Here is a 72,089-nt window from a genome sequence, read left to right as displayed (position 1 = left end):
CATGATCAAAAAAAGAGTCTAGACATCATCTTTCAAGAAATTATTAAGGAAAATCACCCTGATGTTCTAGAACCAAAGGTAAAACAGAAATTGAAAGAATCCACTAATCACCTCCTAAATGAGATCCCCAGAGGAAAACTTCTAGGAATATTATAGCCAAATTCCAGAGTTCCCAGGTCAAGGAGAAAATATTGCATGCAGCCAGAAAGAAACAATTCATGCACTATGGAAACCCAATCAGGATAACACAAGATTTAGCAGCTCCTACATTAATGGATTGGAGGGCTTGGAATATGATATTTTGGAAGCCAAAGGAGCCAGGATTAAAACCAAGAATCACCTACCCAGCAAAACTGAGTATAATCCTTCAGGGGGAAAAATGTAATTCAGTGAAATAGAAGACTTTCAAGCATTCTTGATGAAAAGACCAGAGCTGAATAGAAAATTTGACTTTCATATATAAGACTCAAGAGAAGCATGAAAAGGTAAACAGGAAAGACAAATCATAAGAGACATTAAATTGAACTGTTTACATTCCTACATGGAAAGATGATATTTGTAACTCATGAGACCTTTCTCAGTATTAGGATAGTTGGAGGGAAAAAAATATGTAGATAGATAGATAGACAGACAGACAGACAGAAAGAAAGACAGACAGACAGACAGACAGACAGACAGACAGACAGACAGACAGACAGACAGATAGATAGATAGATAGATAGATAGATAGATAGATAGATAGATAGATAGATGGTACAGGGTGAGTTGAAGATAAAGGAGTGATATCTAAAAAAATAAAATTAAGGGGGGGAGAGGATTACACCAGGATGAGAAAGGGAGGGGTAGAATGAGGTAAATAATCTCACATAAAACAGACAAGAAAAAGCTTTTGCAGTGGAGGGGAAGTAGGGGAAGGTGAGAGGGAATGAGTGAATCTTACTCTCATTGGATCTGGCTTAAGGAAGGAATAATATACACACTCAATTGGGTGTGGAAACTATCTCACCCTACAGGAAAATAGAGGGGAAGGGGATAAGAGAGGTGGGGGATGATAGAAGGGAAGGCAGACTGAGGAGGGGGTAATCAGAAGCAAATACTTTTGAAGAGGAACAGGGTCGAAGGAGAGAATAGAATAAACAGGGAGTGGGATAGGATGAAGGGAAATATAGTTAGTTTTGTACAACATGACTATTATGGAAGTGTTTTACATGACTGCACATGTATAACCTGTATCAAGTTTCTTGCCTTCTCAATGAGAGTGGATGGGGAGGGAGAAAGGGAGAGAATTTGGAACCCAAAGTTTTAAAAGCAAATGTTAAAAATTGTTTTCACATGCAACTGGGAAATAAGATATATAAGCAATGAGGAATAGAAATCTATCCTGTCCTACAGGAAAACAGAAGGAGAAGGGGAAAACAGAAGGGGGGCAGGTGATAGAAGGGACAGCAGATTAGGGGAAAGGGCATTAAGAACGCATGCCATCTTGGGGTGAGGAGAAAATTTGGAACTCAAAATCTTGTAGAAATGAATGTCAAAAACTAAAAATTAATTAATTAATTAATTAGTTTTTTGAAGAAGAATCCAAACCATTTAGCCTGAAAATAATCCAGTTCACAAGAACTGGAAATTAATAAAATGTGATCAAAATGTGATCCAAGTTGTCTATACCATATTTAAATAATAAATTGGGATTTTCCCCATAGAAATTTGGAAAAAAAATGAATCAGACCCTATGAGAAGCTGTATCTGGGGAGATGGGAAAAGGAAGAAGTACATTTGTAGTGTGAAGTAGTAGTGTGGTCAAAATGGTGTCCACGGAGCAAAATGCAGCTTTCAAAAGTGCCGGGACTATTCCAGGGAAATGGTTTGTGTGTAGGCTGCCTCTGTCAGTGAAGGGGAGAGATATCATAACCCATATATTTTGGTTCAGGTAAATGCTATCCAACCTAAATAACTAAGGCAAAAGAAGAGGAAGGACTCTCCCAACTCTGGGTTACTTGCATGATTGCCTCAACTTTCTCCTGTCTCTTTGAAAATTCAACCTGAATACTCTGCGTGATAGGTGAATGTCACCAGGGCAGCCTCTAAGACAGCTGTTTCATGGGATAGTTCAAGCACAGAAATTGCAAAAAAGGACCTATTTCTAACCTAACCATGGAATTAATGATTACCTGTCACACTTCAGCAAAACACCACCTCTTTGTCAAATAGAAAACTATTTTTGAACCATCTGAACTAAGCCTTCCAGGCCAGATATCTGAACACAAAGAATTTTGTGACCATATCAGAATATCCTTCATTTTATTCAAAGTAAAGCACCCATGTAGAGGCATCCTGAAATAGCATAAGGAGCCAGGAATATCTGAGTTTACATCCTGGGTTGCTAGGTGGTACAGTGGATAGAGTGCTGGTCTGGGAGTCAGAGGACCTGAGTTCAAATTGGGCCTCAGACACTGACTAGCTACATTACCTTTTCTGTAAAATGAGCTGGAGGAGGAAATGGCAAATCACTCCAGTATCCAAGAAAACCCCAAATGGAGTCACAAAAAGTCAGACACAACAGCAAAGATTAGCTGATCTCTAAAGGATCTTTCCAAATGGGGTCACAGAGAGTTGGACATGTCTGAAAACAAATTATCAACAACATAACTACTCTTTCGAAAAGCTCATTAAATCTAGCTGATAATCAAGAGGGATCACACTAATAAAGGCTTATGAGTAATGAGTAATGGTGCAACATCTCAGAGTTACTCCCAGAACCCTGAGAGAGATCTAAAGTAATGGCTGTTTTCTGGGGACTCTTCCTTGCTAATGCAAGTGTAAATTGGTGGGGAACAGACCAGAGAAGGTGCTTCATGTAGACACACAAATAAGTAAATAAAAGTTATATAAGAACTAATGCAGATATAACCTATATCAAATTACTTACCATGTTGGGGAACAAGGAGAGGAGAAAGGGAGGGAGAAAATTTGGAACTCAATTTTTTTCCCTCTTTCTTTTTTTTTCCACTTAATAGTATTTTATTTTTTCTAATCACATGTAAAGAGGAACTCAAAAATTTTAAAGGAATGTTAAAAATTGTTTTTACATGTAATTGGGGAAAAATAAAATATTATTTAAAAAAGGAAGTAATTCAGAGTAATTTTAAGAGGGAAACAGAATTTACGATCTTTTTAGCTTTTTTTTGTATCTTCTCTGTCAGGCTGAAATGATGAGAAAGAAGCTGGAAATGGATTCTGGCCAGTGGGGGATGTCTTCTGTTTAAGCATCGGAGTATAGTGGAAAAAAGTGTTTAATGGGGAACCAAGAAGCCAGGGTTCTGGCCTAGGCTCAGCCATTAACTCACTGTGTAACCTTGGGCCAGCCACTTCCCCTCAATAGATCTCACTTTCTTCACCTGAAAATTTAAGGAACTGAATCAGATGAACTCTAAAGTCCATTCCAGCTCCAAGTTTCTATGATTCTCAGGGGGATGGCTTGGTGTCAACACCTTTTTGCACCAGTATTTTCTCGAGTGAAGTAAAGGACTGAAGTGATTATTAGCCATGTTTAACTTGAGGGGGATTAACACAGCAAGTTGAGGCATAGAAGCCTCTGAATAATTGGACTGGCAAATGTGTTAATACTAATGTTAACATGTTTGACAGGTTGCCATGTTGACTGCATTGTCAAATTTGTTCTCAAGTTTGTACTAAAAGAAAACTTTCTTTTAAAAAATATTTAATTTTTATTGATAGCTTTTGTCTTTTGTCTTCATATCATCTTCACTTTCAAATACATTCTTTCCCTGAATAAGCCATACCTTATAACAAAGAATAAAGAGGAAAGAAAAAGTGGGAGAGGTAGCAAAGCAGTTCAGCAAAACCAAATACATCAATTGATTTAGACAGTATACAATATTACATGCCTAGAGTTATGCTCTACAAAGAAAGAAGGGGGATACATTGTCTCATCTCTTTTCCAGGGTCAAGATTGGTCATTACAATCATATTTCATTTGGTTTAAATTTGTGTTCTTTCCACTGACATTGTTGTAATCATTGCATATGTTGTTTTTATGTTCTGCTTAATCACTCTGCATCAATTTATATGTCTTCCCATGCTTCTCTGAATTCTTTAATCATCATTTCTTACAGTACAATATTATATCCCAATGCATTCATATGTCACTGCGTTGAGCCATTTCTCAACTGATGATATCTACTTTATTTCCCATTCCTTGCTATCACAAAAAGCTCTTTTATAAATATTTTGGTGTATGTGGAATCTCTCTGTCTGTCTCTGACCTCCCTGGGGCATGTATCTATTAGTGGGATCTCTGGATCAGAAAGTATGGATGCATGTGATAGGTGCAACATCCAGTAAGACTGGAAAGTCCTTGATAATAGACTAGACTTGTTTTTCCCTAAAAAGGCAATGAAATTGATCCAAGACTCAACTGGTCCTGAGAACTTGAACCCTTACCCTAGCCTCCTGGTCATCTCAGTGCAAAAGCCAAGCAGTTGAGCAGGTGGCTTGAGGCTCCATCATGGCAAATGGAGAGTCCTAAATTCAACTGAAGGAATAGTGCTGAATCCTTGCTAAATATCCTATTGTTAAGTAAATTTCCCTTTTTTAAATGACAGGTGGTCTATGAATGTCTCATTGCATTCCAATTCTAAGCCAGAATCAGAATCCTTTGAACCTGAATCAGACCTGGCCCTGAATGACATTTTAGTTACTTAGTATAGTTCCAAATTACTTTTCAGAGTGTTTGGACCAGTTCCCAGTTCTATCAACAGTGTGCCTACCTTTCCAGAACCTGGAAGAATACTTTCTATGGGAAGTAAGGATCCTGCAAAAGTTTAGATTTTCTTAGCTGTCTATGCCCTTGTTTGAAACTTGTATCTATATTACAAATAGTCAAGTACATGAAAGATAGTTTTTAATCATATCCTTCTCATAAATGACTTAGTCTCCTTTATATAATTCTGATGAGTTTTTGGTATAAGCATCCCAAAGAGCAGAAGGAAATGTTAATTGGCAGAAGAAAGACCAACATATACATGTTTTGTTTTGTTTTTTAAGTTTTCACTTGGCTAGAGGAGGTAACACAGGTGGCTTTAGAAGCTCATTAGACTTTTTCACTCTCCTGTGCTTCCTCAAAGGTCATTAAGATATTTCAGGCCCTGCATTTTCTTCTGCAACATGGCTAATATGAAAATGTTTTGCACGACTATACATGTATAATCTATGTAAAACTGCTTGCCTTCTCAAAGAGAGGGCAGGAAAAGAGGGAAAGAATATGGAACTAAAAAAAATTAAAGAATGTTAAAATTTTTATTTGTGTGTAGTTGAGAAAAAAATAAAATAAAAATTAAATGCAAAAAAAAACCTACTTTGGGCCTTTCTTTCAGCTGCCAGGTAGGAATTGGAGCACAACTGCTCCATTGCTCAAGTGCTGCTCTATTTTTCTCATTGAAACAAAAACCCACATGGGGGAGCTGCCTGTCCCATATGTGAAAAACACACCACAGGTATTATTCAGTACTTGCCTGTTCTCTGCAGCAAGTCTCTTGGATGTGATACAGAAATGAAAAAAGGTAAGTGCAGGAGGCATGAGACATCTCCTTAATGAGTTATCTGATTGCTCACTGCAAATGTCTCTTGCTGTTAATTGACTAATTGTATGTGTATGATTGGGTTGATGAAAAAACAAGAGAGAAGCATAAATAACTATAATAACTAGGACACTTTTCCCCCCTCTCAAAGTAAACACAAAGCCAGGATACTGGCCCATTTTTTTGACTCAAGCATTTGCAGATGTTTTTAGTGCCTTTTTTTCCCCAAGGGAAGAAAAATATACCAGCTATGATGATAATCAAAATGTATTTTGCTTATGCTAAGAACTGTCATGGGAAAATAAAAAAATTACACTGTATGCAATTCAGTGTATGACAAATTGTCAAGTGTTGGCTAGACCATATATTTCTTCTTAAACAAGTGGGAAGGACATGAGAAGACAAAGTACTAGGAATTAGGCCAAGTGTTCTAGGTATTAATTTGGAATTATGCAAGAAAAGTCTCTGAAGCAGTGATACTACCTCTAGTCATATAACCCAATGAAGTCCAACACGGAAACTAAGGCCCAATAGATACCAAAGTATTCACTGCAGTACAAGTTGTGGGAACAAAGAACAGGAAACAATGTAGGTGTCCATTGACTAGTAAATGGCTCAAAAAATTAAGATACATAAATGTAATGGAATATAATTGCACAATAACAAATGAATAATTCAGAGAAATATGAGAAGAACAGCTACAGATGCAAAGAAGAAGAACCAAAAGAACAATGGTTTATTGACTACCATGTAAATGGAAAGGCCACAAAAAAGCCAAACTCTGAGTAACTAAAAAGCCAATGAAGACCCCAGGTAGCACATAATGAAACATAGCACCCTCAGCATGGCAGAGAGGTAGGGGACAACTAGGAAAGGATATTACAGACATTATTACACAGAGGCACTGTATCTGAAACATTGCTTAGCTATTCTTTTTCACGAAGGAGAGTCTAATTTACACAAAGTAGATTTGCTTCCATACACACATGCAGAAATTATTATGCTATTAAGTCAAAAGGCATCATAGGATCATAGACTTAAATACAGAAAGGACCATATATATCATTTAGTCCATCCCCCTCATTTTACATGTGAGGAAACTGAGGTTCAGAAATTCTTCCAAGGGTACACAGGTAGTAAGTTGCAGAGCTGGGATGAGTTTTCAGGCTCTAAGTTCAGGGTTTTTTCTACTTATACCACATTGCCAGCAGCATCAATAAGACATTTTTTAAAAAAATTATTATGGGGGCAAGAAAATGGGGGAATCAAGGGAGGTAAACATTACATTATACTTTGGTAGGGAAATACATAGCCCAAAAAAGAGACAGGCCAATCACATGGCAAGAATGAAAGAAAATGTATAGACAGCCTGAGTACTCTGTTGGTATCTTAACTATTAAGAAAACAAGAGGAAAGTCTTCCTGTTTGTTAGGTGAAATTCCAGTAGTGGATACATAGGAGGGCATAGAAAAGAGTTGCAAAGGATAAGCATATTCTATGTCTTTGCCTTTCTCCATTTAGAGGTCTTGACAGAGCCTCCAAGTCAATGATCAGTACAACATAAAGGAGTAAGAGGTGAGGGTAAATGGAAGAAGAGGGCTGTTTCTTGAAAATCAGCTTTTTCCAAATAATGAATTTTTCTGAGAACTCCACAACTAGAGTATAAAGTCTCCACGTTTACTTTGAAGCCACCTGAGTTGACTGCAGAAATACCCCAAGTATGGAGATTTTTCCTTCTCCCTTCTCTTTAGACCTTTAGGCATACTTCTGGATTTTGAACAACTATGCAATCAATTCGTCAACAAGCATTTATTAAGCACCTACTATGTACAAAAGCACTGTGCTAGACACTGGAGTACAAAGACCAAAAAGAAAAGAAATAATCCTTAGTCTCAAGAATCTTATATTCTATCAGAAAAAAGTACACACACACACACATACACACACACACACACACACACACACACACACACACACATGCTTGAAAGGCCTCTAATACATTGAATATCCATTTTTCCCCTGAAGGATTACACTCAGTTTTGCTGGGTAGGTGATTCTTGGTTTTAATCCTGGCTCCTTTGACTTCCAAAATATCATATTCCAAGCCCTCCAATCCCTTAATGTAGAAGCTGCTAAATCTTGTGTTGTCCTGATTGTGTTTCCACAATACTTACATTGTTTCTTTCCGGCTGCATGTAATATTTTCTCCTTGATCTGGGAACTCTGGAATTTGGCTATAATATTCCTAGTTTTCCTTTGGGGATCTCATTTAAGAGGTGATTAGTGGATTCTTTCAATTTCTATTTTACCTTTGGTTCTAGAATATCAGGGTGGTTTTCCTTGATAATTTCTTGAAATATGGTGTCTAGGCTTTTTTTTTTTATCATGGCTTTCAGGTAGTCCAATAATTTTAAAATTATCTCTCCTAGATCTATTTTCCAGATCAGTTGTTTTTCCAATGAGATATTTCACATTGTCTTCTATTTTTTTTTGTTTTATTTTATAATGTCTTATACAGTCATTAGTTTCCATTTGCTCCATTCTAATTTTTAAGGAAGTATTTTCTTCAGTGAGCTTTTGGACCTCCTTTGACATCTTGCCAATTCTGCTTTTTAAAGCATTCTTTTCCTCATTGGCTTTTTGGACCTCTTTTGCCATTTGGGTTAGTCTATTTTTTAAGGTGTTATCTTCTTCAGTATTTTTCTGGGTCTCCTTTAGCAAGCTGTTGATTTATTTTTTGTTATTTTCTTGCATCACTCATTTCTCTTCCTAATTTTTCATCAACTTCTTTTACTTGCTTTTCAAAATCCTTTTTGAGCTCTTCCATGGCCTGAGACCAATTCATATTTTTCTTGGAGCCTTTGGATGGAGGAGGTTTGACTTTGTTGTCTTCTTCTAGTTGCATGCTTTGATCTTCTTTGTCACAAAAGTAAGATTCTATAGTCTGAGTTTTTTTTTTCTGCTGTTCACTCATATTCCCAGCCACTTGCTTGAGTTATAAACTCTTTGTTAAGGTAAGGGTGTGCTTCCAGTGTGGAGAATGTACTGTCCCGAACTTCAGGGGTTTTGTGCAGCTGTTTTCAGAAATACTTCTAGGGAACTGTAAATATTCAGTTCTTCCAAGGTTGTATGCTCAAAGGCAAGGTGTTTACTCCTTTCCTGGCCTGTGCTCTGGTCTATGAGTGACCACAAGCACTCTTTTCTGCCTGGGAACTGTGAGGAGGATTCTCTTTTCACCACTGCCACAAGCTCTACCATGCCAATGCTCTTCCTCACCACAGGACCACCACCCATAACCATGACCCAGATCCAAGCATGGACAAAGCAAGAGAATCTTGTCTCAGAGATGCCTGCAACACCCCTCTGATCAGCTGTTTGATTACCCCACTGCCTGTGGGCTGACAGCTCCAGAAACCACCATTGCTGCCTGCACTAGGGCTAGGGACAGACCATGCTCCTCTCTCACCCAGGTCTGACTGATGTTTCTTACTGACCTTCTAAGTTGTCTTTGGTGTTTGTGGGGGTGAGAAGTCTAGAAACTGCCACAGCAGCCAGTGATTCAGTCCCCTGAGGCCTGCTCTAGGTTTGCTGGGGCTCCATTTTTGCCAGCACAGCCCGTGCTGAACTGTACTCCTCTCCCATCCTAGCAACAGACCTTTCCCAAGGTTGTCTTGGGCTGGAAATGTGTTTCACTCTGTCTTTTTTGGGGTTCTGCTGCTCTAGAATTTGTTTACAATCATTTTTTATAGGTTTTTGGAGGGGTTTAGGGGAGAGCTCAAGCAAGTCCCTGCTTTTACTCTGCCATCTTAGCTCCCTGTATATTTTTTTAAATGAGATAAAAATGTATATTTATTCACTTTACAAGGAGGGTTGTGTTTGGTAGCCATAAACAGCTCCATAAATAGACCATATATACAATACGCCCATGGCCAGCTCAAACCTGCTCCTCCCAAGGTGTTAATGTGTCTCCAAGCAAAAGAAGATTCTTTTTTGGCTATTGAGATTAAGAAGTCCCTACCAAATATAGTTCTTTTACATATTCAAAGGAAAAAAAAAATCTAACCCAGCCCTTCCTTGTTTGAAACCATGTTTCAATATCTCCCTATTTAGCCCAAAACTGGCTCCAAATTTTTTCTTTCCAAATAAAATCATTGATAATTCTAAAAGGTCCTTTTCTGTATACAAAACTAAAAATACTGGTTTATACATACATAAAAAAAGCTTAAATCCAATTTTTTCTTTAAAAAAAGGCATCTAAACTTTGCTAAGCTCAGTTAATGGAAAGAGAAGAAAATATCTAAGTCATAAAAATATTTTCCTTGGATAAAAAACAAAAACCTGTTACTAGGATGGCCACTGCTATCATTACTAATTGAAGCCAAAAGGAAGAAAAAATGGTTTCTGACCTAAAAATTTGATTGACAGTGGAAAGCTGAAATGAATTTTATGTCTTCAGCAGTGACTGAAGGTAAATAACAAAGGACAGTTGGCTTACCCACACTTTTGAGACCATGCGATGTATCAAAGTGTCTCGATAGCTCCAGCATCCAACATGGTGACCTTTCACATAGTGGACAGTTAAGAAATATTTGTTGAAATGTGACTGCTACACTATACTTTGTTTCTTTAAATAAAGTGGGGGGGACCCCGAAGGGCTTAATAAGACAAGCTAGGTTCATACCTTTATCAGTTAAGAACATGTCTGCTGAATACATCAACCAAAGGCTGTAAGTCAACTTATGCTCTGTCATGTCCTATGGGTTTTCCATAAAATGGTGAGCTAGTTCAGAGCCCAAGATCATTTCATTCCAGTATCTGATGCGCACAGAGGATGAAGAGTTCAACCCAACCCATGAAAGAGAATCCCTTGGGGGGCCAGGGGAGAAGAGGCTCTGTTTTCTCCCCTTCTCCCATGACCAGAAGAAGACTTTGTGAATTTCAAAAGGAAAAGCCTGGACTTCTCATTGAATTTCTAGCAGTTTCCCTGGAACAGTAATGACTGGCAGGAGTGTTTGCATTGGGAGACAAGGACAAACTAGATGTGTCAAGGAAATACAACTTTAGGATTCTACAAGGAGGCCAGCTCCAAGATTCCTATGGGAAGTTTCAAGACGGCCCAACGAAGGGACAATAAGGTGTTCAAGCGAAAGACTTCCAGGAGTTGTGAGTTATCCCAATCCTTTGCCACAATTTCTCTCCAAGCTTGAGTTCCCTTTCCCCTGGATTTCATATGTACTTGTGGGAGCTTTTTCCCCAGACTTTTGTGGGGAATGTTTTATACTAAATGTTCTTACTCTACCACTTTAGCAAATATCCCTAACTAAAAGGTAATTAAATCTAGCTAGCTGATTAACCAATATTAACTTATAGTCACTGAAAGAAGCACACCAGTAAGGGCATGTGAGCTATAGTAGTAAATAACCATTCCCCATCCCATCTGGGTCCCTTAGAACCTTTTGGGGAGAAGTAGAAGCTTACCCTCTGGGGACTCGATTCACCATGATGAGTGTGTGCTGGGATAAGGGCCCCATAGCATGTTTTACAAAAAGGAGTGGGAGTATATCTTATAAGTACAAACCGAATAATATCAGGCAAATCTTGTCTTTATATTCATGACATATAAAAATGAATGGATCTGAGTAGGTATGGCAAATAGACATCTAAATTTGCTATTTTCAAATCATTTAGATTCTTGGGGTCTCATCTGTCATGGGCTAGATATGGACTATATAAACTTTCTTTTCTTTGTCATGAACACATTTGGCAATCCAGTGAAGACTAAGGATCCCTTCTCAGAAACAAAAGTTTTTTAAATAATTGAAGGAAATAAATGTTACATTTCAGTTAGAGGTTAGTAAAAATAAAGATGAATTTTTTTTCCCATATAAGTTAACAGATTTCCCCTGAAATCTAACCACAGCCCCTACCTATGAACCTCAGGTTAAGAACCCCTGGACTAGATGATTTCCTAAGATTTCCAAGCCGGACAATTTCCTCCGAGTTTATCCAGTTTCTTTACTTGCCATCACATATCCTAATGCATACTAAAGCCAATAGGGAATCTAGTGCAATTTTGGCCAAAGGAATTACTCAATTTTATAAAGCCAAGATATTGCTAACCAAGATTCCCTTAAAAAAAATAATAAAGATGACTCTAGAGTGTGCTTGTAAAGTTAGTTAAGGACTTTTTAATTGGCATCTTTTCTTGCATACTTCTTTGCATCCCATCCATTTGCCTGATAAAAAGGTTTTTGTTATTTACCCATATCCATCAGCTGCCCTGCTCGAAGCCTGTACTTGAAACAAGACAAAAGCCCAGCAGGGTTAAAGTTATAAGAAGCTTTGTTTAAAAGATCTGCTAAGTGCTTTGTCTTTTTACTTAAATAAAGACACTGAAACCCAAAGGGATAATCACAATGCTGGGAAAGCTTCAGGGCAATTAGAGTTGGTTGGCAAGTTTTGTAAATTCCTCACTAGGAACTTGCAAAGAACCTGGATTCAGCTCTGGGGAGTCCCTTGCATAACTAACATAGGCCCAGTATCTGGTAACAGATATTTTGGGACATCTGCTAACTCGAGTTAGCATTTTGGCTCTCTGAGCTGAGGCTGGTTGGTGGGTTTCTTCACAAAGTGGTTTTCATTCCACTAAGGATCACCTGGAGGTAAATCTCTTCACTTTTTCATGAGCCATTTGTCAATGAATGGATTAAGCTCACCACAAAGGGAGCAGAGAGCATTTGTGGGCAATAATTTATGCTTGAAGGGAATGATTAACTGATAGGTGCTATTTAACGTCCAAGTCTGCAAGGTCATTATTATTCTTAAATGGATGCAGCCCAGCACCTCAGTTATAAAATAAACATTTTATAAATCTCAGCCAGGGAGGCTGAGAACTGCTCTAAAGGAGGTGAGCTAGGAAGCTCTGGGTCACAAAACAAACTGACGATGAAAATGACAGAAAGTCAGTTTTCTGATTTATAAAATGAAAATCCTGGGGATAACCTATTTTATAAGACTATTACAGAGGCTTATTAGAAATAATTGAAAGATGTTTAATTAAATGTCTGATCCTTCCTCCTGGGACTAGATTGGGGTTTATGTGGGGTGAAGAGTGCTATAATAGTTCTTAGGATTTAAGATAGAAAGGAAATTTGGAGATTATCTAAACCGAGGCCCGAGAAATAAAGAGACTTGTCCAACGCCACACAGGTAGCGAGTCAGAGACAAGATTTGAGTCCAGGCTTAACATCCAGTGATTTTATTACTACACCACAGCTGCCACCCACCAAGCATCAGCCAGGTAAGGCTGGCTAGTACAGTGGTCAGGGAGAGCCCCACTTCCAGGGATTCCCAGAATTCTACTCTCCTGCATAGTATTTGCCTTTATTGTCCCTTCATCTTGGCAGTCTAAAAGCTAGCCTACAGTTCAGATACTTTTCTGCATAATCAAATGTCCTTAGGGCCCACTAGAGCATCTGACAAACGAGGAAATCTATTATTGTCTTTTAAAATAAATCAGGATAATGGAGTTATTTTTAACTTACATTGTTAAGTCAGTTTCATTAGCATATTCTATTGCTTTTGACTTTACTTCTTATTAGCTTAATTAAAATATTTATCTTCTGAATATAAATCCTATGTGCAAGAGGACCCTTAAAAAATGAAGTGCTGAAAATCCAGCCCAATCCATTTGTTCAGAGCAATTGAGCTAAGTTTTAGATATTCACTCTTTTTTTCTCTTTAAGTAGAACTCTTCTTGAATTAAGTTCAATTAAATGTATATTTTCCCCTTTTGCTACATATTTGTCTTTTTACTTAACTATACATTTGCCCATGGGACGAAAAAATTTTAATTAACTCTCTTTTCTTCTCTCTCCCTCCCCCCATCCCTAGGACTATGTGGCATAAATTTTGTGATTATGCAAAAGTAAAGGAAAATGCTAACCCAGAAATTCTAGTAGATTTTTTAGACATTGAGGTAACCTCTTTAAGAGAAGTGAAAAGAATTTTATAGCAGAAAAGTCATATGGTTTCACTAATACATTGTTGATAAGTTTGGTTACAGTTCTGCTTTCTACATGGAAGTTATTTTAATTAAAAATAACTAAGTCAAATTAACATTTTGTCCCTAGCCAAAAGGAAGCTAAATAGCCAAGAGATAATGAGTTTTATTAACTCCCATAATGTCTGCAAAGTAGCACTGAATCAAAGTATTGGATCCTTTATTTAGTCACTCCCCAAAGACCCACTTACAGGAGCAAGCAGGTCAATGCCTAATTGATCAGCAAGATGCCATCTGTTTCCAGTCACTGGCTAAGTCTTGCCATATTGCATATACAAGGATCATACAGGGGTCACAGATTTGGAAAAGACCTCAGAGACCATCTCGTCCAAACTTCTCATTTTATAGATGAAAAAAATAGGGTGCAGGTAGGTTAAGACTTGCCCAAGGTCACAATGACAAAGCCAGGATTCAAGCCCTACTCCTCAAACTCCACATCCAGCAATCTTTCCATAGTATCACATTACGTCTTTAAGCTGCATATGTTCTACCAGAAGTATCAGCTGTTGGCTACAGGTATGTTCTGGGTTCCAAAAGTTCCTCTGAACAAATGGGCCTGAAGAAGGCCCATTTGAACCTCAAGTTCATTTTGCCCTATAAATAATATTACAGATGATTATTGATATCTGCTCTTTGCCTCAGTTTCTTCATCTGTAAAATGAGAATAACAGCATAGAGCTCTCAGTGTTGTGAGGATTAAATGAGATAACATAGGTAATTATTGACCAGAGGAGTGATATGGCCAAAAGTTAATTTTGTATCTAAGGCTCAATCAGAGGAGGAGGAGTTCAATTCAACTAATTTTAATAAAGCCACACTAAAATACTGTGAGGAGAAGACTATAATAGAAACTTGGGAGACTCTGGGGGTACCATTAAGCACATTCATTCAAGGTTGGTGGCCAACGTTCTTTTTTTATATTTAGAGGTTTGGTGAGGGTTTTCCTCCCAATTTAACAGGTATCTATTTTCTCTCTCTTCCACCCCACACAATAATTTAACGATATTCCATCTCACTTCAAAACTTGCCACATTCCTTCTCCTTGATAAAACTGTACCAGAAGCATGCACCGGTCTTGATAGTTTATTCATGACTGGCAAATCGCTCAAAGTCTGCATCTGGCCTTCAGGTCCTTCATTTGTAAAATGAATTGACTGGATTCTTGCTTCAATTATTCAAAGTGTTTTATAATTGTCTTCAGCTATTTGAAGGGCTATTATAATGGAAAAGGGATCCCACTTTTAGGCCTGCCCCCAAAAGGCAAAACTAGTAGTGGTGGGTGATCCTGCTAAGATGTAGATTAGGTTTGAAGTAATTTTAGAAAAAATTCCTAATTATAGTGAGGAAAGCTAGACAAAGTGGAATACACTGTCTAGGAAAACAGTGGGTCAATCACACCACCACCACCAATACACACACACACACACACACACACACAATTTCTCAAGTAAAGGCTAGATGACCACTTCTTGAAGATGTGATAGAAGGGAATTCTTTCTCAGATATGAATTAGACTAGATGACTACTGAAGTCCCTTACAATCCTGAAATTCTGTGAAATGGGGATTTTAAACACAGAGAAAAGAAGATATAATATAGACATGATAATGGTCTTATGGTAGGTGAAGGTCTGTAACATAATAAAGAGGCTAGATGTACTCTGCTTGGCCTCAAAGAGCAAAACTATTAGCAATGGGTTGGGGTTAAGGGGAGGCAGATTTTGGCTCAATATGAGAAGAAACTTTCTGACAATTACCACTATTCAAGAGTATGTTCCTCTTCATGTTTCATATTCTATATACTTCTAATATGTGTTAGACTAGAGGCTCTCTTCTAACTCAGTGATTCTGGGATTGTCTAATTCTGTGGTTAACATTTATCATTGGCCCACAAATGGAAGGCAAAAAGGGGGTAAGGGTGAGAGAGGATTTTGTTGTGGTCACCCCCCCATCACCCCCCCCCCGTCCCCCTCCCCCCGTAGCTAGACTTTCCTTAGAATTTGAGGGAGGGGTTAAAAGGATATATATGTACATGTGAAAAAGAGCTTGCCTGAGGTAGAATTAACTGAATTCTGAGTAGCATAAGGAAGTGGGGATGAAGTAGAGGGGAGTGTAGTACTTACTACCTATAGGGTTTAGTAGAGTACAAGTTCAATATAATTTAAACAACCCTAACCTGATCACAGGCTGCCTTAAGAGTAAATTTATTGAGCATTTACTAAATACAGAGTTCTACGAGATAGAAGGTCTAGATATTTCAATGAATGAATCCATAAGCATTGTGGCTGGAGTTGTAACTCTATGCCAGACACTGTGCTAAGCACTGGTGATACAAAGAAAGGCAAATATAAAAGCTTGCCCTGACCCTCAAGGAGCTGAAACACTAATGGGGGAGCAAATACATAAATAAATAGATACATAAGAGGCACAAAGCATGGTGCTAAGTATAGACAAAAATAGGACGTCTATGCCACCAAAGAGGTTTTATTTTACTGAGACTCATACTACATTTATACAGAGAAGTAATACAACATAATTTGAGGAGGAAGAGAGAGACAGCATTAACATTTGGCAGGGTTAGGAGAGGCTTCATATAGGAGGTGGCACCTCAGCTGAGCCTGGAACAAAGCTAATGATTCTAAATGACAGATGAACACAGGCCAAGCCTGAGAGACAGACTATGACAATACACCCAGTCTACGGATGGAATTCCAAGTTCAGGGAGTAATGAATGGGCCAATTTGACTGGAGCAAAAAATGCACAAAAGGGAGAGATGTGTAGGAAGGTTGGAAAGGTAGATGGAAGCCATAATGGAAATGGAATTTAATGGTAAATTGAAATTTTTAATTTTATCTTAGAGGGAATAAGGAGCCATTAAAACCATTTGAGCAGAGGCCTGTGGCATAGGAGTATTAAGTTGGCAGTTGTACATAGCATAGACACAAATTAGGAGGCTATTACATTAGTCTGGCAAGAAGCAGCAAGAGCCCTGAATTAGGGTGATGGCTATGTGAATGGCAAGAAGATGTGAGAGATGTTGTAGATCTATGATCTACAAGACTTTGGCAACTGATTAAATATGGTAGGTCAAAGAACAAAAAGTCATTGAAGGATGAGTTCAAGGTTATGAATCTGGATAATTAGAAGGCTGATGACACATTCAGTAGAAATAAGAAATCATTTCTGTTTTTGGCATGGTAAGTCTGGGTTAAAAATAGGATATTCTAGTGAAAATCAATGTTTAGTAGTCAACTGACAAAGGTATACTAGAGTTCAAAAGAAAGTTGAAGATATAATACATAGATATGAGAATCAATTGATCAAAGAAGATAATTGAATCTATGGAAGCAGATTAGATACCTGAGAAAAGGTATAGAGAGAGGAGTGCCCAGAACAAGGCCTTGGTCCACACCAAGAATCACAGGGAGGAAATGGATGCTGACTCAGCAAAGGTGAGACGGGGAGGAGAAGAATTAGGATAACAGTTCCAAAGAAGTCAAGGGAGGAGGGAGTACTCACCCACCCTCAAGAGAAGGTGAACAACAGTGTTACAAGCCATATTAAGGGCAAGCAGGATGAGAATTGAGGAAAGTGCATTGGATTTAACAGGTCAAAGAACTGTGGTAACCTTGGCGAAAGCAGGTTCAAGAAAGTAGTAGAGTCAAAAATCAGATTGCAAGGGTCTGCGAAGTGAGTGAGAGGTGAGAAGTGGAGGCAATATGAAAAAGGAAAAAGAGCTATAGGATGATGGCTTAAAGAGCGTAAGGATCAAATCAAGGATTCATAAGGACTGGAAGAGACTTAGGCATGTTTGTAGGCATTAGAAATAGAACAAGTAGATAAAAAGAGATTGATGAGAAGGACAGGGAAAATGCAGAGGGGAGAAAAAAACACATGGAGAAATTAAATGGAAAGGGATGAGATCAAAGGCACAGGGAAAAAAGATCAACTCAGAAGAAGAAGAACTATCTCCTCCTTGGAAATGATGGCAAATAAGCAAAGAATAGATATGATACGCAAAGGTTGAGAAATGTGGCCTCATAGCTGATGGCTATCTTTTCTTAGTAAGGTAAGCCTTTGAGGTGGAAAAGATACTCCTTTCTCTCACCTCTGCCTTTGGAATTTGGGCATGGTTGGTCAGGTTCTGCCACCTTTTCTCCAGCATCCTTGATTCTATCCCTGCAGAGAGTTTTCTCTTTTAATGCATAGAAAGAGGGTGTAAGGAATGAATGAGGCCACTTATCCTAATAGACTAGGCTTATCCCACATAGCAAAATTGTGCTCTGACTTATTTTTAGCCTAGGGCAAAGGAAGAAAAATCCCAATTCTGGTTGGTTCTACTGTCTGAGAAACTCATCCCAAAAATCACTAATAGGTCAAAATCATAGCATCTTTTCTCTCAATTTGCCTCACCACCCCCCCCAACTGGAAGAAAGCCTGGCATGTTCAGATGAGGGCTCAGAACCTGGTCCCTTCTGGATCTCTATATACTAATAATCACACATTGTTCCTCCCTGCTTCAGTTCCCATTCACAAATAAGGCAATTTGTAGATCCACAGCAATTAGGTTGAAGGAATTAACTGTTTCAAACAAATTCAAACAGAAATTAGATAAGTAGCTTTACAGAACTGAATAAGTTTTGGAATCAGCTTCTGCCCTATACAAGCAAAAAGGAGGGAAAAGGAAGAGGAGACTGTACTACAGAGTCTAGTATGTTTTCTACCAAATGGTCCCATACTAATGGCTGAAAGCAAGGACAGGTGCCAGTCCTAGGCCTGATTGTAATCCAATAGGCTACTATGGCCTCAGTATTCCATTCTTCATTCCCTAGTCCCCTGCTCTATCTGCCATTCTATCTGCCTGCTTATGCCACTCTTATTGCTGCTACAACCACTAGCAATCTCTCCTTCTAATGCTGCTTTGGGCAATTGCTCCTCAGGCTCAGGAGCCAATGAGGGAATCTCTTCATTATTTCGAAGGACATGCCCACATCCTTCAGCATTGAGCTGTCATGTGGCTGGAAGTGAAGAGGTCTAGGACTTTGGGGGATACTACTGGGAACCCCCAAGATTGCGATGCCGGGCCCTGTCTGAATGAATTCAACTCAAATCTTCCCCCAGCCAGAGGAAAAGTTTATTGCTATGCTTTTCAGCAGGCAAGGATTCTTAAGGATCCTGCAATTTTAAAGGGGTACAGTTAAAGTTTATATAGGATAAAATACAATAAAACATGTGCCAAAAATGCTAACTAGGTGATTCAGGGTGGGATTAGGGGTTAAGGAGTGGTCAATTCTTAAAAGAACATGCACTTCTTGTACCTACTGTGCAGGAGTTTTACCCAGAGTTCACTAGGAAAAGCCCACAAGGAGGCCACATGGAGGTATGGTTTTAGGCCTGCTATGTCACTAAGTTAACTAGAGCTCAAGGGTAACTGAGAGTTGTCCAGTTTGCCACCAATCAATATCTTGTTTGACAAGATAGAGGTAGGGAGTACACATATGTCTTAAGTCTAGAATACAAATAATGAGGAGTCCAGGATGTAGATAATGAGGTAGGGCAGTAGTATAGATAGTCCAGTGGGTAAGAAGGTCTTTATGACCCAGTGCAAAGCCAGTTCAAACTAATAATTCCTTCAGGTGCTATTTGTAACTGCACCAGAGAGCGAGATAAGGGTCTTGCTGGGGCCCACTCATGAGTAATTGCTAGGCACAGTGTCCTTGGGCTGGGGAGAAATTGTCAGAGACAGTGTTTCTGAGGCTAGGAGGAAATTGGGGTCCCAGTACAAGCACCCAAACGTAAGCACCCAAGCTCCCCATCAGAAGTAGCCAAAGTATGCACACTTCTCCCTATCTGCAGGGATTCATCTCAAAACCAGTTATATTAGTAAAGTAGGAAGTGAGATCTGAGAGGAAGAAGGCACAGGTGGTATAGGGATACTTAGGAAAAAAGAGGAGGGCTGATTGTAACAGCAGCTGTAGAAAGTGTGATAGAGAATCAATCAGGGAAGAATAAAAAGATTACAATATAGTAGTGAGGACCCAGTGGAAAGTCAATAACAAATCTGAAGTGGACCTATTTAAGACACCTGTGTGACTTTCTTCAGCAGCATTTAGCAGTGCATGAATAAGAGGAGACGAAGTGGATGGTGAGAGTAATGTAGGGTTCGGGTTTGGCAAGGCATGAATACCAGTAGACTAAGGAGGCAAAGGAGTCATGGATAATGTAATATTCAACTGGTCAACTAGAGGGTGAAGATTGTGGAGGAGGGAAAGTGAAGCCAGGGCAGGAGTGATAGATTGGGAGAACAGGGAGAGACAGAGAAGCTGAAGGTCACAGTGAGAACAAAGAATAGATTTAGAAGGAGTGTAGCAGAAGGAGAGATAGAAGGCTAAGAGGTTCTGATCTGAGAGAAATTTTAGCATTTAAGATTATAGAGAGCATAGTTGTGGGAGATGGTGAAATCTAAGCTATGGAAGATTGAGAGAGTCAAGTCAACAAACATTTATTAAACACCTACTAAGTGCCCACTGAGTTAAAGTGAGGTTCTGAATCACTAGAATTGAAAGGGACAGTGACAGAGAGGCCAGGCTGGAAGAGGAGACATTATTAACATGCATACTTAAGTTCTTGTGTGAAAGGGCAAAGTCTGAGACTGAGAGCAAGACTGAGTCAGATAGTAAACTCTTGAAATTGGATGAAGAATGGCAGAGGCAGGTGGTTAAGGACAACAAGGATCTGGACTAAGTAGTAAGATAACCCAGTAAATCTATAGTTTTACTTCCATTATGCTGATAGCTGCAGCTATTTCATTTAAGCTACAAGTCGGCAGGGGCCTTTTTTTTTTAACTTTACTATGGAAAGTGGCACCATTAACTAGGGACTTTCTGGCAAATAAGCAAGACAGTCAACCTCATGCAGGAATGATTATAGGGAACTAGTATAGTACCATATCCCTAAAACACCAACTAGACTCATTAAAACTTCATCTCTCTGGCTTGAGGGTATGCTTTCTGTCAAAATGCAAAAAACAGATTTTCATTTGCCCTGTGAATTCTGCTCCTGGCTCCAGTACAAGTCAAGACATCCCCGTTAAAGAGATAGAGCCTAGGGCCTATAGCCTTCTGGAAGGTTGCCTGTTCTTTAGGCTGGCTTGAAAAAGCCCTTAGGGCTGTCTTGTTTGGTTAAAATAGATAGAGAACCAGGTTAGAGGGCATGAAGATAAATAATAAATGAGTGGTAGTCCAAGACCACAATTAGGCCAAGGTTAATAAGCATCAATCCCAGTAGGTAAAGGATATCTCGTTAGAAATAACCACTAGATAAACCATTCTTCCTAATATATATACATGCTGGCAGGACAGTCATTTTTTTTTAAATGTGACCTTACAGGGAAACAAAATTAAAAATGAAAAGTAATCTTGTTTTAATGTTATTAGCTGCTTACTTAGTATCAATTTAGAGGAAAGAAGGAAAGAAAGAAAAAGAAAATTCCAAATTAGAATATGGATCCTTAGGGCTTTGACAAATCAGTCATCTTCTCTGAAGATCAGTTTTCTCATCTGTAAAATGCGGGGAGTTAGGTTATACTTTCTACCACATAAGTTTTTCATAAGGAAAGCATTTGGTAAGTCTTAAGAGTATCATATAAATATGAGCAATTGCAGTATTTTGGTTTTGATCCTTGCCATTATAAAGTATTAGGGTCATACTTAACAGCTGCTTGTTTTAGACAAACTTAGCATGTTTCAAGTTAGATATGATGGGTCAAACATTCCTTATCAATTTATTTTTGTCAACCAATCTTGGGCAAAGTGTTTCTCCTAAGTGAGCATATAAGGCCCCATAACTGAAACCTAATTTTAAAAAGAATATTTAAAAGCAAATGCTTCAACAGAGAGGGGGCAAAGCAGGCAGCAGATGTGTTTAATTCATAGTATCTTTTCCAATGGAGAGTCCAGTACGATACTAGCTATTCTTATCATGCCTTTCATTTTTTTTCTCTAATACACCTAATAACAAATATAGCCATAAATGTGTGTGGTTGCCAACTCAAAAGTAAAAACCAGGTTACTAATAAAATCATGAGTCCTGAAAGTTAAACATGTGAATGCTAAGGATCAACTATACTATTATTATTTAGCATACCTGGGATTTTGTTCTTCACTGGTTTCATTCACCTACCCTTGTAAAGAGCTTTCATCAGTGTATTCTTGCATATTTTCATTGTCTACCTTTAAAATTCAAATTTTGCATTGCAATTATGCCCCCAAAACATAGTGCAAGTCTTTTGGGTTTTCATACTATTCTCTAGGAATGTTACCCCATACAAACAGATCGAAATTTCTATTCCTAAATTCCCCTCCTCTCACATTCCTTCCATTTTCTGGTGATCATAGAAACCTAGTGTGACCCAAGGCCTAGGGGACTCCTCCCCCAAGAAGCTCTGCTAAAAGTCCAAATGACAGAAGACTCTGAACATGTCCCCAAAGAAGCCAGAGTTGCTTCACCTCAACTCCTCCTGTAACCCACAGAGCAAGCAGCCCTTCCTGAATCAATCACTAATAATCTTCAACACAACCCCGCAGTTACAAGCACCAATAAGGAGCTGCTGCATTGCATATTCTTTAGCAAGGGGCCAAGGTACGTGTACTACACAAGGGGAACAGATTATATGCCCACATCGTGAGCTCCTCCCAATCATCCCCACAACACAAGCTTTCTCCTAAAGATACTCCATCTCTCGGCACCCTCTCCAAATCTCTTTCTTTTATCCCTGACATATAGGGCCAGGAGAAGATGCTAGTTATGCTCTTTGGTCCCTTCTGCTATTTTCAGGTAGTCACTCAGTAGCCTTTAATATTCATTCCATCCTCATCCAGATGTTTGTTACTTTCATCCATAGCTCCCCTGGTCCAGTTCTTTCTCTCCATAAGTTCAATATTTGGTTCACAGTCTTCTTACCTACCCCAATCCCTTCCCCCTTTTTAGGCACCCTAACCTCCCAGTTCCTTAGTCTCCTCAATTCATATTTCCCCTGTTTCCAGTTTACCTACATCACATATACAACTTAGAATGCTCTGACCCTAGCTGGCCAAATTCCTAGTTATAGAACTGTTCCCACTAGGCAATGGTAAACATCTCTATTCCATCTGGTCATAAAGAATAAAGTTAATGTACAAAAAGGATGAAGAAAAATGTTTTACTGTTGGAAAAAACTAACAGGAAAGAATTCAGGGAAATAACTCTCTCAGTATAGAAGCAGCTTTTTGTTAAATTATTATATTAAAAGCCTATAGCAAGAATTCCAGTAAAGGAAATTAGCACTTAGCTCTGTAAATACATAGTTGCCCTAACTGTCTGAATAATAATAATAATATATTTATATGGTACTTTAAGTTTTGCAAAGCACTTTACATATATTATCATTTTTGATCCTCACAACATCCCTGTGAGCTAAATCCAATTTAAATCTCTATTTTACAGATGAGGAAACCTAGCAGGGTTAAGTGACTTTCCCAAGGTCACACACCTAATAAGTAACTGAGGCAGGCTTTGAACTCAGGTCTTCCTTACTCCACATACAGTACTCTATTGCATTTCCTAGCTGCCATAAAAGATGCAGTAGGGAATTGAAGGCTTCAGAATAAAACTTTTAAAAAACTATTGAAAGGAAATTCTAAAATAAAAATGCAGAAGGAATAATAACATCTTCTGAGGAAAAAGAAACTCAACAACATTTTTCCCCTATCTCAACAAAATGTTGAACAGCCTAGACATATGTTGTTGTTGTTGTTTTCGGTTTGTTTAATAAAGAGAAGTAGCATCTTGAGGAAACCATGTGTCGTACCACACCCCCGATTCACAGTGTTAATTACCTGACTGAGGGTCACTTGGGCAAAAATCAACCTTCATTAGGCCAATTTTTTTGGATACCAGATTACTAAATGAGGTAGTTGTCTTACTAATAAGCCACCTGGGGTATTACCTGTGTGTATGTCCGGCTCAGATCACTGGTTTGGAAAAAATGGGCATGGGTCAGCTGATGCTAGTGACACTGTCAGAGAGCTGCTCTAACGCAGCACTGAATGATACAACTCAAGTGTCATTTTCACGAATAACAGGGTCAATGAATCTTCTTAACAAGGCCCTGAACTGCACATTCATGTTTCTCTGGAAACCCCGAATTTTGTAATCTTTGAAGACTCAAAATTTTATTTTCACAAAGTAGGGATTATATTTTTTATGCTGCAATTTTAAAGTCCAGACTAGAACCTATCTTCCACTAAGATCTACCTTGGCTTCATAGGGTGAGATGGGAAAAAAATGCCATGAAATGTTTTTCAGATCTAAATACTCAACTCTTAGCCATTATTTCAAATCAATTTAACAAACATCTTTTAAGTGCTTACCCTCTGCTTGGTGCCCAGGTCATAACTAAGGTGAGATGAATGAAGCTTTGACCCAAAGTAGAGATTTGCATGAGGGTAGGAAATGTAGGTAGGATATATAAGGGATCCCTGATAGTGCTTATATTCCTCAAAGAAAGGAGACAGAGCAGACGTATAGCTGGACAGGGATGATGACAAGGAGGTGAGGGCTTCTTATAACTGAGTGTCCTATGCTAGATTCTAGGAAAATCAGAGCCAGGGACCTCTTCTTCACTTGGCAGACTTAGCAACAACATGCTGGGTGCCTCTCATTAAGTCAAGATCTTAGATGGGGTCATAAGGATGGGAATAGAAACAGTGGGTGGCAACCAATCTTTAAATCTTACTGCGGCTAAGAAGGGGACCTAGGCTTTGTACTGGGTACAAGAGAGAAAAAAAGGAGAAAAGGATAGGACTAAAGTGCCTCTCAATGCACAGCAACATGGGCTCTAGTGGAGACTTGACTTTCTATCAGCTTGTTCTACAGACACTAGGCATTTACATGAACGTTGTTATTCTATATTATGTCACCTTGCTGCTAAAACCCCTTCCATAGTCCTCTAGGGCTTCCTTACCTCTGCCTCTAGAGATTCCTAGTTCCCTTTAAAGCTCAGCTAAAGTGGCTACAAGATTTTTCCTGACACCTCCATGTGACTCCCTACCACCAAAAATCTTTACATTCACTTAATCTTGTGTTTACTAATATCTGTATATGTTTCTCCCAATAAAACTCTTTGAGGATAGACTTTTTCATCTTATTTTTGTATTCCCAGGCCCTAGCACTATCAGATGTTTAATAAATAATTATAAATGATCATTGGATTGAATTGGAAATTATCAGATGACTTAAAATAGCAAGATCTTCCTTTCCCCTTCCCTCATCCCTGCCCCCACCATCACTGACCCTCACACTATTTTCCAAGAATGTCTAGCGTGGGGTAGTCTCCCCCAATTAAAGCTATGTTTACTAACTTTCATAACAAACGTAAAAATTCCTTGTGTTTCCTAATGCTGAGGGAGATTCAAAGTTTAGATAAGACATAGTCCCTACCCTCATGTAGCCTACAATTCATAATGAATATGATGCTCTGTGTTAAAATAGCTGTGAAGACACTTATAAATGTGATCCTGACCATAATTACTCTGTCAAGTTAAAAAATTATTCCTTTTCTATGGTATGATTGAGATTATTGAAAACTAGTATTCAGGTCTAGTGCTACTGAATGTGGCAACATATCCAGTCAAAAGGGTTTCATTCACAAGAAGAGTAGGGGAATAAAATTAGTGAGTGACTGAATGTCATAATGGCAGCCATGGAAGAAAGTAGAGGAAAACCTGGGAAGTTACTGGCTTAAATAAGAAATACTGTACAAGGTTGTGTTTGCCCAAGAAACAATCAAAACTAGAGAAGTGATGGACTAGAGGTGCTTAATGAGACATGCATTCTTGGACAGGGACAATGTTTGATTTGTTTCACTTGACTATACATATTTTTTTATAAGAGAGGCCTAATTAGAGGGCTGGAGTGGTAGATTAGTGAGTAGTGATAGATATGCAAAAAAAAGCATCATTAAAACATTTCTTAAAAATGCATAGAAGAAAAAAAATTACATCAGGGAATAAACAGCAATTTTGTTACTAACTTGTTAAATTAAATATATACATACAAGGTGTTGCAAAAATTATAGAATAGTTTTAAGCAATTAAAGCTTATACAAGCACACACACACATACACACTTCTCCTCCTCCTCCTCCTCCTCCTCCTCATCTTCTTACCAAAAATCTTAGTGCAGTTTAGGATCTCTCTCTCTCTGTATGTATGTATGTATGTATGTATGCTTTAAAAAAAATGAAAACAAGAAAATTGTAACATTTCAGTTTCTCATACTATCTTTTTCTTCTATATATTGAATTATTTTAACTACTGTTAAATTGCCAATAAAAAAGGAATTTTTTTAAAATGTCAGACTTTACTAAATACTAATGGGGAAACTGATCTTTCTTAAATGATATTTTAAATATTATTCTCTTCCTTTATTTTTTTTCAAACTCATTGATCTTTTGCTACATTTATTACCCTTTTCTCTTACAATTCAGATGGCTAAATTTTATGAGCTGTAGTTGAATAAATCAAAACAAAAATAAAAATTAATACACAATTGCTTTTGTAAATATATGTATGCATATATACATACATATAAACACATATACAATTATATATAAATATATCTATACATATATATAATATGTGTGTATGACAGAGAGAAAGAGAGAGAGAGACAGAAAACACCCACACAGACAGCAGAGTGTAGATGGCACTCTAAAATTCACCCCTGCTATCATAGACAGTGAGCCAGTATCAGTTACAAGAGTGAGATTTCTTATCATTCACTTCAATAAACATTTAGTAAGGGCCTACTATGTGCCAGGCACTGTGCTTGTGAGACACTTCCAAGGAACACCATCCAAACTAAGACTGAAGCTGCAGACGTTTGTTGATCCACATCCTTTGGGGCGAGGACTAATCACCTTCAGTTTGAGTCTCGGCTTTGGCTTACTACTTCAGAAGACTGGGGGAGAGATCAATGAAGGCTGGGCTCCAGTACTCAGGGAAAGCATCATAAAGGACATAGGACACGAAGACAGATTTACTCAAAATGTATCATCGAGGACTTAAGATACCATTTGTTAAGCACAGGATCATAGAGCGCTACAACTGAAAGAGACCTCAAAGGCCACCTAGCCCAATCCCCTTATTTTACAGAGGAAGAAACTGAGGCCCAATGATTTAAGTGATTTCTCTCAGGTCACATAAGTAGTTAGTAACAGAAATGGGTTTTGAACCCAGGTCACTTGATTTCAGAGCCAATGCTCTTTTCTTTGGCACACTTCCACAGTGCAAACAACCCCTTCACTTAAGGTTTTTTTCCTGACTGCTTCTCTAGGAAGGTTCTCTGAATCCCTTGGATTCAAGACTGAATTTTGGACAACTCACAGAAATGGTTGTCATGTTCTTTCTGAAGCCCAGAAACTTCCCCACCTAGCTACTACTCAATATATCAAGTATTCTCTTTCCTTAGGCACCTATTCTCACTTTGCTCTATTCTAGCTCTGATTAGCATTACTAGTAGAAAGAGAACTAATGTAGAAATCAGAATACCTGAGTTCTAATTCTTTGTTATTATTGTTATTGTTCAGTCACATCCGACTCTTTGTGATCTCATGGACCGTATCATGCCAATAATGTCCATGGGGTTTTCTTGCCAAAGATACTGGAGTGGTTTGCCATTTCCTTCTCCAGTGGTTAAGATCGAGGTTAAATGACTTGCCCAGGGTCACACAGCTAGTAAGTGTCTGAAGCCAGATTTGAACTCAGGTCTTTCTGACTCCAGGCCCAGCATTCTATCCACTGGGCCACCTAGCTGCCTCCAGTTTAAGTTCTGCCATTAATTAACTGTGTAACTTTGGGTGGGTCATAAAACTTGAATTTCCTCATCTATAAAATAAGGAGGGTCAGATTAGATAATCTCCCAGGTTCTTTATTAAATTCCATGATGAACTCAAAATCTTGTTTCTTGCTTCTCAATCATTAGCTCTTTAAGAAACCTTTCCAGATTATATCAGCACGTCTCACATCCTTGTTTTGTTTTTTCTCAGTCTATTTCTGATACATCACAAGCTGACATTTACAAGTGTTTGCACAGACCATGCGTGGAATGTACTCTTCTCATCTCAAAAATCTTACCTTCTTTGTAGATTTAACTTAGAAATCAATAGAGGTCTTCTACCCAAGATGTCTGCCCAGCTCTCTCATACCTACTCCATCAAAATCCTAAAATTCATACAAGAGCAAATAGTGAGGAAGAAATCCAATTAAAAACTATAATAAATGATAATGTCCACCCCAAGACATCATAAAAAGCCAGCCAGCAGCCCACAGGCAATAGGAAAGGGGCCTATCAGGAAACCATATCAGAATGAGCAAATAGGCCTTTGCCTCTCATCATGACCAGAAAAAGGCCAAAGAGGTGTTGCTTGCAAGGCTCCCTGTCCACAAGCATCAAGAACAGAGGGATCCCCATAAGAAAGGTCCAGAGGGATTGTAAACTCACAGCAGGGCTATTGGAAGCCCTGGCAACCAGCAACCAGTAACCAGCATGAGTATGTCAGTTTTCAATATAACAAAAAACCAAAAGTGAGTCTAGATGGCAGAGTGAAAGGTCATACCTGTCAAATTTCCCCTAAAACTTCTCCTACAAAATGACCAGAGAAAATGCAAATTGAGCAAAAAAATCAACAAAAAGTCAGAGTGAGTCATTATTTCAGCTCAGGGGAGCTTAGACAAAGAGAGAGATCCGTGGACATTGAGGTGGGAAGTGGCCCGGAACACAGCTCACAGTAGGAGCAGCAATGGCCACAGGCCTTGGAGGTAGCAGCTGCATTATCAGCATTGAGAGCACTAGACACACCCAACATGCAGGGATGGATAAGGCAACTGAATACCTGGTCAAAAAGAGATTCCAAGGGACTCCTCTGCTAGGCCTGGGTATAGAACCAGGTGCTATTTGACAGCTCTTTCACCCAGAAAACTGGTCATAGTCACAAGGGATCAGAGGCCCTACATGGTTAAGGACCAGAGAGCAAAACAGGAGAGCAGTTACCAGAATTCTCCCCAGATCATACCACTTAGAAAATGCTAAAAACCTATTGGTCCCTATATCAACCTACAGAAGCTCAGCTTAGACACGTCTTCCAGAACTGAGCAGAACCCAATTCAAACATAAAATCCAAAATCAAGTAGCAGGCTGGGAAAATGAGCAAACCACACAGACAGAACCTGACCATAAAAACCTCAAGACACAAATTAAGAAGAAGACAGCAACTTGAAAATATCTACAAGGAAAGCCTCAAAGAAAAATTCAAGTTGGACACAAGCCCAAAAAGAATTCCAAGAAGAACTAAAGAAAGAGATATTTTAAAAACCAAATAAGAGCAATAGAGGAAAAATTGGGGGGGGGGAAATGAGAGCAATAGAAAAAAATTACAAAAAAGAGAATTAAGAGGTTTATAAGAGGTATAAAACCTCACTAAAGAAAATAACTTCTTAAAAATTAGAACTGATCAAGTGGAAGTTAATGACTCCATAAGACATCAAGAAACAATAAAAAAACAAAGTCAAAACACTGAAAAAAAAATAGAAGAAAATGTGAACTATTTCACCAGGAAAAAAATACCTAGAAAATAGATCAGAGAGACATAATTTAAGAATTATTGGACTACCTAAAAGCCATGATAAAAAAAAAATCCTAGATCTCATATTTCAAGAATTATAAAGGAAAACTGCCCAGACATCATAGAACCAGAGGGCAAAGTAAAAATCAAAATAATCCACTGATCATCTCCTGAAAGAGATTCTCAAATGAAAACTCCCAGGAATATTATAGCCAAATTCCTAGAGCTCCCAGGTGCAGGAGAAAATACTTCAAGCAGCCAGAAAGAAATAATTCAAATATCATAGAACCACAGTCAAAATCACACAAAATTTAGCAGCTTCCACCATAAAGGAGCAGAGGACTAGGAAGATGATATTCCAGAAGACAAAGGAGCTAGAAGTACAATCAGGATTACAATCCAGCAAAACTGAATATGATCCTCAAAGCCAGTGGGGGTAGGCTGGGGGCAGGGGTGGACATTCTGTGAAATAGAGGACTTTCAAATATTCCTGATGAAAACAACACAGCTGAATAGAAAATTTGGTATTCAAAAGCAAGATATAAGAAAAACATAAAAAAGTAAATATGGATGAGAAATCATAAGGGAGTTAATAAGGTTAACTGTTTACATTCCTATATGGGAAGATGATACATCTAACTCCTAAGAACTTTATCCTTATTAGGGCAGTTAGAAGGAGTCTACTGAGACAAGAAATGTGGGTGTAAGTCTATTATGTTGGGGAGATCTCAAAAAAAGAATGGAAGGGTGAGGAAGAGAGAAAAGGAGAAGGCAGGAAAAGGAGGGGGAATGGAAAAAGTTATCTCATATATATGAGGCACATAAGGAAGAGTTTTCACATTGGAGGGAAAAATGAGGGAGAATGGGAAATGCTTGAACCTCATTCTCATCTGAACTATTTCAAATTGGGAAGAATATATATATACATATTCATATATGTATATATATGTATACACACACACATATATACACATTATATATGTATATTTTTGTGTATATATATATATATATATAATATATATATATATATATATATATATATATATATATATATATATAGAGAGAGAGAGAGAGAGAGAGAGAGAGAGAGAAGGAGAGAAAGAAAGAGAGACAGAGACTTGGGTATAGAAATTTATATTCTCCAACCAGCAAGTAGTAGAAGAAAGGACAGAGAGAAGGAGGGGTGGAGGGTGGAGAAGTAGTGGTAGGGAATGACTACAAGTGAGAGTAGTTTAAGGGAGATGATGACCAAAAGCTAAATAAATCTTTGAGGAGGGGACAGGGTAAAAAAAGAGAAGGATAAATAGAAGGGAATAGGATGTAAGGAAATAGACATTTAGTGGTCATGAATGTAAATGGGATGAATTCACCCATAAAACAGAAACAATTAACAGAATGGATTAGAAACTAGAATCCATCAATATACTGTTTACAAGAAACACATTTGAAATAGAAAGACACTGCAGAAAGTTAAAATAAGGGGCTACAGCAGAATCTATTATGCTTCAGCTGAAGTAAAAAAGGCAGAGGTAGCAATCATGATTTCAGACAAAGCAAAAGCAAAATTAGACTTAATTCAAAGAGATAATCAGGTAAACTACATTTTGCTAAAATATATAATATGCTGCATTATAATTATTATGATTATAATATTATTGTATTATATTAAATAATATATAATAATATAACAAAATAATAACATGCATGCATATAAACATGCATGTAACAAATGACATAATATCCACATTCTTAAAGGAAAAGTTAAATGAATTACAAGAGGAAATAGGCAATAAAATTATACTGATAGAGGACCTCAATTTAGCCCTCTTAGATCTAGACAAACCTAACATAAAATAAGAGGGAAAGATTTTAAGGAGATGAATAGAATTCTAGAAAAGTTAGATATGATAGACCTCTGGAAAACATTGAATGGGAAGAGAAAGGACTATGCCTTTTTCTCAGCTGTATATGGCACTTTTATCAAAATTGACTATGTAGTAGGGCATAAAAACCTCACAAACAAATGGAGAAAAATAGAAATATTAAATGCACCTTTTTTTCAGACCATAAGGCAATAAAAATCACATTCAATAAAGAGCTTTGAGCATAGACTAAAATTAACTGGAAACTAAATAATCTAATCCTAACGAACAAGTATGTCAAAGAACAATTTATAGAAACAATCAATAATTTCATTAAAAAGAATGACAACATGAGACAACATACCAAAATTTGTGAGATGCAGACAAAACAGTACTTAGGATGAAATTATATCTCTAAATGCTTACATCAAGAAAAGAGAGAAAGAGCAGATCAATGAATTGGGCATGCAAATTTAAAAAAAAAACTAGAACAAGAACATATTAAAAATTCCCAATTAAGCAGCAAAATAGAAAGCCTTAAAATCTAGAGAGATTAATAAAATTGAAAATTTTTTTTTAAAATAGACCAATAATAAAACTAGGAATTAGTTTTCTGGTGTGGGGGGGAAGGGAAACAAACAATAAATAGATAAACCATTGGCTAATTTATTAAAAAAGAAAAAAAAAGAAAAAACCAAATTATCATTCACAAAAATGAAAAGGGTGAATGTAAAACCAATGAAGATGAAATTAAAGCTCTTATTGGGAGATATTTTGTCCAATTACATGTCAATAAAACTGACAATATAAATGAAATGGATATATTTACAAAAATATTAGTTACCCACATTAACAGAAGAGGAAATCAAATGCTTAAATAACCTTATCATACAAAAATACTGAACAAGCCATAAATGAGCTCCCTAAGAAAAATTCCCCAGGACCAGATGGATTTACAAGTAAATTCTATAAAACATTTAAAGAACAATTAATTCCAATACTATGTAAAATGTTTTTTTTTAAATAGGTAAAGGAATCTTATCAAAATCTTCTATGGCAGAAATAGGGTTTGGATACCTAAATCAGGGAGTGTAAAAACAGAAAAAGGAAACTATAGACTATTCATCCTAATGAATATTGATGCAAAAATGTTTAAAATACTAGCAAGGTGATTATAGCAATATATCACAAAGATTATGCATTATAATCAAGTGGAATTTACACCAGGAATGCAAATATGGTTCAATATTAGGAAAACTATAAGCATTATTCACTACATCAATAATAAAAACAAAAATATACAAATATAGGAAAAGATGTAGAAAAAGGTTTTGAGAAAATACTACACCCATTCCTCTTTTAAAAAAACACACTAGAAAGCACAAGAATAAATGGACTTTTTCTTAAAATGATGAGTGCTATCTATCTAAAACCAAGAGCAAGACTTATCTGTAATGAGAATAAACTAGAAGTCTTTCCAATTAGCTCAGAGGTGAAGCAAGACCATCCATTATCACCATTATTATTCAATATCATACGAGATGTACTACCTATACCTACAGCAATAAAACAAGAAAAGGATCTTGGCACAAAAAAAGTTAAGAACCTCCTACAAGAGAGAGAAAGAAACAAATGTCCCTTCAGAAATTTAGTGTTTTCCAAAGGTACTGACACAAAGACCAGCTCAGACCAGCTCACTCATAATGAGTCAAACATGGTACCCACCTCCAGACAGAGAGGTGATAGACTCAGTACAGATTAAGGCTCCCTTTTTTAAGACATGGTCAATGTGGGAATTTGTTTTGCTTGCTTACTTGTATTTGTAAAGGATTTTTTTTTTTTGCTTTCTCAGTAAGAAGGGTCAGGAGGAGAAGGTAAAAGAGAAAGAATGCAAACCTGAAAATAAAATGACTTTAAAAAAAAATAAAACAAGTGTAAAAGAGAATTAAAGGAGTTAAATAAGAAAAATGGAGGATCTAGGGATGGATTGGCCCTGTTCTGAGGGTCTGAAGAGGGAAAAGGGAAGAAAGGAGAAAAGGCAGAATTTACTAATATAGGGAAAAAGTTGCTGTTTCTCATAATTGGATCATATGGACAAGAGTATAAAAACATGAAGAAAAAGTTGAGACAAACAGCCATCAGACAAACTTCACTCTTAGTTGAAATGGATTAAGTAGGGTGGAAAACATACATACATACACACACACACACACACACACGTTTGGTGTAGAAATACATCAAAATCAACAGGAAAACAAGTGGGGAAGGGAAGAAGGAATGGGGAGGATATTTCTGGGGAAGGAATAGGGACAGGCAGAGCAAAATTTCTGATCTTAAAGGGGGAAATTAAAAGAGAAAAAAAGAAACAAATGTAAACAACTAGAATGAACTTGGATAAAAGTACTAACTAACCATGTCTCTTGGGGACCTGGTTCTGCTCATTTCATTCTTCATGAATTTAGAAAAGTCCTCAAAATTGTGACTTTTTATAATATTGATGTTATTGTAACTTATTCTTCTGGTTCTGCATACCTCACTCTGCATCAGTTCCATAAGTCTTTGTGTGTATCTTTGAGATTATCTTTGTATTATAACTCAATAGCTCTCCATCACATTCACAAACTACATAAGCTAATATATGCCATAGGTACCATTTAAACCCAGAGCTTCTTGATTCCAGGGCTAGCCCTCTATCCACTATACCATATAATGTAGTTCAGTCTTGTTATATCTTTCAATAAATGAGTTTTGAGACTCAAAGGAGAGTCATCACTTTATATATCAGACATCTAAATAACAGTTAATGAAATGATATATCCATCAATGTTGAGATTATATGCTTTTAATACATAGGGAACAAACATTTTTAATCTGTCTTATATAAATGAAATTGAATACTTAAATATTAAGAGCTCACATCCATATTGTGCTTTTAGGTTTACAAAGTGCTTTCTTTACAACATCCCTGAGACATAGACAGTATTAAGTATTATTCCCATTCTACAGATGAAGGAACTAAGAGTCAGAGAGTTTAGCTGACTTGCCTACTAGCAACCATCAGAGAAAGGTATTCAACACAAGTCTATTCTTTTTTTTTTTGCAAGGTGGTTGGGGTTAAGTGACTTGCCCAGAGTCACATAGCTAGTAAGTGTTATGTGTCTGAGGCTGGATTTGAACTCAGGTCCTCCTAATTGCAGGACCGGTGCTCTATCCACTGCGCCACCTAGCTGCCCCAACCAAGTCTATTTCTGCTTCCATGTTCGGTATTCTTTCAATTACATCACAGAGTCTCTCATCTTCTTTTGTTATTGTATCTAATTTTTTTTAAACTTTCAATATCTTTTCATAAATGTGACACATACAAAGGCAAGGACTCTGATAAATTCGTCATTGATGAACAGAGGTGCCACTTCTCTTTCAGACTTCATTCATCTTCCTCAGGAAGGACATTGTAAACTCCAAACAGTTATGATTGGATTCTAAATTTATAGGTTCTTCCTGAGAGTCTCTTTGGTTAATCCATAAGTCCTAATCACTATTGCTTGCTTTTATTATTAGATTTTCCCAGCACCACTGCACTGCTGACAAACGAGAATGCTAAAGAAAGACCACTAACCCAGAGGATATATAGTCACTGTTAATTCTGTATAACGAATGCTTTCCAAATTTGGAAGGCACAGTCTTGTGATTTATCAACTCTGAATATTTGTAGTGAGAACACAGACTTACAGATACTATTCAACACTGCTACTCAGAAGTAATCTTTGGTGTAAAACCCTAATTAGAATATATAATACCTTTCCATGGAAAATTAGGAAAATGTACATCGGTAGAAATAGAAGTTTTTCACTTTTAAAGTTCAAGTTTGAATGCTAACTGACCAAAGATGATAACTAGTAAATACTAAATAGCCTGGAATTACAGAAGTATATGTATGATCCAATTCATACCACTTGGAGACTTTGGAAAAGATCTCAGAAACTGATCATCTATTCTAACCCCTTCACTTTGCAGAGGAAACTGGAGCTCCACAGAGTTTAAGTGATTTGTCTAAAAGTCACAATGTTTTACTTGCCTTCTAGATGAGACCCCTAATTATTAAGAGAATTTGACCTAGCTATACACACAGGAAAAACAAAATGGATGAAGAGTATTTCTTGTCCATCTGTGATATGTAGTTGGCTTAACAATTGATAGGAATGGTCTACCCATATAGTCATCCTAGACAGATGGTAAGTGAACAAGAAACTACCATGGAATTAAATAGGAGGAAAAGAGATTAAATTGAATTTCCTTTGGGAAATTGCATCAAGCTTTTAATGACTTCAAGCTTTCCCCTGAAACAAGGGCCCAACTTGTTGATGCTATGTGGCCCCAAATCATGGAATACCACAGTTTACAAAAGTTTAAAGTTGCAAGTCACTCAAGGTCAATGGAGAGGTACATGGTGGGTATTGGTTGGTTCAATATATTAGCAATGAAGAATTATGCAGAAGTGATGTGAAATATGTTATCAGAGACATGTCTCACTGGAAAAGGAGGCATAACGTAAGAGTAAGTAAGACTAAGGGATGGCTAATGAACAGTTCACATGCTCCCTCGGCATCCATGGATGCCCTCCCTAGACCTACAGGAGGCCACAGACAAGGGGCACATGTGAAGAGAAAGTGTAGATGGGCCTATGATCTGCAGGGAGCACCCACCTTGAGATCACAGAGCCATGAAAATATCTAAATAGGATACATCATCCAGGAGTCCATTCAAATAATTATTCAGAAAGTAAATGTTCTAGGCAAGTTTCCTCCTAGTGTGTGTGTTGCCGGGGGGGGGGGGGGGGGGGATTGCTGGCATGTGCTAAATTGCTGTTGTCACTGTTTTTAAAATCAGGCCAATGCTACCTGAATCAATTTAAAGTCGCAGGAGAAATCATGTACAAAGTACATTGTGTTCACATTTTCTCCTTGTCTTTGATCAGCCTTAGAAATTTTTAAAGAGGCCACTAATTCATAATTCAATTTAACAAACAGTGGTTGAGAATGCTGCTATAGTGGAATTACAAAGTTTAAATAGGAGAAAGCCCCTGCCTTCAAGGTAAGTTCCATCATACACACTCAGAGTACAATGTGAGGTTCACATGTGGAAAAGGTACCACTCAACCGAATGGTCAGAGAAAGCTTTCTGGAGAAGGTGGCATTTGAGTTGGACTCCAAAGGCTCTTTCTCTACCTAAAAGATGGATAGGTATTCAACAGACAAAGAAGGGAAGGCAAAGTATGGAGAGCGGTGTGAACAAAGGAGAGGGCAGAGCACAAAGGGCAAAATTTAAGCTTCATATAAGGAAAAACTTTCTAATAATTAACACCTATTCAGAAATGGAGGTGGTGGACAGTTCTTTCTCACTTGAATTCATAGGATCATAGCTTTAGAGATGGAAGGGACTCTAGAAGACAATGAATCTATCCCCTCATTTTCTTCAAACAAAGGCTGTATGATGACTCAATAAGTTTGGAATGAACCAGAGTGGAACCTCAATAAGAGGAACCTCCAGAGCCTGCAAGTGGGAGCAATACATGTCCATGGAGGACCTTTGCTATGCTTTCTCTCTGCTCCTTTTCCTCAGGGAAAAAACAATCCTGGTTCCTTTAATGCACAGATTTTTTCCCCCTCTGTTTTGTATTTCCCTGGATGTTACCCCATGGTCAGCTTTCCAGCTAACGGCACAGAATCTCTTCTGGTCTCCTGTACTACTCTGACGGTCTGGGATTCTGAACCTGCAGAATATTTGAAAGAGTCAGAAAGTCACTCAGGAGTGATGGTTGGAGGATAGAGAGCATGTTGGGGAAAAGGTAGTCTAGGAAAAAGGAAGTTTGGAAAGGGAGAGTGGTGCCAGATGGTGGACCTTCCTCCATGATTTCCAACCTCAAAGGACACCATCAATCTCCTTTCAATCAAATGACTAGCAGTTTTAGTGTTTTCCAGTTCTGTTCTCCATTGTGTGGGGATTTTTTAAAGCTCAACCTGGTGCTTTTAAAAATTCTTCTCTACAGAAATACAACTAGGGTAAAAACCCAAGGATCCATTATGTGCAAATGGGATATGGATTAGAATGTCATAAATATTGCAGAAACCTCATGGCTCCCTAGGAAACAGAATTTTTTTTTCCTGGCTTCTGCTATTTGAGGTAAATGTTTTGTCAGGAGGTAGGTGTCCATTCAACAGTGTTTGTAGGTCTGCACTCCTTATAGGAAATATTGTCCTATTATTCATTTCATGTTCTCCATCGACAGGTTGCTGTAGAAAATATTCAGATGTCAGTTATTTTCAAATATGGCATTAAAAGATTAACATTAAGAATCAACACCATCAACAAAACTTGTTTAGTAACAATTTACAATTAAATGAACTATTTTCAATGCAGTAAGTACATAGAGTCAGTGTACATGGTAGCTAGAGGGCTGTCCTTGGAGTTAAGAACACCCGCATTCAAGTTTGCCTCTGACATATCCTGGCTATGTGTACCTGGGCAAATCATTCAACTTCTCAGTATCTAGGAAGCCTCCTGAGGTGTAGGACAGATATCAAATTGCACTAGGAGAGAGAATTACTCACCCAGAGATCCCTACACCAGTAAAAAACCACATTTGCTTTCTTTAAAAAATCTTAATAATTTCAGTCACTCATCATTTAGTCCTCATCATCAGGATATTTTGCTTATTCAATCCCTTTAATTTTTCTTCTTTTATAGTCAAAATTAGTATATACTCCAGTCTTCCAGTTCTACTTTTTTTTCAATTTATGGAACATAATCTGGGGTTAAAAATTTAGACCCTATTTAAGGACCACAGCTCTATGGCTAAGATCAACCCTACCCATAAGGCAGAAAAGTAGAGAACAAAAGATTATAGATTTAGAGGTCAAGGGGACCTTAGGTCATCTAGTCCAATCTCCTTACTTTACAGATGAAGAAAGTGAGGCACAGTGATTTGCCCAAGGTCACAAAGATAAAAAGTGGCAGAGCTGGGATTTAAATCTATACCCTGCTGGATTCCAAGTATAATACTCTTTACACTGTAACACACTGATTTTCCTAAGGGATAGAAGCAGATGAGATATAACACTCATTGACTGGAAACTTGAACCAAAGGTGAAATACGTTAAAGTGAAACATCAATCTTTTCTCCTTGCTAAGGTCCACCTTTGAGTCTATTCCTGCTACTCCATGAATAGGTAGCCAGAGAGACATTCAGTTGGAGGTCCATGTCAACAAATGGACACCGTATAGAAAAGCAATAGCATTCATAGTTTCTGTCTACACTGGGTCCCAAGTCAATAATCTTATGCCAGACCAAGTCACCAGGTCCCAAATCCAGAGTTCCTGAATCCCTGCCCTACTGACTATGCCTATAGATCTCTGTTGTATTTCCTACAATCCTTTGCCTGCTGACAAGAGGAGTGGCCATGATGGAGAAAAACAACTGAACCATATCCTTCCTGCTACTCCTATATATGAAGTCTTCTCATCAGCGGTGTGCTAATAAGTGTTAACAACCAACTCTCAAAGCTTTGGAGTTTAGTCTGCATTCTTTCCGTTTTCTCTATCACTTTCTTAATTCAAGACAATCAACAAAATAGTAAATCAAGTGATGATTTGCAGTGATTGGGATTTCTGAGGAGTAAATGCTCCCACTGAAAATTAATAGTTGGTCCTTGCAAGATGATATGAGCTGGCTCTAGTACACCTAATTCTCAAACACCACATAGCAATGGCCTGGACCTAGGAGAGGCTACAGGAATACAGGCATGCAATGGATGTTTTATTATCTGTTGTTTATTCTTTTGAATGATTCTATGCACAACTGTGGAGTAGCTAAGTGGTAAAGTGAATAGAGTGCCAGGTCTGGAATCAGAAAGATTCATTGGCCTGAGTTCAAATATGGCCTCAAACACTTACTGGCTATGTGACCCTGTTTGTCTCAGTTTCCCCATCTGTAAAATGAGCTGGAAAAGAAAATGACAAACCACAAATGCCAAGAAAACCCCAAATGGGGTCATGAAGAATAAGACATGACTAAAAAAGCCCAACAACAACAATGCAAAAGAGTAAAATAGCGTATTAATATCTAAGCCTGTCTGTTTTCATGGGAAGTCAACAACATTCCAAAGTCATACAAGCAGGATTCATTGAAAATAAAGCAGATTAATAAAATATGTGGAGCTTTGAGTAAGTAGGAATTCAGAATTGTTCTGATTAGGTAAATCCACATTAAAGGGGAGTGGGAAGAGGGAAGAGAAGGGAAATAAGCATTTATTGAGGTCTACTATGTGCCAGGCACTATGCTGAGCATTTTACACATATTTTCTCATTGGATCTTTATAACAAATCTGGTAAGTAGATGCTATTATTATCCTTATTTTACAGTTCAGGAAACTGAGGCAGATGGAGGTTAAGTGACTTGCTCAGGGTCACACATCCAGGATGTGTCTGAGGCCGGTTTTGAATTCAGGTCTTTTTGACAACAGGCCCAGAGCTTTATCCACCAGCTGCCTCTAACCACTAATGAGATAATCCTAGCCTTTTCAACCTCTCCAGTCATCTTACATCTTACTCTCTTCCTTGAATGGTAGGATCTAGCCACACTGGGCTATTAGTCATCCCATGTACACAGATATTCCATCTCTCATCTCCAGTCCTTTATGCACCTAGTAACACCCTTGAACTCCTTACCTCTATCTCTTGGAAATCATGGTTTCTTACAAGATTCAGTCAGAGCATCACCTTCTACCTGAAGTTTTTCTTGAGCCCAATGGCTACTTGTGTGTTCCCTCCCAAAACTACTTTGTCTTCTTTTTATATGTGAACTACAGGAATAAGGCTATTTTCCCCAATAAAAGAAAAAGGGAAACAGGAGGCATAACAAAGACATCCCACGTATACATAGGAATGATTCACCCACTCACAAGCATTGGTAGTACCTCTGGTTAAGGCTTTCTGATTATACCGTGCTTTTTTACAACATAGACCCAAGGAGGGTTTGGAAGACCAAAGTATTAATAAGCCTCAAAGATTCTTGTAAACCTAGAATGAATGCCTTTCTTATATGCCCTAATATTCCTCCAAGACCTTTCAAAGGCATTAAACCTTTTTTTCTGTTGTGGATCAGTAAAGCCAATGGGATGCTTTCTCAGAATGCTTGTAAGTGCATAAAATAAAGTGTATAGGATTACAAAGGAAATTAATCATGTTGAAATATTGTTACCAAAAAAATTTTCTTTTAAGTTCATGGTCCCCAAGTTAAGAACCCCTGCTATAGGTATATGAATCATGTAGCTTCATAAATTCATTGTGTGAAACCATCTAATCCAATTACTACATTTAGATTAGAATTATTGATTAGATTCACATCAAGTACAAAGGGTTTTGATTGGGGAGGACAGAAATTTGGTGAGGACCAAACTACATGGGGTAGGGAGCCTTGAACAGCTTTGGGGAATTAGGCTTATGTCATCTTTCGGAGTTCAGATTTGGCCTCAGATGCTTACTAGCTGTAACCCTGGGCAAGTCATGTAGCCCTGTTTGCCTCAGTTTCCTCATCTGTAAAATTGGCTAGAGAAGGAAATGATAAACCACCCCAACAACTTTGCCAAGAAAAGCCCAAATGGGGTCACAAAGACTGAAACGACAATAAACAAAATAAACAGCAACAGGTTTCTACGGGTTTCACAGCCAAAGGAGTTCTCACCTACTGGCTAATCTACTTGTGGCAAGCCTCTCTGTACTTTCCTAGGCCAGTCGTGAGACAGAACAAATAGGCTGTCACTGAGACTGAGATCAAATCCTTGATATAACTTGCTAGAGTCAATGTGTCCCAGCATAACTTTAAAAAACCTACAGTTGAAAAAAATTTTACAGCAAGTTTCTCTGATAAAGTGCTCATTTCTCAAATATATAGAGAATTGAGTCATATTTATAAGAATACAAATCATTCCCCAATTGATAAATGGTCAAAGGATATGAACAGGCAGTTCTTAGACAAAGAAATCAAAGCTATCTATAGTCATATGAAAAAAATGCTCCAAATCACTATTGATTGGAGAAATGCAAATTAAAACTCTGAAATATCACATCACACCTATCAGATTGGCTAATATGATAACAAAGGAAAATGATACCCGTTGGAGGGGATGTGGGGGAAATTGGGACACTAATACACTAAGAGCTGTGAACTGATCCAAACATTCTGGAGAACAATTTGGAACTATGCCCAAAGGGCTATAAACTGTGTATACCCTTTGACCCAGGAATATCACTACTAGGTTTGTACCCCAAAGAACTCAAAGCAAAAGGAAAAGTTCTTATATGAACAAAAATATTTATACCAGCTCTTTTTATGATAGCAAAGAATTGGAAGTTGAGGGGATGCCCATCAATTGCGAAATGGCTGAACAAGTTGTAGAATATGATTGTGATAGAATTCTGTTGTGCTAGAGACAAAGTGAGTGAGTGGAACTAGGAGAACATTGTACATAGTAACAGCAATATTGTACAACAATCAACTGTGAATGACTTAGCTATTCTCAGCAATACAATGATCCAAGACAATTCCAAAGGACCTATGATGAAAAATATTATTCCCCTTGAGAAAAAAGAACTCATGACATCTGAATGTAGATTGAAACATACTTTTTTTTTAAACTTTATTATTCTTGGGTCTTTTGGTATAAGTTTTCTTTTGCAACATGGCTAATATGGAATGTTTTGCACAACTACACGTGTATAACCTATGTCAAATTGCTTGCCTCCTCAAAGAGGAGGGAGAGGAGGAAGAGAATTTACAACTCAACATAAAGAATATTAAAATTTTGGGGTTTACACATAACTGAGAAAAAATAAATAAAAATTAAATGTCAAAAAGATGAAATAAATTAAAATAAAACCCACAGTTACACCAAGCCACAATGGAACAAATGTCTATAAATCCCATTTCCCCATGGGTCAGACCCAACTGCACAGCAGTCCAGCCTCTTCAGGGAACCTAATTGTTTTCCTATTCAGTTACTGCCTCTCCCCAACAGAGTGGAGAAAACAGAGGAAAAAGATGAAGAGATTAGACAAATAGGCATGCACGTCTTTCTATTTTTGTTGTTGTTCAGTAATTTTCAGTTGTACCCGACTCTTCATGACCCCATTTGGGGTTTTCTTGGCAAAGATGCTGGAGTAGTTTGCCATTTCCTTCTCCAGATCATTTTACAGATAAGGAAATTGATGCAAACAGGGTTAAATGTCTTGTCATACAGCTAATAAGTGTCTGAGGCCAGATTTGAACTTGAGAAGATTGACTCTAGGCCTAGTACTCTATACACTGAGCCACCTAGCTGTGCCCTCCCCCCTCCCCTTCCTTTTCCTTTTATTGGTATTATCATAATATCAGCAGGGAGACATTTTAGAACAATTAGCCCCCAAGAAAGCAGATGTTTGGCTGTCCACCAGACACCAGTTATTCATTACCTTAAGGAATAACTTTTCGGCATTTTATAAGATGAAGCAGGCCCACTGCATAGCCTCAAACATCTTACACTGAGAAGGACCTCAAAAGGTAACCATCAATTGATTATAAAAATGTTTGTTGAGTATAAATCAAAACTTCTGAAACAATCGGGGGACTACTATTGTTCATGTTAAAGGACCCAGTCCTCCAAAAGCCATGGGAAGAATAAATCTAATTATAAATAAGCACAGGTTCATCAATGAAGAGTCTGGGCCAAGCAAATTACCCAGGGCTGTGATTTATAAATTCATTCAGCTTAATTCTCCAATAGGAAACCAAACACTGTACTTTGGTCATTTTGGTCTGATTTATATCAGAAAAGTGTACAAAAGAAAATGGAGGTTCTCTATCTTTTTCTTGTCCTCTCCTAGACTCCTGTTACTATATAACAGGCATCCTTTTCCTATAATTATCTTCTTCATGGCTTGAGAGTTTGATGACTTGATTGAGCCTTGCAGGGCAGTTCCAGTCCCTACCCATCTGATTAATTAGCCCAAACCTTATTAACTTCCTAATTCTGATCGATAAGGCATTGCTGCTGAACACTACAAGGGCAAACTAAGGATAGCAATTTTATTTCAAGCCGGAGAGGCCCGGATATTGCTTTTCTTCTTTTCCTCCCTTTCAAGAACATCAAAGTTGAAATCATCAAATAAGTTAACCACTAGGATCAGACAAATCCACCACGTGCTCCACTTCCTGCACCTTATAATGCTTGCAAAATAACCAAAGTATTTCTCATTTATTTATTTTCATCTTAAGGAAAACTTCTCTGATAGGTACAACAATCATACATCCTAGATTTTCCTGAAATACTACATTTTATTTTCCTCATGAAGAAAATGTCCCCAAAATATCCACTGACAGATCATGTGTCTGGATTTTTAACTTAGGAAAGAAAGCATTTTACACAGGGGCCAGGACTTCCATTTTCAATGCATTAGATAAACAGTGTTTGTAGCCAGAAAGCTAAGGACATTAAAGAAAAAAAGTAATGAATCCTCCTACTTCCTCACTTGTCAGGCATAAAGCTAAGAACAGGTACAAGTCCATAAATGAGTGCTCAAAACCCATAGGAACTTTAAATGTATGGCTAATACCTATCTCCTCCCGGAATCTAAAAACTGAAGGATAATCCTAGTTTCTTTTTCATATGGGACTAAGGTTGCAGGGGCCTATAGCAATATCTCCTCCCCCTGCATGAGCCCAAGCAAATCATTTAATCCCCATGGGCCTCAGTTTCCCCTTCTGTGCAAAGAAATGGTATCTAAGATTTTTTTGATTGCACAATCCTTTCAACAAAATGCTTTTTAGTAGCATATACCCCCAATATATGTATATCTATGTATAGAAATATACATATATACACATATATATACATGCATGTATCTATATCTATATGTGCTACTGTGTAACTCATACTGTCCAACCCAAGAATGAGAGGGAGGGAGAGGAAATGCTCTTTACTCATCAGTCATTGCCAAAGCACAAAGACTGTTCTGCCACAAAATGATCTTGGGAATAGTGGGGCAGGTATGTTAAAAATGGGGGGGGGGAATTTTCCCAATGATACGTACTACGAATACCTATGCATTTTAGTTTTTAAAGACTCCAAGGATCTAGAACAGGGGAGGAGACTGGGAGCATCAATAAGAGACAGCCAGAGTAGAAGACTGTTGAAGGATAATGGGTGAACAGATAGGTGAATTAGCTATTGCAGAAAATATATTCAAATTCATCTTCCCACCTTCCAATTGCTGTATCACACACCACTTGGAATTGTACTAGGCCTTTTGGAGTAGTTCCATAACCTCTCAGGGGGCCATGGCATCCACTTTGGAAACTACTAGATGGGATGACCTCTGGCTTTCAGCTCTAAAGCTATGATCTTATGTACACAAATGTACAGGATGATGCCTAAAACTTTTCCATTCTTACTTTTCAAAACACAGACAAGTTAGAAGTCCTAAACTTCACAATTAATAAAGGGGACAAGGCTTCCAGGACTCCAGGCTTCCTGGAGGTTCAAAATCATTTGTCATTTGGTACATATTACCTTGCATTAGGGAGCAGCTAGTTAGATGGCACAGCGGATAGAGTGCTGGGCTTGGAGTCAGGAAAACCTAAGTTCAAATCTGGCCTCGGACATTTCCTAGCTATGTGACCCTGGGCAAGCCACTTAATCTGTTTGCCTCAGTTTCCTCATCTGTAAAATAAGCTGGAGAAGGAGATGTCAAACCACTCTAGCATCTTTGCCAAGAAAACCTGGGGTGGTCATGAAGAGTGGGGCACAATTGAAATGACTGAACAAGCACTACCTTGTATTCAGACCACAGATTTGGAGCTGGAAAGGACTCTAAAAGTCATTTAGTCCAACCCCTTCATTTTACAGGTAACAGAGGCCCAGAGAGATAAAAGACTTGTCCAAGGTTGCACAGGTAAGCAAGTAACAGAGGCAAGACTGGAACCCACATCTTCTGCCTCTGAACTCACTGTTCTTGGCACTACGTCATGTCATTTATAATGCTACATCCACTCTACCCAACTAGATTGCACTATTTTTGTCATGTTTCTCAAAGAGATTTATGTTTCCTATTCTGTTTTAAAAGCCAATAGACTGAACATGGCTCTTTTAAAAGTAATATACAATGAATAGGAAGAATTCAGAGAGGCATAAGAAGACTTATGGGAAATGGTGCAAAGTGAAGTAAGCAGAACTAGGACCATACCATATAAAATGACTACAATGTTGTAAATAGGAAAAAAAAAAAGATGAAATCAAGGGCTATAATGACTAAGCTTGCCCCACAGAAGAAATGAGAAAATGTACCTTCCTCCCTTCACTGCATAAATAGAGGACTTCATGCAGACTATTACATATGTGATGTAAAGGTTAGTTGCATTGAATTGCTTTTTTTCTCACTTTTTAAAAAAATCTTTGTTATGGTAGATAGCTTTCTTGGTAGGGGGCACAGAAGTGGAATATATTTAAATGTAAATGTGATTTCAAAACAAGACATTTAAAATAAGATTTTTTTAAAATATCCAAATTTATTTTTTTTTGTTTCTGAAAACCCATTATACTTATTTTTTTTTGCATTTAACAGTATTTTTTCCAATTACATGTAAAGAGAGGCAGCTAGGTGGCACAGTGGATAGAGCACTGGCCCTGCATTCAGGAGGACCTAAGTATCAAATCCAGCCTCAGACACATTAACACTAGCTGTGTGACCCTGGGCAAGTCACTTAACCCCCATTGTCCAACTGAAAAAACAAAAGACAAAACCAAAAAAAAAACCCAATTACATGTAAAGATAGTTCTCAACATTCATTTTTGTAAGATTTTGAGTTCCAAATTTTTCTCCCTCCCTGCCTTCCCGCCCTCCTCCCCAGACAGCAAGCAATGTGATAAAGGCAATACATGTACAATCATGTTAAACAAGTTGATTTTTGCTTGCAGACAACTCATGATTAATTCTGTTCTGTGTTTCAGTGACTCTGATAGAAAAAAAAGGTTGTCTTTCCAGAACTAAAGATGATTATAATGAACCATATTTTCTAGGTTCTATCCTCTCTTTAACTGCTCCTTTTGCCACCTCTCCCTTTTGCCCACTCTCCCTTTTCTTTTATTTTTAATTCTTACTCTTATTGAGCTCCATCATTCCTACATTTTCAATTATTTTCTTTAAGTCTTACACTTGAGTTCAAATTATCAGTTTCACAGTATAGGATGGAGGAAGCATCTATCTGTTAATTACTTCCTATATATATATAGCTTGTTCTATATATATGTATAAAACATGTACATATACACACACATATATATATATATTTGTGTGCATGTGTTCTCCCCCATTAGATTGTAAGCTCTATGAGGGCAGGACTGTCTTTTGCCTCTGTTTGTATCCCTAACACTTAGCATAGTGCATGGCACATAGTGGGTGCTTAATAAATAATGACTGATTGACTAAGATAGCTGGTCATCTAAAAGGATCTTGGGATTTAGCGGACTAAAAGCTCAATGGGAGTCAAACAGTGTGACATGGCAGTCAAAAAAAGAAAAGGCTAACATGACCTTGATCTGGATTACAAAAGAAATAGTATCCTGGAACAAAGAGATGATAGTTCTGCTGTACTTTGCCCTGCTCAGACCCCATCTGGACTGCACACTATTCAGACTAGAAAGGTGACAGCCCAACCGTGTGCTGCCTCACAGAGACCACATACTTTCCAGTACTAGAGAGGTGATTGTCCCGCTGCTTTCTGCCCTGCTCAGAACACATCTGGAGCATGGGGTTCAACAGTGGATGTTACATTTCAGGAAAGACAATAATGAGCTAGAGAGAGTCCAAAGGAGGATGTTCAAAATAATGAAGGTCCTTAAGTCCATATCATGTGAAGGTTGACTGATAGAACTAGAGGTGTTCAATCTGGAGAAGACTCAAGGAAGTCCATGATCTCTATCTTCAAGTACTTAAAGTACTGTTATATGGAAGAGATTATTAGACATGCTCTGAATGGGCCCAGAAGTCATAACTAAGAGCAATGGGTGGAAGGTGAAAAGAGGAAAATTTAGGTTTGATAGGAGGAAAAACTCCCAAAAATGAAATTGGCTACCTCAAGAAGTGGTAGGATTTCCTTCATTAGTGGCCATTGAGCAGAAACTAGATTGACTATTTTGTCCATCCTTTTTGGGGCAGCTAGGTGGCACAGTAGATAAAGCTCTAGCCTTGGAGTTAGGAGGACCTGAGTTCAAATCTAGCCTCAGATATTTGACATTTACTAGCTGTGTGACCCTGGGCAAGTCACTTAACCCTGATTGCCTCACCAAAAAAAAAATCTTTTTTGAGTTCTTCCAGGAGTTTGGTTTGGCTTTGGGTTTTTTGTTTTTGTTTTTGGGGGGTTTTTTTTGGCCTGAGATCAATTCACAGGTTTTTTTTTTAGGCTTTAGATATAGTAGTTTTGACTTTGTTGTCTTCTGAGTTTCTGTTTTGATCTTCCCTGTCACCATTGTAACTCTCCAAAGCCAGGTTCTTTTTGTTGTTTGTTCATTTTTCCAGTCTCTTTCTTGACTTTTACTTGATGTTAAAGTTAGGCTCTGGTCCTGGGGTGGAAGGGGCACTGTCCCAAGCTTTAGATTTTTTGTGCACTGTTTTCAGAGCTAGTTCTGGGGGTCTGTGAGTTTTTAGTTCTTCCTAGATAGTATAGTCTAAGGAGAGGTGTATTTACTATTCTCCTGACCTGTGCTCTGTTCTGTGAGCAACCATGCATACTCTTTTCCACCTTGGAACCGTGACCAGGGTCTCTGCTCCCTTGTAGCCATAAGCTCTGGTATGCTGGTGCTCTTCCTCGCCCTGGGACTATGACCCAGGACAGTGAACGAGATCACATACTGGTAATGCAACAAAGTCCTACACTCACTGCTATCAAAGGGATATCAAAGGCAGAAAAAGCTATTATCTCCTTGGCTTGGAATTGCTTTAAAGAATTTCCCATCTCTTGGACATGAGACTCCACTTTTGGCCTAAACCAACTACAGCACTGAGACTTTTAGAAAAAACTCCTGAAGGGTTAGGCCTCAAGGTACCAACAGCATGGGATATCCCAAGCTTCTTAGCATGGTCTTGCTGCAGATCTTGTAGAGCTGTTCCTGGGACGGAAGGCAGGAGTTTGGACTAGAACTGTGCCTGGAAGCTGTTACAGCATAGAGTGCCATCTAGTGACTTCATAGCAACAAAAAGACACTATTTGACATAGTCAGATCCTGTGTCTAATGTTGCTTTAAAATGAATTTTCTGTCGGGCTTTGGATGAGCCCCTGACTATGCTCTGGTCACCTACGGGACCAGTTGTCCAACCTCCTTACCATCTGTGGGCTGAGAGCTCCAGAAGCCACTGCTGCTGATTGAGTTGTCCCCAGTGTCTGCTACTGGCTTGCTAGGGCATCACCTGCACTGGACTTCGCTCCACTCTCACCCCTTACAACAGACCTTTCCTGTTGACCATCTAAGTTGTCTTGGGCTAGAAAATTGTTTCACCTCATCCTTTTGTGGATTCTGCGGCTTCAGAATTCATTTTGGGACATTATTGTTTGGAGGGGAATTTGGGCAGAGCTCAAGGGAATCCCTGCGTCTTCTCTGACTCTTCCCTGTATTGACTGTAAAAGAGCTTGCAAGTGAGGATTCTTTTTTAGTTACAGATTAAATTACACAGTCTCTAAGGTCTGTTCCAACTCAGATATTGTAAACCATCCTATCCTCATTTCTAGGGTATTCACCTACACTTTAGATGACATTCTTAGCTAAAGTTATCAGAAAAGATAAACTACACTTGAACCATCATCATCTTGTAATACAACCCAAGGAAGAGGTACATCTTCTATATTTGAAAGAGAAGTTAATTTATTGGAGCCTCCTTCACCTAACTAGGGACTAATGAGCCTGTGATAAGTTTTTTTTTGTTTGTTTTTGTTTTTTGGTTAGACAATGGGGTTAAGTGACTTGCCCAAGGTCACATAGCTAGTAAGTGTTAAGTGTCTGAGGCCAGATTTGAATTCAAGTCCTCCTGACTCCAAGGCTGGTTCTCTATCCACTGAGCCACCTAGCTGCCCCTCCTGTGATAAGTTTTTAAGAAAAAGAAGGTAAATCTTTTTTAACCTGATTCACTATGAAGAAATAACTGCTGTTTAAAAGATTGCTGGCAATCAGCTTTCCTTCAAACCTGCTTTCAAGTCAAGAAAACTTATTAAGCACATCCCACGCACAAAGCCCAGACCTAAGAACAAAGTGAATTGAATCTAACCTTGTCCCTAAACTAACCCAGAAATAAAAGGACACGGGAATACTGCCTGCTGATACCTAATCCCTTTACCCCAGACCTGTACAACTTGGCAGTGGGTAGGGGCCACAATTAAAATAGGCTAAACTTCTTCCGGCCACAGACAGGTCAGACTAGAGACAGACTGATGATGGTTGATTGCTGCAGGTCGTATGACAAACAGGGGAGTGCGTCATTTTTCAAGGGACACAAAGAAATCCTTTGGCGGGCCACAAAGGGCCTTACAGACTATATGTTGTGCAGGACTGCTTTGCCCAGAAAAAGAAATATAATAGTCAACATAAACTAGGTAACCAAAACTGTAGCACTTGGGGGCAGCTAGGTGGATAGCAGTGGATAGAGCACCAGGCCTGGGGTCGGGAGGACCTGAGTTCAAATCCAGCCTCAGACACATAACACTTACTAGCTGTGTGATGCTGGGCAAGTCACTTAACCCCATTGCCTAGCCAAAAAACAAACAAATAAAAACAAAAACAAAAACAAAAACAAAACAGAAGTCAGGAGATGGAATTCCATGTGCCAGAAGCATGAAGGGTCACTGAATCTTACAGCATATGGGAAGGGGAAAAGAGTAGTAAGATTGTAGAGGTAAGAATAGGCTAGGTTGTGAAGGGAGAGGTTTGTGTGCTGGCATTACTGAGCAAACTCCCACCAAATGCAAAAACTGAGTTCAGATCCAGCCTGAGACATTTACCCCAGACCTTTATGACCCTGGCCAAGTCACTTAACCTCCATGTTTGTCGGTTTCTTCAACTTAAAATGATGATGCTAATAATAACAGCACCTACCTCCCAAGTATATTGAGGGGATCAAATGATATGTTTGTAAAGCGCTTAGCACAGTGCCTGGCACATTTTTTGTTCCATCATTTTTTTCAATTGTGTCTGACTCTTCACAATCCCATTTGAGGTTTTCTTGGCAAAGATACTGGTAATGGTTTGCCATTTCCTTCTTCAGTCCACTTTACAGATGATGAAACTGAGGCAGAGTTAAGTGACTTGCCCAGGGCCATACAACTAGTAAGTGTCTAAGGCCAGATCTGAACTCAGGAAGATGAGTCTCCCTGACTTCAGGCCAGAAAAAAAACTATTTAGCTTAAAAAAAAAAACTTCTTCTCATGCACAGATCAAGCTTCTGATTTGCAAGAAATATAAAAAATTATAGGGCTAATTTCCATACTCAGGGAAGGTGTCCCTTACCCTAACTCTAGTTTTTCTGGTTTAACTATTTCCCCACTGATATTTGTTATTTTCAGACAAAAAACAAGGAATAGTTCATTCTGTGTGTTTTATACCTCCAACACCTTGCCAAGTGCCTAGGTGTTTAATAAATACCTGTTCATTGATGTAAAGTCAGCTACAACAGAACAGTTCCCATTGTCTCAGTTCTGGCATTCAGATATAAAATAAAGTGAGTTTTGAGCAGCTAGGTGACAGAGTGGATAGAGTTCTGAGCCTGAAGGCCGGAAGAATCATCGTTCTGAGTTCCAGTGCAACCTCAGACACTTACAATCTGTGTAAGCCTAGACAAGTCACTAAATCTTGTTTGCCTCAGTTTGCTCAACAGTAAAATAAATATATTAATTAATTCATTTACTGTAAAATAAATTGATTTATTTGACTCTGAGATCCCTTCCAGCTTGAAATCAGTGATTTTATGATTCTTTGAACCCATGGGAGTTAAGGAGGTTACCAAATAAGAGAGTATAGAAAGAAAAAAGGAGGCTCAGGAGAAAACTCTTGGAGTATACCCAGTTAGTTAAGCTGGAGAAGGAAATGGCAAATCCCTCCAGTATCTTTGCCAGGAAAACGCCAGATAGCATCACAAAGAGTTGAACACCTGAACACCAGACTGAAACAATTGAAACATCAACAAAAGAAAAAGTTAACTGTGGATCATTATAATAGTCTAGGCCTCTAGGAGCAAATGATTAATAAAGTACTCTGAATAAGAATGAGTAACTCAAAGTACCTTTTGTGTAATTAAATAGTACCAGTAAACACTTTGGGCAGATTAGAATTCACTACTCCACCAAAGGAAATGAATGAGTACTACTAAGGAGATTAAAGACTTCAGAATGAGACAATACAGCCTGTAATTAAATATTATCTACAAACCCTTAGATATGCATTATTACACTACTAGCTTCTTCCTTTACAACACAGGCCCTAGAATTTTTAGTAGTTGAGAGAGCCCAGGGGCTAAGGGTGGGTACCTAGGAGGTCTAAAGTGGTCTGGAAGGTATGTGGAAAAAGCTCAGAATCAGTCAGACTCAAATCTTACTTCAGGTCCTTATTACATCATTGACATTAGCCAAGTCACTTAACCTCCCACTCCACCCCACCACAGCTCAGTGGAGAACATCTCCACGGTACTTTACTATAAGGGGAAAAAAGCCATTTGTCCAAAGCTCTCTTTTCTCATATCATATCTCCCAATGTTCTCCATTAATCTAGTCTCTGATGAAAAGGTGGCCGTTTTCCTGACAAGGCTAATTACTCTACATGTACCTTTGATCCTATCCTATCATCATCTTCTTCCTTTCTCTCTTCCTCTCTCTCTGTCTCTCTCTTCTTTTTTTCTCTCTTTTTCTCCCTCTTCCGTACTCTCGCTGTCTCTCCCCTTCCCTCCTCTCTCTCTATTAGTTCCTTCTCTACTACCTACAAGAACACCCAAGTCTTTCTCACCTTTAAAAAACCCTCTAAGGGGCAGCTAGGTGACGCAGGGGATAGAGCTCAGGTCTTGGAGTTGGGAGGACCTGAGTTCAAATTTGATCTCAGACACATGACACTTACTTGCTGTGTGACCCTGGGCAAGTCACTTAACCCCAACTGCCTCACCAAAAAAAAAAACCCTCTATATTATTCTATTATACCCTCTAGCTATCTTTCTATCACTTTCTTCTGCTTCTTAGCTAAACCTCTAGAAAAAAAGTCATTCTACCCCTCATGCCTTTTATTCTATTCTTCTCTTCAAAATCATCACCAGTTAGCTTCTAACCTCATCCTTCAACTAAAATTGCCCTTTCCAAAGTTACCTTTGTTCTCTTAATTGCCAGATCTAATGGCCTTTTCTCAGTCCTCAACTTTTTGACCTTTACCTATAGCTTTTTTTTTTTTACCAGCTGGCAATGTTGAACACCCTCTCCTCCTCCTGGGTGATATCTCTGCCCTGTATGTTCCTGATCCTCTTTGCTCTTGGTTCTTCCATATGTACAACCAGGCCTCCTCAGTGTCCTTTGCTGGCTCTTTCACTAACTGAGTGTACCCTAAGAGTTTTCTCCTGAGCCTCCTTTTTTCTCTCTATACTCTCTTATTTGGTAACCTCATTGGCTCCCATAGGTTCAGAGAATCATAAAAATCATAGATTTCAAGCTGGAGGGGATCTCAGAGGTCAAAAAAATCAATTTATTTTACAGTAAATGAATAAATTAATTAGTTTATTTTACTGATGAGGAAACTGAAGCTCCAAGAAGTTGAGCAGCTTGCCTGGAATCATACAAATAGTATTCGTCTGAGGCTCAGTGGGAACGTGTATCTTCCCGACTCGAAGTCCAGTGCTCTCTACCCATGACACCACACTGCCTCTAACTCAACTATTATCTCTATGCAAATGATTCCCACATCTAGATATTCAGCCCTGGTCTCTCCCCTGAGAGACAAAGTCACAAATCTAGATGGTCCTCTATATTTCAAACTCAACATGTTCCAAATAGAACTCATTTATTACGTTCCCTCCAAAACCCATCCCTCTTCTGACTTTCCCTATTATTGGGAGTGGGGAGGAGCATGAGCTCAACGTGGCACCATTCTGCCAGTCACCCAGGTTCAAAACATTGGGGTCATTCTTGATGCCTCCCTCTCACCCCATGTATCTAAGCAGTTGCCAAATCTTTTTATATTTGTGTCTGTCTTTGAATCCCTGCCACCAAGCATAATTCCTCACATAATGTATCAATTGATACATCATGGGAATTCAATATGTAGCAATAATTACTATTACACTCATTATAATATAATAATTATGGGGCTTAAATTACGGCAATAATAATAGCTGACAATAATATAGCAGTTTCAAGGTTTGAAAAGCATTTTACATATATTATCTCATTTGGTACTCAGAGCAACCTAGTTTTATTATCCCCAAGTTATAGAAGAAATCAAGGCTCAGAGGATAAATAATATGACTATGGTCACCTATGATCAGCAAGTTAATAAGTATCAGATGTGGGATTTGAACCCACAGTTGTACTCTAATTCCACATTCGTCATTATTTCCTCCATACCAGGCAATAATAAACAGTCAACAAGCATTTATTAAGTGGTTACCATGTACCAGACACTCAGCTAGGGGTACTAGGGGTACAAAGAAAGGCAAAAACCCTGCTTTCAAGGAGCTTACGTCCTAATGAAAGAGAGCATCAACACACACAGAACTGCACACACGAAATACACACAGTTTAATGAAAGGTGATCTCAGGAGGGAGAAACTAGCAGTGAGGGACCTCTGAAAAGTTCCTTAGAGACTGGGATATTTGAACTGACTTTTGTGAGGAGGGAGAGCATTCCAGGCTTGGCGACAGTTGGTGAGTTATCAGGAAAAGGGATTCCATTCTGAGAGGATCCCTGAATCTTAGAGTACATGGCATGGCGGGTAGGTAGGAAAAAGTGATGAAGTGGTGAAGGTATGAAGAGCCTACGGTGAAGTAACAAGGTTGTATACCCATAATCACTGAATGCAGAGCATTATCTAAATCCTCAAGGAGATTATAATCTAAATAGCAGGTAATCTTCTAAATAACATTGGAAGATTTAAACCCCAGTTCAATTAAATACATACAAGCAATTAAACTTCCTAAGTACAAATTCTCCACCGTCAGGCAATCCCATGGAGCAGAAGTAGCAAGGCATCCTTGGGGAGAACTGAAGGTGTCAGGTCAAGGTAGCAAGTCAAAGCACCCCCCCCACCTTGACCACCACTCCCCTCAGTACTCCTAAGGAGACAGCTCAGGACCCTGAACTCTAGAGTCTTGAGGATAGCAGTTCTGGCCCCCCCCACCCTCAGACCAGCCCTGTCTCCTGCTTGAGCCCTATAGACATCACTGAGGGAAGCAATCACTGCTGACAAACTGCCCTGAGAATATCATCCCCCTCCCTCCTCTACCCCCAGAGCAACCCTCCTGCTCCCAGTTTAACCCTTTCATTCATCATCCAAGGAAGTAACTTCCATGGACATGTGAGCTGGCAATTACTTCTCTTGGTTCTAGATCCTTGGTTGCTGAAGACCCAGAAAAGAGAGTTGTAACCACAAAAATCTTTGGACCTGTCAAATCAGAAATTGCCATGATTTTATCAGCAGAAATGACAACAAGCACATTACCATCTTCTTTGCTACAGCACCCCAAGTACAATATGACACTTCTGTCCTATTTGTAGCAGAAACTTACAAATGATGTCTCTTCATTAGAATATGAACTCCTTGATAGCAGGAACAATGTTACTTTTCTCTCTGTATCCCCAATCCCATAGCTCAAAGCTTTGTATACAGTAAGTGCTTAATAAATGCCTTTTCATTTATTCATTCACTCAGAGCACAGCTTCAGACCCTAGGGCTTACCTTCAAGACCAGGTTCTGTCTCTTGTTTACCTTGGATAAGTCACTTAAATTTTGTGGACCTCATTTTCCATATCTGTACAATGGAAATAATTCAATTCAATATGTATTTATTAAGTACCATTTTCTGTAAGACACTATGCTAGGTACTAGTGATACTAAGACAAAAATGAAAGTATATCCTCAAGGAACTAACATTTTATGGTGGGAAATAATATGAGGAGACAGCATGGTATAGTGCAGTGGCGTAAAACTCAGAAACAGATCCTAGGGAAGCTGCATATTGACTCAGAAAAAACAAACTAACATTATGTTGCATTGTATTTTTATTTATTTTGTTAAATATTTTCCAATTACATTTTAATCTGGTTCAGCTACACTCAGGAGTTTTGTAGTGCATGCTAAGTTTGATACCTTTAAAATAGTGGATAGAGTACTATACTTAGGGAGACTCAGGAAGATCTGTATTCAAGTCCTACCTTAGACACTTATAAGCTGTGTGACCGTGGGCAACTCACTAAATTTTTCTAAGCATCAATTTCCTCACATGTAAAATAACAGAGGGCTGGGAATCAGGAAGACTCATCTTCATGAGTTCAAATCTGGTCTCATGCACTGTAACCCTGGTAACCCTGGGTAAGTCACTTGATCGTGTTTGCCTTAGTTCCTCATTTGCAAAAATGAGCTGGAGAAAGAAATGTCAAACCACTCTATTATCTTTGCCAAGAAAACCCCAACTGAGGTCATGAAAAGTTGGACGCCAGTGAAACAACGTAAACATGAAAATAAGGACCTCTAAGATCCCTTCCATCTGTAAATGAATGACCCTATGTCTACACTCAAACTCAAATGGGTTTGTGATTGCAACAGTTTGGAAATTCCTTCCAATAATGCATATCACAACTATTCAATCTCTGCCCAGCCTGTGTGACTTTTGCTCATGTCCTCCCAAATTTTCACCATAAAGATCCACTCAACATCTTGGAGGCCTTTCTCATTTTCCCCTAATATTATGAAGATAGCAGCAGCACCAAGCTATCTACCTGTTTTATCTCACATTCACCATGTGGACAGCCCATCTTCTTTTCCTATCATTTGTTGTTGCTATGTCATTTAAGTCATGTCCGACTCTCCACGACTCCCTTTAGGCTTTCTTGCTTTGTTTTTGTTTTTTGTTTTTTTGTTATTTTGTTTTTGTTTTGTTTTTGCTAGGTAATGGGGTTGGTTAAGTGACTTGCCCAGGGTCACACGGCTAATGTGTCAAGTGTCTGAGGCTGGATTTGAACTCAGGTCCTCCTGACTCCAGGGCCAGCACTCTATTTCTGCACTACCTAGCCACTCTTTCCTACCATTCATTTCCTTGATTACACTCCCTGTTGTTTTTTGGAGTTTTTTATCGGTTATAATAACATTAAAGTCCTCTCAACACCCACCACCTACCTCGCCATTGTCCTCCATGAAGTCAAAGTCCTACTCCAATGCCTCAGCATGGCATGGAGGAAACCCTGGATTCTTGAAGACTATGCCAGTGGAGTATAAACTCTGGCAGTTTCTAATATGATGAAAAAGATTGAGTATGGCCCCAGGAAACAGAATGAGTTTGTTTTCCAAGGACCAGGGGAGAGATACATTACTAGAAATCTAGCCACTTGGTGATGACCTTTTTGATGCACATGACCACCCATATAAAACACATGTAATACGGACTTAGTGCATGTCCAGACCATCTGAAAGAGATACCCATGTGGGAGACTCTAGGAACCTGTTTTTCTGAAATAGGAGACCTAGCACATGTGTGAATTTTCTACATGTTTTCCTGACAATTGCTTAGAAGTAGCCTCTACTGAATATACACCTGGAATTGGCTGTGTCTTTAAAACTGCCTGACTGGGACAGTCTCTCTCATTCCTGTGTGACTCCCCTGCTCTGAGTACTTACAGGTACTGCAGAGATACCGAGCAATTGAAGGGGAGGACATGAGGTCTACCTTCCTCCCCCAGGCCAGGTTGCCCTGAGAAGCAGGCTTAGAGTTTTGGTTTTGTTTTATTGTCTCTTTCAGTTCTATGGAAGACTCCTAGACTCAGGAGTTCAAGCTATTGGGGTTTTAGAGCCCAGGATTCTAGTCTGAAGGTTGCAACCAGCCCACCAGGTAAGCCCTGGGTGGCTCTAGATCTAGAATTTGGTGGTATACAGGAACTAAACTAATATGTGAACCTAGTCCCCATCCCCCCAAAGGCCCAGGTAATAGAGGGTAGGATTATGCCCTGAGATGTTGGTATGTTTCTTCTGGCTATATCTTTAAAGGAGATATTTATCTGTAAAAGCTAATCTGAATGTTTTAAGTAATTAAATGGAACTGAGGTGCTTGGACCCCTAAAATCAGTGGAATACAATAGGTGAAGCCTTGAGCCAATGTCTCACAGAAGCAAGTAGGCCTCTGGCATCTCCCACATGGGTGTCTCCATTTTAGGGAGTCTGAGAATATACTAACGACCTGTTACACTCACATAAAAGAAATACAAAGTAAGTTGGGAAGGGAAGCAATTGCAGGTGAGGAGAATAGGAAGGGTGTTGTGTAGGAGGTGACATTTCAGCTGAGCTTTGAGGGAAACTAGATATTCTAAGAGGCAGAAGAGAGAAGGAATAGATTCCAAGCATGGGGGAAAGTCCATATAAAGCAGGGCAGAGACTAATAGAGTTTTGTCGAGATAACTCACTGGTCACAGCAAACACTTTTTTTCAACAAACCAAAAGGAAACTCTACACATGGACATCATCAGATGGTCAATATCAAAATCTAATTGACTATAAGCTTTTCAGCCAAAGATGGAGAAGCTCTACACAGTCAGTTTGAAACAAGACCTGGAGATGACTGTGGCTTAGATCATGAGCTTCTTGCCGCAAAATTCAGACTTAAATTGAAGAAAGTAGGGGAGACTACCTGACTGTGAGGTATGACCTAAATAACATCCCTTATGAATATGAAGTGGAAGTGAGGGATAGATTTAAGGGATTAGATCTGGAAGATAGATTGCCTGAAGATCTATGGACAGAGTTGCATTCCAAAGAAAAAGGGGAAGCTAGGTGGTGCAGTGGATAGAGCTCCAGCCTTGGAGTCAGGAGGACCTGAGTTCAAATTTGACCTCAGACACTTGACACTTATTAGCTGTGTGACCTTGGGCAAGTCACTTAACCCCAGTTGCCCCACCAAAAACCAAAAACAAAACAAAGAAAAAGAAAAGCTAGAAAGCAAAAGGGCTGTCTTGATGAGGCTTTACAATTAGCTGAAGAAAGATGGAAAGGGAAAAGAGAAAGGGAAGATATATCCAAACGAATATAGAATTCCAGAGAATAGCAAGGAGAAATAAGTTTTTCTAAAAGGAGCTATTCTAAGAAATAGAAGGAAACAATAGGATGGGAAAGACAAGAGATCTCTTCAAGAAAATTAGAGATATCAAGGGATAGGGACTTAGCAGAAGTAGAAGAGATTAAGAAGAGGTGGCAAGAACTGTATTAACATTACTGATAACCAAGAAGGTGTGGTTACTAAGTTTAAAGCCAGACATCCTACAGAACGAAGTTAAGTAGGCCTTAGGAAGCCTTACTAACAATTAGGCTAGTGGAGGTGATGTAATTCCAGCCAAGCTATTTAAAATCCTAAAAGATGATGCTATTAAAGTGCTTCACTCAATATGTCAGCAAATTTGGAAAATTCAACAGTAGCCACTGGATTGGAAAAAATGCGTTTATATCCTAATCCTAAAGAAGGGCAATGTCAAAGAATGTTTCAAATCACCAAACAATTGCGCACATTTCACACATCAGCAAGGCTTAAGATCCTACAAGCTAGGCTTCAGCAATATGTGAACCAAAAGTTACCAGAAGAGCAGTTTGGTTTTCGAAGTAGAAGAGGAAGTAGAGACCAAAATGCTGACATCTGCTGGATTATGTAGAAAGCAAAGTGTTTCAGAAAAAACACCTACTTTTGCTTCACTAACTTTACTAAAGCCTTTGACTGTGGATCACAACAAAACGTGTGTTAAGTCTTCAAAGAGATAGGAGTACCAGATCATCTTACTTGTATCCTGAAGAACCTCTATGTGGGCTGAAGAAGCTACAGTTAGAACTGCACATGAAACAACTGATTGGTTTAAGATTGGAAAAGGAGTATAACAAGGCTATATATTGTTACCTAATTTATTTAACTTATATGCAGAGTACATTATGGGAAATGATAGGCTGGATAAATAAAAAGCTGGAATTAAGGTTGCTGGGAGAAATATCAACAATCTTAGATATGCAGATGATACCACTCTGCTGGTAGAAAGTGAAGAAGCATTAAGAAGCCTCTTGATGAGGGTGAAAAACCAGAATGTAAAAGATGGCTTGCAGCTTAACATTAAAAAAACTAAGATCTTGGCAACTGGTCCCATCACTTCCTTGCAAATAGAGAGAGAAGAAATTGAGGCAGTGTCAGATTTTATATTCTTGGGTTCAAAGACTAATGCAGATGGGGACCACAGCCTTGAAATTAAAATGTGCTTGCTCCTTGGAAGAAAAGCCATGGCAAATCTGAACAGCATACTAAAAAGCAGAGACATCACTTGGCTGACAAAGGTCTGTATAGTCAAAGCTATGGTTTTTCCAGTGTAATGTATGGCTGAGAATTGGGATATAAGGAAAGGTGAGCACTATAGAATCGATGCTTTTGAATTGTGGTGCTGGAAAAGACTTTTGGAAGTCCCTTGGACAGCAAGGAGATCAACTCAGTAAATACTTACAGAAATTAACTCAGACTATTCACTGGAAGGTCAAATACTGAAACAAGCTTAAATACTTTAGCCACATAATGAGAAGACAACACTCACTGGAAAAGACCCTGATGTTGGGAAAAAATGAAAGCAAAAGGAAAAGAGGATGGCAGAGAATGAGATAGATAGATAATGTCATGGAAGCAATAAACATGAGCTTGGACAGATTTCAGGAGATGGTAGAGGGTAGAAGGGCCTGGAGTGCTATGGAAGAGTCCAACATACCTGAACAACTGAGCAACAGCAACAGACACTCAAGGAAAATGAGCCACTCCTTTTTTGGCTTTCCTCCTATGCAGGATGACTTCATAAACTTCTTTCTAAATCACTTTAGTTTAAGAATCTTTTGTTCTCAGCTATTGCCATCAATTAGAAAATACCTGAAAACACTATAACATAGGAATATGAAGAAATATTATTGTACTGTAGGAAATTAATGAATGCAAAGAATCCAACAAAACATGGGGGAATTCTATCAATTGATACAAAGTGAAATAAGCAGAATCAAGAGAATTATATTCACAATGATTACAACAAAGTAAATAAAAAGATCATCAAAAGGAAGTCAGACTTGGGGCAGCTAGGTGGCACAGTGGATAGAGCACCGGCCCTTAAGTCAGGAGGACCTGAGTTCAAATCCAGCCTCAGACCAAATACTTGACACTTACTAGCTGTGTGACTCTGGGCAAGTCACTTAACCCCAATTGCCTTTAAAAAAAAAAAGTCAAACTGAATAATGAAAAAACCAATGAAGGAAGGTCCTAGAGAACAGCACATCTCTCTCACACAGGAGAGGCAAGGGATTGGGAAAGCACATTACATACACTTTTAGATGTGATCACTATGTCAGATGTTTTTGTTTATTTTTTGTCACATGGGAGAGTCATCCAGAAGAAGTAAAATGATCTGAGTTATAGAGACAAAAGACAGCAATACCACCTTTAAAAAAAAAACCTATGGGACCAATGCTATGAAAGAAGGAAGGTGAGAACAAAGCAGTTTTTAAATGACAAAAATGAGTGCTGGAGAAATAAGTCAAGGTGAGGGTAAAGAATAGGTTTAGGAGGAGTCAGGTTGAGAGAAAGATTGAACAATTCCAGGCTATGATCAGAGAGGATCATAGGATCATAGGCTTAGAGCCAGAAACACCATAAAGGTCATCTACTCTAAACCCCTCATTTTACAGATGACAAAATTGAGATGCAGACAGCTTAAGGGACTCTCCCAAGGTCATAGATAGTAAATAACAGGATTTAAAACCAAGTGCTCCTGTCCACTATTCCATGTCTTTTAAATTTCAAGGTCATAGAGGTCAGTAAGGGTCCAATGAGTAATGATTGAAGGGTTGTACACATTCAGGTTGTTGAAGTTAAGTAGCTGATAAACTAGTGCACCAAATTGTTTGAGGGGAGTTCAATGTGTACTGAAGTCCCTGTGTCAGAAGACAGGGCTTGAGTTTGAGAGGAAGATTTGGAATAAGGTCCTAAACTTCTTGAGAAAGAAAAGAACCAAGAGGCTGGCAAGTGACAGAGACAGTGTTAAATATTTAGGACCATCTAAAAATCTTACTTTTATTCCTTGGGTCAGTACCTCCCTCCCTTCCCTCATAAAGCCAAAAAGTCAAGGAGAGCTAAGGGACAAAAGGGATGGGACATTCCATTCAGCCCCCAGAAGTGGGAATTGAAGGTCTCAAAATAAGAAATAGGCAAGTCAAAGGAAGTAAGCTGATGAGTAGAGTAGAGAGCATTTCTCTCTGTACATGACATGCTTTTACCAACCTTTTCCCCACCTCCCCACTATACTCACAATGAATTAGCTGTAGTGAGAAGCATTTGGTTGTCATTGCAAGCAAAAGGACACTGAAAGGAAAAGCACTGGATGTAGCAGCTTCAATCTCCTCCTGATTACGCACCTCACATTTTATTTTAAGAAGCTAATACCCAAACCTAGTATTTCTGAGTCTTGCATCTAATAACTAGACCTATTGGATTTGTAAGTCTACTATCAGTTGAAAACTGTATTGTGCATCCTATATCCCACTGCACACTCAATTTGGAGGGTAGGAGTGGGGAGAAAGTTGTTAAACAAACTGATTTATGTCTTCCCTAGAACTCCTGGGTTTGGAGCACCATATACACTGCCTGGGGGCAGAGTCTATATTCCAGAAACCAAGCCTAGAAGTAGATGCTATCCATTATTACTTTTTTTTTTGCTGAATCTAAACAAAAAGTTATACAATATCCAAACATTCCAATTTCTTCTGGTGTGAAGCTGACTCCATTATGCCAAAGTCACATGACTAGGGCTCAGTTAAATATTATAAGTTGTAGAAAGAGACATTTTTCTGGTTGGTGGGTGCTGACTGCTTAGATTTTCTTTTCTTTTTTGTTTTTGTTCATTTTTTTAAAATATTGATCTCTTCTGTTTTTAATCACCACAATTCCCAACTATTTTCCTCTCCTATCCGCAAGCCATCCCTTGTAACAAAGATTAATATGGAAACTAGAAGAAAACAAAGATCCATTGTACTAGCCAATAGTCAGGTGAATGTGACAGCATATACAATATTTCACATTCAAAATCTCCCACCTCTGCAAAAAAGGGACATTTTCTCATCTCTTAGTCATGATATGATTGTTCAGTATTGTTTAATTTCTTTTTCATTTTCACCTACATTGTTGTAGCCATTGTATTGAGTTTTCCTGATTCTGCTTAAATTATTTTTTTATCAGCTTACATGTCTTTTCATGATTTTCTAGAAATGAATGAATGAATGAATGAATGAATGAATGAATGAATGAAATTGGGGGTGGTGTGTGGAGAACAGATCTTTCTATCTCACCCAGGCTGTTAGTTTGGCCAACTGATCAGCTTAGATAGCTCAGAACTCCAGATCTCCAGATAGGTAACAGCTTTTTCCTTTCCAGTAGCAGGGATTACACATGTGTGTTACCACATGTCCTACCCTGAATTCTTAATATTCAAAATTCCTTATCATAATATTCTATTACATTCATGGAATACTATTGTTCCAAGAGAACACTGTACACAATAAGAGCAACATTGTGTGATGACCAATTTTTTTTTTAGTGAGACAATTGGGGTTAAGGATGATCAATTTTGATAGACTTATCTCTTCTCAGCAATGCAATGATCTAAGACAATTCTAAAAGACTCATGATGGAGAGTGCTATCTACATCCAGAGAAAGAACTGTGGAGTCTGAATGCTGATCAAAGCATACTATTTTTGCTTTTTTTGCTTTGTTTTATTTCTTCTTTACAACTTAACTAATGTGGAAATATGTTTAATATGATTGTACTTGTATGGCCTATATCAGATTGCACACCATCTTGGGGAGTGGGGAGGGGGAAGAGGGGAAGAAAATTTTAAATTCAAAATCTTATAAAAGTGAACTTTAAAAAGACTTTAAAATCAAATGAGAGAGATTGAGGAAAAACAAAAAAGAAAAATAAGAATAATCTAAGAAAAACAAGAAGACTATAAAAAGAAAGTCAACCAATTGAAAAAGGAGGCCCAGAATCTTAAGAAAGAAAATGACACTTTGAAAATCAGAATTGGCCAAGGGGAAGCCAACGAATTTATAAGAAGTCAAGAAATAAAAAATATATATGAAGAATGAAAAAAAGGAAGAGAATGTGAAACATCTCATAAGAAAAACAACTGATCAAGAGAATGGATCAAGAAGAGAAAATATAAGAATAATCAGACTACCTGAAAACTATGATTAAAAAACAATAATCTTCATACAATAATACAAGAAATAATTAAATAAAACTGTCCTGAAGCATTAGAACAAGAGAGGAAAGTAGAAATAGAAAAATTCACCAATCACCACCTGAAAGAGATCCTACGAGGAAAACTCAAAGGAATATTATAGTCAAATTCTGAAAAATCCAGCTCAAGGAAAAAATACTATAAGCAACAAGAAAACAAAAATAATTTACATATGCCAGTACCACAATTAGAATATACAAGACCTAGCAACGGCAATGCTAAAAGGTCACTATATATCAGAGAGCAAAAGAACTGGACTTCTGGCTGAAAATATCACACCTAGCAAAGCTAAGCATAATTCTGAATGAAAAAAAAAGATATTTAATGAGTTGTCAGACTTTTAAGACTTTGTTAAAAAAAAAAACCCTGAACTTAATAGAAGATTTGATATACAAGAGCCAAGAGAAACATAAGGTACATAGCAATGACCAATTACAAGGGACTCGATAAGGATAGGCTGTTTACCTTTTATGCATGAAAAATGTAAAACCTGTGTCTAAGATTGTTATTAGTAATTAGGTAGCTCATAAGGAAGATTAGGGTAGACCTAAGTATGATATGACTTCAAAAAGTAAAACCCTTCAAGAAGAGCTAAAAGAGTAATTATACAAATGAGGTGCAAGAAGAAGAACCAATACAGAGGAATTAAATGGGGGATGGGGGCTGTTAGTTCTGGAAACCTACTTTCATTGGGAACAAGTTCAAGACAAAAAAATATATATACATCTAGAAGAGTATATAAAAGTCTCCTAAATTTAGAAAGAAATGGGAGGCGGAGCGAAGATGGCAAAGTGAAAGCAGTGACTTGCTTGAGCTCTCCCCCAAACCCTTCCAAATACTCATAAAAAATGTCTCTAAACAAATTCTGAAGCAGCAGAACCCACAAAAAGACAGAGTGAAACAAATTTCCGGCCCAAGACAACCTGGATGATTGATCAGAAAGGTGTATCGCACGGGCTGGGAGTGCAATGCAGTGCAGCATGGGAGCGCAGGCCACAGCGAACCTGAAGCAGGCCTCAGAGGACTGAATCGCAGGCAGCTGTGGAGGTTTCCAGACTCCTCAATCCAGGAATGCCAAAGACAATTTAGAAGGTCAGTGGGAAAAGTCTGTTTCTGTCGGTGCTCAGAGAGGAAGGCAGGGTCTCAGCCCCATTCCCCAAGAGCGTGGCCCTGGTGGGGGGCAGCTGCTTCCCGAGCGTCTGGCACACAGACTGAGGGGGAATCCAGTGGCTGATCAGAACGGGATTGCAGGGATCTCTTTGCCAGTGCTCAGGCAGGAATCTCTTGCTTTGCCCGTGTTTGGATCTGGGTCACAGTTCTGGGCAGCGGTGCTGGAGTGAGGAGGAGTGCTGGCGTGGTGGAGCTTGTAGTGGCTGTGGAGAGAAACCCCTCCTCACAGTTACAGGACAGAAAGGAATACCTGTGGTCACAGGCCAGGAAAGGAGTAAACACCTCGCCCCTTATCATACCATCTTGGAAGAACTGAAAATTTACGGGTCCCTACAAGTATCTCTGAAAACAGCTGTACAAACCCCTGAAGCTTGGGACAGTACATTCTCCACATTGGAAGCAGATTCATACCTTAACAAAGAGTTTAAAACTCAAGTAATTGGCTGGGATCATGAGCAAGCAGTGCAAAAAGAGGCAGATTATATTATCTTACTTTGGTGAAAAAGAAGATCAAAATATACAACCAGAAGAAGACAACAAAGTCAAAGCTCCTACATCCAAAGCCTCCAAGAAAAATATGAATCAGTCCCAGGCCTTAGAAGAGCTCAAAAGGGATTTTGAGAAGCAAGTAAGGGAAGTAGAGGAAAAACTGGGAAGAGAAATGAGAGTGATGCAAGAAAATCATGAAAAACAAGTCAACAGCTTGCTAAAGGAAACCCAAAAAAATACTGAAGAAAATAACACCTTAAAAAATAGCCTAACCCAAATGGCAAAAGAGGTCCAAAAAGCCAATGAGGAGAAAAATGCCCTAAAAAGAAAAATTGGCCAAATGGAAAAGGAAGTCCAAAAGATTACTGAAGAAAATACTTCCTTAAAAATTAGAATAGAGCAATTGGAAGCTAGTGACTTTATGAGAAATCAAGACACTGTAAAACAAATCCAAAAGAATGAAAAATTAGAAAACAATGTGAAATATCTCATTGGAAAAACAACTGACCTGGAAAATAGATCCAGGAGAGAGAATTTAAAAATTATTGGACTATCTGAAAGCCATGATCAAAAAAAAGCCTAGACATCATCTTTCAAGAAATTATCAAGGAAAACTGCCCTGATATTTAGAACCAGAGGGCAAAATAGAAATTGAAAGAATCCACAGATCTCCTCCTGAAAGAGATCCCCAAAGGAAAACTCCTAGGAATATTATAGCCAAATTCCAGAGTTCCCAGGTCAAGGAGAAAATATTACAAGCTGCCAGAAGGAAACAATTCAAGTACTGTGGAAACACAATCAGGATAACACAAGATTTAGCAGCTTCTACATTAAAGGACGCAGGGCATGGAATATAATATTCAGAGGGCAAAGGAGATAGGATTACAACCAAGAATCACCTACCCAGCAAAACTGAGTATAATCCTTCGGGGGGAAAAAATGGTCATTCAGTGAAATAGAGGACTTTCAAGCATTCTTGATGAAAAGACCAGAGCTGAATAGAAAATTTGACTTTCAAATACAGGACTCAAGTGGAACATGAAGAGGTAAACAGGAAAGAGAAATCATAAGAGACTTATTAAGATTGAACTGTTTACATTCCTGCATGGAAAGATGATATTTATAACTCATGAGACCTTTGTCAGTATTAGGGTAGTTGGAGGAAAAAATTATATGTAGATAGATAGATAGATAGATAGATAGATAGATAGATAGATAGATAGATAGATAGAGGGCACAGGGTGAGTTGAAGATTAAGGGGTCATATCTGGAGAATAAAATTAAGGGATGAGAGGATTATACTGGAGAAGAAGAAAGGGAGAGGTAGAATGGGGTAAATTATCTCACAAAAAAACATAAAAGAAAAGGCTCTTACAGTGGAGGGGAAACAGGGGAAGGTGAGAGGGAATGAGTGAATCTTATTCTCATAGGATTTGGCTTAAGGAGGGAATAACATACACATTCAATTGGGTATGGAAATCTGTCTTACCCTACAGGAAAATAGGGGGAGAAGGGGACAAGAGAGCAGGGGACTGATAGAGAGGAGGGCAGATTGGGAAAGGGTAATCAGAAGTAAATACTTCTGAGGAGGACAGGGTCAAAAGAAAGAATAGAATAAATGGGAGGGCAGGATAGGATTAAGGGAAATAGAGTTAGTTTTTCACAACATGTCTACTATGGAAGTGTTTTGCATAACTGCACATGTACAACCTATATTGAGTTGCTTGCCTTTTCAATGAGGGTGGGTGGGGAGGGAGGAAGAGAGAAAATTTGAAACCTAAAGTTTTAAAAACATATGTTTAAAAAAATGTTTTCACATGCTACTGGGAAATAAGAAATACAGGAAATGGGGTACAGAAGTCTATCCTGCCCTACAGGAAAATAGAAGGGGAAGGGGATAAGAGAAGGGGGGAGAGATAGAAGAGAAGACAGACTAGGGGAAGGGATATTCAGAATGCATGCCATCTTGGGGTGGGGGGAGGGGTGAGATGGGGTGAAAATTTGGAACTCAAAAACTTGTGGAAGTGAATGTTGAAAACTAAAAATAAATAAATTTATATTTAAAAAAATAAAAAATAAAAAAAGGAAAAAAAATAGAGTTACCAATGATATTTTTAAAAAAAGAAAAGAAAGAAAGAAAATTCTAAGGGGATAGGGAGGGGTAAGAGTATAAAGGAAGGATCTTTAGAGGGGAGGGTGAGGGAATAGGTCAAAGGGGTATACAAAAGGGTGTTTTGATTTATGGGAAGGGGAGGATAAGGGACAGATTGTTATATGAGGGTAGTTAAGTAATAGGAGAACAAGGTAGCAGGTAGAAGTAAAGTAGAGAAATTAGGACAGATAGGAAAAAAGATACGCACAAACATAAAAGCAAACATTAGGAGTAGAATCTCTTAGGGAAAGTATATGGTTTTATATATATATATATATGTATCTGGTATGTATATATATATGTATATGTGTATGTATATATCAATAAAAAAGTAAATGTTGAAAACTAAAAATAAATAAATATAATTTAAAATTCTATTATATTCATATACTACAATTTGCTTAGCCAGTTCTCAGTTGATGGACATCTCATCTGTTTGTATAAAACCTGCTGGTAGGAATATTTTAGAGTATATGTGTTCTTTTTGTCTTTGACCTTGTTGGGATACATGCTTAGCAGTAAAATCTCTGGGACAAAGAGCATAGCACTTTAGTCACTTTCTTGGCATAATTTCAAATTGGTTTCCAGAACTGTCAGGCCAACACACAGCTCTGCCAATAGTAGACAGCATTCATATCTTTTCTATGACCCCTCCAACGTTATTCTCATCTTTTGTAATCTTTGCAAAGTTGCCTCAATTTTCTACTTCCCATCATTTACATAAATTTCAGCCTACAAATGAGATCCCTTTCCAAGGAGGCTGTCTTTGATTAATAATCACCTCATCTAGCCAGGAGTGTTCTGAGGCTTCAATAAGAAAATGGACATAAAGCATTTGGGAAATCCTAATGCACTATATAAATACCACCTGATGTATTATTATTGTTGCTGTTGTTAGGCTGTGGTTATTAGGTCTCCAGTCTGGTGATGACTTTGTTGCCTAAACCTTCTACTGCATTCTTGTTGACCTCCAGCAATGTTCATGGAACAAAATAGCGTTATTGTGGTAAATGTTTAAAAACTTGAGGAGGGGGAAGAAATGTCTGTACAGATACTTTTAAGTTTAATCTTCATTCTTTATACTTTCTTAAGTTCAGATAAAATAATATATCTAGTTTTGTAGCCTGATATCTGAGGTGTAAATGCTCACACTGAATATTTAACAGTCAGCTTTCTGGCTCCAGCCCACCCCTTCATTTAGCATACAATAAAGACATGAACATTTTACCAAGAGCAGTTCAAGATTCCATTTGTATCCATACAATGTCTAGATAACTATAAGAATCTCAACATATTGTGGACCTCTCCTCAAGGAGATGGACGATATGGACAAGTATCACAAAAGATGAGGTGTGTGTGTTGCAATACCAATTATGAGGGGGAATAACCATATAAGTGAGTTTGAGGGTTTATCTGAAGACTGAAGTATTGATGGAATAAAGCTGCTCTGAATATTTGGAGAAAATGAATTCTCCAATCTCCTCAGCTTTTGCTGATGTCTAGATTGTTTAAACCCCAAAGACAAAAAGCATTGTGTTATACTATTCGGCCTTGACCTTTGGCCTCTACATATGTAGAGGCAGCTTGAGATAGTAGAAAGATCACTGGACCAGGCCTGAATACTTATCTGTGTGACTATGGGCAAAACACTTAACCTCTCAATTCTCTTTTCCTTATCTAAATATAGAGGGACAAAATGTGTACCTCTCAGCATCCTTTTGCAGAAAAGACTTTGTAAACCCTAGAGCAATATAGAAATGTTAGACACTGTGGCACAGGGGGAGGCAAATAAGCATTTATATATAGCACTTACTATGTGCCAGGCACTGTGCACATAGAAAGCATTGTAAACTGTAAAGTGCTGTACAAATTATAACCATCATAGGATTTAGAGGTAAAAAGAAGGGAAGAAGGAAGCAGGCATTTATTAAGCACCTACTATGTGCCAGGAAGTGTGCTTAGTCTTTTACAAATATTATCTTACTTGCTCTTTACTACAACCCTACGAGGTAGGTGCTATTATGATTCTCTCTCTCTCTTTTTTTTAAACAGTTGAGGAAACCAAGGCAGGTTAAATTACTTGCCCAGGTTCATATAGATAGTAAGTGTCTGAAGCTGGATTTGAACTCAGGGCCAGTGCTCTATCCACTTTATCACCTGACTGCCTCAGTGTTAAGAGTAGTGTGTTTGGAGTCAGAAGGATTCAGTTCAAATCTAGGGTCTTCCATTTACGACCTAAGTAGCCTCCTTTCTGGGTCTTGGTTAGAACTAAATGACCTCAAAGGTCTTTCCAGATTTGAATGCTATTACTTTTACATTTAAAATAATAGTTCTAAAATGTTTAAAACCTGATACAGATTTCTTCTGCATATCTTAAAAATATCAAAATCAGAACACAAGCACCAAGCCAGTCGAGTGACATTCTTAGTGCTATACTACAGTCATGCCAGTGTTCTCGGCTCATAAAATAATTACTGAATAAGACAAAGGAGGCTTTTACTGAGTAATGAAGTGTATATAGTGTTTAATAAGCTACAAGTCAGGAGCAGCTAGGTGGAGGAATGGATAGAGCCCTGGACCTGAAGTCAAGAGGACCTGAACTCAAATCCAGCCTCAGACACTTACTAGCTATGTGACCCTGGGCAAGTCACTTAACCTCGATTGCTTCCCCCACAAAATTAAATAAATAAGCCACAAGTCAGCTAAATAACAATAATCATACCTCACCTCGTCCTAAGTTCAAATCCTGGCTCTTCCACTGGCTAGCTGGGTGAGTATGGCCAATTCAGCTAAAATTTTCTAAGTTTCCGTTTCCTCATCTGGACAAGGGAAGGACCAGATGAGGCAGCTAGGTAGTACATAGGTTGGAATGCCAAGCCTATAGTCAGGAAGACCTAAATTCAAATAAAGTCTCAGATACTTAACAGTTATGTGATCCTGGGCAAGTCACTTAACTTGTCTCGACTGTAAAGTAGGAATAATAATAGCACCTGTCTTCTAGGATTATGAAGATCAAGGGAGAATATCTGTACTTAGTACTTTGCTGGGCACATAGTAGGTGCTTAATAAATGCTTGTTTCCTTCTTTCCTTCCTTCTAACTCTAAATCCTATGATGCTATGATTCATACAGCACTTTACAGTTTACAGGGTTTTCTTCAAAACAGTTTGTTGGAGGAAGTAGCGTTAAGCATGGTTATCTAGATCTTACAACTGAAACAGGTTTGTAGAGGTTAGGAGCGTTGCCCTCACACATAGTCAATGAAAGTTTCCAAAACCAGGTCTTCTGCCTCCAGGTTCAGTGCATCATTTCTAATAATTAAACTACTGTAATACAGAGTATTGATATTTAGAAAAAGGAATTCATTTTTAAAAATTCACAAATATTAGTCAAACAGATTTTATACTGTTCTCTTGTATTGATGAAGCAAAAACATCTAAGATGGTCGTGACTTTACTTCAAAAAAATTTTTTTTAGGATCCTAAAATAACTTTTTAAAGTCACTTGGAATGGACTTCAAATAATTCATATTCCATTGAACAAATATTTTCTGTAAGCAAGGCAATTCTCCATTAAAAGTTCCAACTATCAATCAATTGATTGATATAGACAAGGCAATTCTCTATTAAAAATTCCAACTACCAGGCATTGTCCAACTACCATACCATTAGGAGGCATCGTTTAACAGCATATTTTATACTTACAGAATGCTTTCAGCAAAAATGTGTTATCCAGTGCTCTCCTACTGCTCTGTATGTATCTCCCCTGCTCTGCATGTTACACAACCTGGAATTAAAATATTCAAAGTGAAAGCTTCCTAGACTCTGAATTTGGTCTCTTATTAGATTATTTTCCTACATGTCTATTCCAAAGAAAATAAAGTCAAACAACATAGATGTAAGAAACCCGATAGTATGCATTTTTTAAAAGTTTTTAATAAGTAAAATATTATCATCTGCCCAGGGTCAGACCAGCTGGAGGCATCTTGTGTTCTGTTCTGAGAGTCACAGATTAAGAAAAGACACTGATAAACTGGACAGGGTCCAGAGAAAGGCAAAAAGGATGCTGAGAGACCTTGGGTCCATACCATTTAAGCATCAGTTGAAGGAACCATGGATGTTTAGCCTAGAGAAGACTGGAGGCTAGAGGAAGGACAGGAGGGGTAGAGTGGAAACAGGAAAGATAATTTCCTTCAAATATTTGAGAAATTTGATTTGTTCTGTTTGACTCCAGATGGCCAAACAGAAACGGGAATAATGGGTAGAGTATAGAAACACATTTAGGCCTAACATCAGGAAATTTTTCTTATAGATTAGAGTTACAGATAAGTAGACTTGCTGCTGTCTCAGGAGAAAAACAAAAAGGAGTTCCCCTTCTTCAGCCTAAGGCTGGATGTTTACTTGCTAGAGCTGCTGCTGTAGAGGGAATTTGGTCATGGGTTGACCTAAATGGACCCTGAGATCCCTTCAAATTCTAAAATTTTGAGTATCTAAA

General features: G+C 38.3%; 1 long non-coding RNA gene across 1 annotated transcript; it reads right to left on the bottom strand.

The window, feature by feature from the left end:
* Positions 1–27,840: 27,840 nt before the first annotated feature.
* On the bottom strand, positions 27,841–71,377 carry LOC144456699 (uncharacterized). Its single transcript, XR_013485716.1, has 3 exons — positions 71,300–71,377; positions 55,181–55,253; positions 27,841–27,921 (listed from the first exon to the last, which is right to left on the bottom strand). It is a non-coding gene; the product is annotated as an uncharacterized LOC144456699 (long non-coding RNA).
* Between the last annotated feature and the right edge of the window lie 712 nt (positions 71,378–72,089).

The sequence above is a fragment of the Phascolarctos cinereus genome, unplaced genomic scaffold, assembly GCF_003287225.1.
Source record: "Phascolarctos cinereus isolate Bilbo 61053 unplaced genomic scaffold, phaCin_HiC Scaffold_4;HRSCAF=312, whole genome shotgun sequence".
NCBI lineage: Eukaryota > Metazoa > Chordata > Mammalia > Diprotodontia > Phascolarctidae > Phascolarctos > Phascolarctos cinereus.
Note: the sequence above shows the minus strand (reverse complement) of the source record. Positions and strands in the feature narration are given on the sequence as shown.